Raw genomic sequence first — 72,089 nt, 5'->3', positions numbered from 1 at the left:
AACAGATTATCAATACAGATTTACAGCAGTAATAGAGTTGATATAGGATATTCATAAATTTGATATTAGTCTGTATTAACTGATAACTTGTCCAAATAGGATCTTGACCCGGCGAACATCTGTCGTAGATTCAATCCTAGTTGTTTTACAGTAGATAATAGATTAATATTAACAATTAAATAGAACAAAGGGGGGGGGGGGGGGTATGCCGAACAAACATGCAAAACTCTATAAAAAGTAAAATAACAAAAATAACAAACTCCAAGAAAAATTCAAAACGGAAAGTCATTATCAAATGAAAAGCTCCAACATATGAAACAAATGCAAACAATTGTCATATTTTCTGATTTGGTACAGACATTTTCTTATTTAGAATTTGGTGGATTGAACCTGGTTTTACAGCTATAGCGAAATAAAGGCAACAATAGTGTATCGATCGCTGTTCAATAGTCGTAAATCGAATTAGCGAAAATAAAACCGGGTGTGAAACTAAAAACGAGGGAAACACATCAACTATAAGAGGAAAATAAAGAAAGAGACATAATTGTGGCATAGAAAAAAAAACATACGCTAAGCCATCTGCGACATTGGCATTTAACAAAAGTCCACCGAAGGCATGATGGTTTTTCTTATTTTGTAAAGTCAAAATCAAGGAAAGAAGGACATGATTGTGGACAAGAAATAAAAACACACGCTAAGCTATTTGCGACATAGAAATTTCACTAAAGTCTACTAAAGACATGCTGGAGTTCGTATTCTGTGAAGTCAAGGACGGAAGGATATGGTTCAAGATAAGAAAACAAGAATATATCAAAAAGTCATCTGCGACATAGCCATTTCCCAAAGGTCCACCAAAGACATGATGGTGTCCGTATTCTGTGAAGTTGAACTCAAGGAAAGAAGGATATGAATCAAGCTCAGAAAAGAAGAATACATCATAAAGATATTTCAACATAGATATTTTACAAAGGTCCACCAAAGGCATGATGATTTCTCTAATACGTTTGAAAAGACGACTCCAACTTTACTGTTCAGAAACCTTCATGTACGGCAACTTAATTTTTACTATCGGCATTTAAAACAAATGTGCGGGTTACCACTACTTTGTTTGTGTTGTATCTTAATAATTATTATTGTTAATGTTCAATGAACATTTCTGGATAATAAATTTAACAAGAAATACTACACGTGCCATTTGTATATAGACTTAATGTATCCATCAAGTTACGTCAAAACTTAGTCGTTGTGTTTCTTTTCGTTTACATTACTAACAATTGTTTTAAAAAAATGTTTTCCCAGCATCTCCTCATTCATTCATAGATAAATATTTTGCGTAATAACTTTTAATAATATTCTGCGATTTTTTACTATGATTTTGTGTCCTAATTATAGATGTCGGTCCGTTCTCTCCTCATGTATGTAATATTTTGTGAGAAGACATCTATTATTAAGAGGGATTGTTTACGATTTCTGCCACCGCACGCTACATTGCATGATATGCACATTGGATAATATTCACTAATAGGTTTTCCTTTGACATGTCATTAAATTCATAAATGAAATATTGCTTCAATATATAAATGCACGGAGTCCCTATAAACTGAACAACAATATTACAGTGATTTGATACTAACTATTTGGACATTGATATTTAGATTAGATATGTGCAACTTTCCACTAATAAAGGGACTAAAATCTTCAGGCAACCTTATTCTTTTATTTGGCTTCTTTGAACAGCATCTTGGAATTTTATATAAGATTGTTCAGTATTATGTAGATAGGGGTTTTGTAGAAAGAGTCAAAGCTTCTGCATGGTCAGTTGAAAGACATTACATTGAAATGTTTACACAATATGATGAATAAAAACGGACGATGACCTTGTATGTATACGGAGTTTTAATTAGAGGACATAAATGAAATTTTTGACAACAGATACAAACCAGAATACTGTTCATCTTGATTTGTTGTCGTTTTAATCCTCTTGTTAAGTACATGCTGTGTAATACAATTACAATCTGTGACCAATTTTGGCTAAGTTCCAGATCGATGGCTCTGTGTTATTTATGAAGGCATTCATTTTATTGTGAAGGTTCAGATCAGATGTTCTTTATAGAGTTATTGAATCTCGTTTGTCTTCGTTTGTTGTCACACTGAAGAAAGACAAATTATACGAGACGTCAAACAGAAAACTGTCTGTATAGTAGAATGCAACAAGGTTGTTGTATTTATGAGAATTCATAACATAACATACATTGTACCCAGATAACCTTGTTTTGGTCTTTTCAATGGAAACACATAAACTGATTATTAACTGAATTGGAAAGTGTTGTTTGTTGACGATCAACAATATCTTAATCAGAAGTAGAATCATAAAGACATGTTCTTATTGTTAGTTGCTACAAACACTGAGGTATCAATTGCTACTAACATGTCTGTATCATACTATTTTAAATCTTTTAAAACAATCAACCAGCTGTAGAATATTTGCTCGAAAAAAAAAGCCACGAAAAAAAAAATCAAAATGTACCCAATTTCATTTCGTTGTTTACCTGTTTATTACAAGAAAAAAATGAAATCATATTAATACAATATCAAAAATTAATAATATCATATTTAAATACAGACAAACCCATTGTTTTCTTTTTCTATCAAAAGGATGGGTTTATTGTTATATTGAGCGTCGCTGTGCGTATTTTGAAGACGAAACGCACTTCTACAGTAGAAAATTATAATTGTGGTGTCTATGACGAGCTGTTTTTATGTGTAGTCTGGATAATATTGAAAAAAGTAAAATTACAAAAAATACCGAATTGCAAGTGAAATTCAAAACAGAAAGTTCTTTGTAAAATGGAAAAATCAAAAGCTCAAACACATCAAAAGAATGGAAAACAATTGTCATATTCCTAACTTGGTACAGACATTTTTATGTAGAAAATAGTGAATTTGTAGCTAGCTAAACCTAAATGCATTATCATCTACAATACTGTCCATCTAATTTTTCAGATATTAGTTTTCTTGTTTCATGAGCAGATAGGGAATATATCCTTTAAATCAATCTAAAAATAAAAGACAAGTGTTTTGCAGAAAATAAAACTTTACGGTCATATACTTTTTTATCTGTCTTTTGATAAAAAATAATCTATACAATTTCCTTCAACATCTAAATGTCCCACTGCACATTATAACGCGTCCAGTAATTTTATTTGACATGGTAATTTCAAAGCTGACTTATTTCTATGAATCTTAAATCGTTAGCCTGTAATCAGAAAATGATTTCTTAAATAAAGAAATATGTATGCAAATACAAACGGACATTTCCATTCTTTATTCCTGACAACAGAATTATACAGTGAATAAAGTGTATAGTAAATAACAAAACCAACTGAACTCGACTTTGTAATTATATTTTGATTAGAACCCTGATAATTGCATATCAATATTTCAGATTCCACTGTGCCTTGTCAGTTTCTTCTCATTACAGATTTGTCAGACCTCGGACATTTGCTGCCAGATCTACTGGACATGGTATTTAAATTGAACATGAATATTAAAGACACATTGATTAGACAACGGGTGAATATACAATTTATACAGTTAGGTCTATGGAATATACAGTGCAAGTATATCAAAGCAATAGACGAATGGAATGTATAATAAGTTTTTAAGGCCATTTCAAAGAACGAAAAGGGTAAATGTATCAATGAGAATTCAAATCATAAATCAAATAAAGACCACACCATTACCAACAGAAAAAAAAAGTTTAGACATATTACAATCTTCAAATCACTTCACAGAAGGCAAAGATTAAACAACAACAACCCCTTAACCTAGGAAGTCAAACTCATTTACTTCGGAAGGGTAAGTTGATGGAGCTACACTAGTGACTATCGTGTAACTAGATGAAAAACCTTGGCTTCGAGGCGAGACAGATATATGTTCTACTATTCTAATAAGAAGATCATAAGCTATGTCCTCAGACATATCTTACGCCAGGTCTTTGGATATATAAAAGTTACATCAATTTAATTCTGGTTTTAGTCAAATTGCTGTTAATATATATTTATATGAGATAAATTAATGAATGCATGCAATGTTACAATCGATCAAATTGATGACTCCCCATACTTTTTACTTTGATGTATTTATTAATTCATACTCGTGAGTTGTTTTACTCAATATGGTATAATCACTTATTAGCAGTTATGTGTGCAATTTTCATTTAAATGCAACCTTTGGGAATAGCATATACATTAATAAATGTCGCATAAAACAAATTAAACAAATGAACCAAAAATTGAATTCAGCACAAATGTTTATCAATCGAAATTATTTATTATTATATATAAGAAGATGTGGCATGAGTGCCAATGAGACAACTTTCCGACCAAGTAACACTTTGTAAAAGTTAACCAAGTACAGTATTGTTTGTTTGCCGTTAAAAATTCGTACACATTAATAAAACATGCTGCAACCACCAAAGATACTCATTAGACAATTATCGCTTTTTTTCTAGGCAATTACAATAGGAAAAAAATACAACTGAAATTATCAAAGTACAAAGGAAACATACTTGCAGTTTTGTATTGGTATTTTGTTGGTAACATCGGAAGCTTTAAAGATATAATTTAACTTTCTGTAAATCTCAATACCGTGTGACATATCACTCTCTATATAGATACAACAGTCAAAACATACACTGGAAAATATCTGAATGTATTTAGATGTTACGTCTTGAAAAGAAACTATATCATTTCTTTCATAGCATTTATTATCTTGAGGATAGAAATATATATAATAATTTTGGGAGGAGGGAAATGTACATTCATTCAATAACATCTCCATAAGGTTCTGTGTACTAAACTCAAAAATTGACATGTCTGAGGATCTTTCGGGGAGATTTCATCATAATTTTGAAATGCAATATCCATTCCACACATATATATGTCAAACTATGTGACACCTTTACAACCAGACAGTTTTTATCGTATAATATGTGATTATTCAAGGCGAACATCATAATTTTTAAGTTGTTTTGCAAATTTGCGCTTACAAATTTTAGTTTTTCCTCAGCGGGATCTGATACATCATGGCAGCACCACTTGCACTTTGTCCAGCACCCTGTACCACTCGAAGAACTATAGGTTTTGAAGATCGACTGTTTTTTTTTATGTCGTAAAGGTTGATAATAGGGCCACTTAAGGTTGTCAATATAATTGATTTTTACCCCACTGTCATACAAGTGAGAGTTTTCGCTAACTTTAAAACCAACTTACAAAGTATAATCACCAATTCTAATGTTCCCTGTAAATAAATGCTGAGTCTAGAATATGACAGTTGATTTCAATCCGTTTGGTGTGTTTGAGCTTTTTATTTTACCATTTTTTAAGGACTTCCGAGTTTAATTTTGCTTGGAGTTCGGTATTATTGTAATTTAACATTTTGTTACATATATTCTGTATCCGATTGAGGTATATTTTCTTTGAAGAGCAGATCGACTGACAATCTTGACAAACAGATTGAAAAATTCTTTTTTAGTTTCAATACGATGGAAAAACCATGGGAAAAGAATTTCATTTTAAGTACGATGTTATATATATATATAGATCGTGAATAATCTGGAAAAAAATATAAAAATGTGAAAATATAACAGATTATGAAAACAAATCGTACGTCTCAATTATTTGGTCATTTTGTTTTTAATTTCGAGTTACAAAACTTTCAATTTTTCGAAAAACTAAGGATTTTCTTATCCCAGGAATATATTACCTTAGCCGTATTTGGCACAACTTTTTGGAATTTTTGGTCCTCAATACTCTTCACCTTTGTACTTGTTTTCCTTTATAACTATTTTGATCTGAGCGTCACTGATGAGTCTTATGTAGACGAAACGCACGTCTGGCGTATCAAATTATAACGCTGGTACCTTTGACAACTACAATCGATCACATCTGAATTCTAATATATAAACGTGGGAGGATAGGAGACCTCTTTCGTTCTCTTTCAGATAAGCTTTCGATATATTTTGTCATTATACTATCTACAATGCCGTTTTGTCAAAGTCGTAAAAAAACATTTCTCGAAAAAATGGTATATTTTGCATATCAAATTACATTGAGTTATTTTTCTTTTGCCTTATGTTTGCAAAACACGTATTAGTTTAAATCAGTTGTAAATAGATATATATAAATAGAGCAGTATTTTCATTTACTTCCGTCAATAATAAAATCTTTCTACAAATTCTGTTCACAAGGTATTTAAATAACATCGCTCCTTATTTAATTTCGAGGAGTCTTATTGCCAAAGACGACATAGAAATTTATTCTCCATTTCCGGCGTTATTTAGTCTTAGATTAATAATTATTAGCTTTATTGACAGTCACGGATGTAAATAGCACCTTGTTATTTACGCTTGTTTCTCAATCATGTACGTTTGAATAAGTTTCCCGTAGAAAACAACACGTACCGTAAACAAAAAGCACATGTTGAAATTGACAAATAGCTATGAAAGATCGATTTATCGCCAGAAGAACCAATTAGAATGATCAGTATTACTTTACGCCATCTGCAAATCAATTGACTTTCATGAGCAAGTGATGAAACGGTGTTATAAAGCAGCTTTGAAATAAAAGCGCGTTGTTTCGACTCAAAATTAACAAAATGTTAGCTTATTGATATTCTAATGTCAAACATTCTTAACGAATTTCTCATTTTGTTGCAATCTAATGACTGATCGTGTTAAAGGGCTTAATCCATAAAAAGCAATAGAAAATTATAACATGCCAGACTGAAAAATAGCTTATTTAAATACATATCAATTTTTAAATAAATAATGATTTCTTATCGACAGTGCCGTTACATATCTCTGAAAATGTCAATTCTTGTATCACCCTATATAATCATGTATAAATTTGAGGAGAATAGTAATTTAAAGACACTTTTTATTGAATATTCAAAAACATTATGAATTTAATAATAAGCAATGAGTTATATATTTATATTGTCGCTATTTTTTTTTATAATTGTACGTGATATGTTACTTGATATGTTTTAATATTTATTTTCTATGTTAGTGGATACAATTTATATAAAAGTTCTATAAATTTTTCTTTCAAATTCTTTTTTCTTCACTTCTCATAGCAAATAACAATTATCATATCTTATGTATCAGATGAAATAAGGACTGCAAACAAAAAGTGGAAAGGGAGGCAATTCATATAACCACAACCTTTTGAACGTATTACGGGCCTGTCTTTTGATTCTCAACTTCTGAAACTTTGCACCGGATTAACAAATCTTATTCGTGAATAACGAATTAATATTGAATTATGGACCACTTTGGTACATCTAGTTATTATACTTGATATGACTTTTAAAACATAAATTTTACTTAAAAATAGAAACTACATATGTTTATGTAACATTGGTCTGAATTGTGTAATAATTATAAAGATTTATTGTTAATTGTTTTACATTTGCAGGAATAAATAATGTTGTTGTGAAATCGCTGAAGGTTTTATTTTTAGGATGAGTTACACTTATATATTTAAAGTTTGATAAATTGAACACCGCTTCTCGTCTATTTGTCTTGAGTCAAGACGCAATCAGTTTGACCATTCTTTGGATGAATTTTCACGTGATATATGAAATGTTAATTTGCTTTTTGTGACAACTATATTTTGCCCAGATCGCAGTATCGCAAATAAAATTCCACGCAATACTGTTCCTTCTCCTCGTCTATTTGGCCATAAGGTTTGATTGGTAAGTAGATATTAACTCAGGAATACTATACAGAACTTAAAAAAAACTTACTTTTTTGTTCTTACTTTAAAAAAATATTTTCAAACTTCCTATTTGAAAATTGAGGTAATGTTAATATTTCGGCGCTAAAATGTCCTATGATGTCGGCGCTCAAATGACCCTGCGTGCATTTTTTATTGTCGCCCAAATGTCCTTTGCCTAACATATTATTCAGTGGTTCTTGTTAGTTGATGTCGACAATAGTTGCTTTTTGTTTATTGTATGAAGCATAAATAAAGGCAACAGTAGTATACCGCTGTTCAAAACTCATAAATCCATGGACAAAAAACAAAATCGGGGTAACAAACTAAAACCGAGGGAAACGCATTAAATATAAGAGGAGAACAACGACACAACACCGAAAAGCAACACACAAAACACCACGAGAATAACAAATATAACATCAAAACCAAATACAAGAATTTGGGATAGATAAGTACCGTGCCACGTCTTATCTAAAAAATAAGAGAAAACACAAACGACTCAACGTTAAAATGCAACACACACAGAAACGAACAATATTATAACAATGGCCATCTTCCTGACTTGGTACAGGACACTTTTAAAGGGGAATAAAAGTGGTGGGTTGAACCTGGTTTTATGGCATGCCAAACCTCGCACTTTAATGGCAAAGTTAAATATAACATTGAAATGACAACATAATATTACAGGACTACAATACAAATAAAAAGGAGACCATATTAGACAAAGAAAACCATGATTAATAGATAACAAAAAGCAACAGGTTTAAAATTCAATACGCCAAAAACGCGTCTTGTCCACACAAGACTCAATAGTGACGCACAGATATAAAAGATCGAAAGTGAAAAAAGTACAAAGTTGTACAGCACTGAAGATCAAAAGTTGAAAAGGTTTTGCCAAATACGGCATTGTTTGTATGCCCGGGATAAGAACATTCTTATTATATAGAACAATTCATGCTATTGCAAACAGTAAATTTTATCAAATGAATATGAAATCATGATAACGAAACTGAAGTATTAACTAATTACAGAAAACTAAACCCGAATACATAACGCCCAGATATAAAAGATCGAAAGTGAAAAAAGTACAAAGTTGTACAGAACTGAAGATCAAAAGTTGAAAAGGTTTTGCCAAATACGGCATTGTTTTTATGCCCGGGATAAGAACACTTTTATATAGAACGATTCATGCTATTGCAAACAGTAAATTTTAACAAATGAATGTGAAAGATATATTCATAATGAAACTGAAGTATTAACTTATTACAGAAAACTCAACCCGAATACATGATGCCAAGTTCAATACAGCATAGACACACCCGAATCAATCCAGGCGTCAACGCAATTAAAAAATAAATGACGTCACATACGATGGTGAAAAGGCAAACGTTATGCCACATTTGAATTTATGAAATTTAGAAACAGCATGACGTCACACATGAAAAACTATAATTCAAAAGTGAGATAGAATTAGGATTGCTTTGAGATTCTATTAGAACTAAATACTGATAATTTATTAAAACAAAATGCATATTGCAATACTTATTAATAGCAATTAACTGTAATATATATATATATATCCAGTTTGTTATGAATCCAACTTCAAACGTAATTAATCGTACGAAATTAAATATAATAAATAAAGGCGGTGATTAATTTTTCCATCCGTAACACCTAAATATAATAAAAAGACGTCAACACATTTTGACAAAATGAGAATTACAAATATAACATTAAACATGTAAACTAAATACATGAATTTGGGATAAACAAGTACAGAAACACGTCTTATAGTAATACGAATTCACATTCAGCAAAACAGTCACAATCGGGAATAAGTCACGTTTGGTAATTAAAAGATTAGACGACATAATGACAAACCACAATCTACCATAAATTAGGCTGTGGTTATCTTCTGAGTTGTGTTCCATTTTGTCATACTTGGGCCTTTCATAGTTACCAAAACGGCATAGGTGTTGTTTTGTTGAAGTAAGTACGAAACTCTGTTGTTGACTGCAACGTCGTCCGTTGGTCTCTAAGTGAAAGCTGTATCGTTGTCTATATCTCCCTGTTTATAGGAATCTGGACAATAATTTAAAGTTATCCCAATTATAAAGATATGGCTCTCCGTTGAAGGACGTCATTTTGTTTCACTTTTACTTATTTTGTTTAACACCATCTTTATAACTAATATTCTTCTTCATTTATTTAAATATTCAAACTTAAATAAACTTGTCATATAGCATAAAGGTTCCTTCTAATTTCTTTGTTCAACATTGTATCCTTTTTTTTCATCTTGTTATGGTCACACTTTGTTTACCAATTAAACCACTTAACAATTACATGTACATGTGAACAGTTTTAATTTTATTAATGTCGTTATAAAAGCTTATAAAGGTTTATACTATAAACTCTGCTTATATCAATTAGTTTATTTATACCTTCAAACAAGATTAAATTTCTTTTTTATTTTGCTGTTTACGTATGTTGTACGAATTTACTATATATAGAAATTGCTCAAAATCAGGTTTCCGTGTAATATTTGCTATAGGAACTCATAAGTTCTGTCATCTATTTTTGAATGAAAAAAAAACCCGATTTATTCGTGTATTTGCAGGTTCAGAACTTTAAAACTGATTTGCACATGTACTTGTGTTGCTGTAGTCTGTATTAACTAAAACTAAAAAGATATTAGTGTTAGTTCTCAAATTGCTTTCATTGTGCGTTCTTTTGTGTGTTTAATATTAACTTTTCGATAACAAGAATATGAGGTGATATCTAAACAATAATCTCATCGCGCTACAAATTTCTGTCAACAAGTCAGGAAACTATTTCATGGTTATTTGTTTTATACTTTAGACGCATCTGTATTGATATCTGAATGTTTTATATCTATAGAAATATTCATAAATCTATACTTTTTCTCAGACTGTGAGATTTAAAGTATGCTAAATTGTGTAGAAAAAAACATAATGAAATGTACATTTTATCAAAGTTTAAGAAAATTCCATCTGAGGAAATATATAGCGATGATCCCCCTTAAACCAGTAATGAAAATAATTAGCTTAATAGTTTTAAATTAAAAAAAAACTGTGATTCGATTAAGCTGTCACTTCCTGGAGCAAAACAACCCTTTTTGATCTCTTTTGGTTTTAATATTCTCAAACTATTACTCAGTATGGCTTTCCACCCTAGCTTACCTGCTAGAAAAGCTATTCTAAAACAACGTGTTGTGATCACGAAGATCTTATCTTTAATTGCTTGTAATTTTATTTTTTTTCATTTGTTATTATATATTTAGTAATAATTGTTATTAATGTACTCTTGTAAGCCTTTTAATCGTTTTGTTTAAGGTGCTTGGAAATGTGATATCAGATTTCCCTTCATTTCATTGGATAATAATTGTACTTTTTATAAACATTATTTAACGGTCAGGCAGACTTAATTCACACCATATTTCTAATTTGCCATATATAATTGTGTTATTGTCTTGTCTTTCTGCCCTGATTAATTGAGTTTCAACATCTTCCTCCTCTTATCCGAAATTTTACATACTGATGTCGCATGAATCATCAGGGAGGCACAAAGTGAAGTTTGATAAATCATTGCCATCTTCCATATGAAGCATCGGTGGTTAATTGATTTATCTTGTTTAATTTGAAGACTTGACATATTCTGTAGTCCTATTTCTCTAATACTTTGACTTAACCATACTAAACAGATTTTTCATTGAAAAGTAAATTGTTTAACGTTTGATTATCTTTTCACTATGTCAGATGACTTTCAAATTGCAACACTTCAGTTATAAGCGAAGGATTACCATTTATCAATTTTGACAGTAAACGGAAAAGATAAAGGCAGGTTTTAAGAGGAAAGTCGATTTTTCTGTCACTCTTTTGGTTTACACAAAAGATCACACTTATGCTTAAAACTATAATATAGTCTGTACTTTTTATAAATCACATTTCTCAACAATATCAAACTGCTTTATTTTTAAAACACTGATCAAATATACAATGTATTCAAACAAAAAATTTTATCCAGTGTAGGATTGGCATTGTAGAGGCAAGTATCAGCGACCCTTTTGCCTGAATCGCTTAAACTTGATGCGACTGTAATACAAGTGAGAGGTTTAGCTAGCTATATAACCAGGTTTAATCCATCATTTTTGACATAAAAAATGCCTGTATCAAGCCAGGAGTATGACAGTTGTTAATAATTCGTTTGATGTGTTTGAGTTTTTGATTTTGTCATTTAATTGGTGATTTTCCGTTTTGATTTTACTAGGAGTTCAGTATTTTTGTGACTTTTCTTTTTTGTAAGTCATGAATAATTCATTATAATTTTCGACCAATTTCAATTCTCATTCGCTATAATAGTCGCTGCATTGTTTTTACGAGGCTGTGAAAAAATCCCTCTTTGTTTTTATATCAATATCCAATATTCCATGTTAGAAAACCTATACACGCCCCACTTTCAAATCGACAACCTCGGTAGATTTGATAGAAAAATGAAAAACAAGCAGTTTATCAACTGTCAATATACTTTGATAATACACATGGAAAAATGTATTGCAACACCTTGATTTTTTAACTTGAAAAATCAGCCTCTTATTTTTGAAGGAATATGATAAAATAATTGTAAAATCATATTGAAACATAGTTAATGATAACATTTGCATCAAAACTAACAATAAATGTATGAAAAAAAATGTTATATCTAACCACAATTTTGATAACAAAATGAAGTGTTTTTTGTACAAAAAAAAAAAGCATTTTACAACTTATACTGTAGTTGAACTTTCAATGTCAGATATTTCAAAATTAATCTTAAGATGATTGTTCACATCATGGTTGATCGTTATACGCCAAAAAAATAGTACTTTGTGCGCAGCCTCCATTCAAACGGATAACCGCCTCTTAACGTCTTCTGTTTCCTTCTTAAAGTCGACTAATTGTTGTTAAGGTAGCAGAAACCATTTTTTAGGTAGGGCATTGTTTATCTCATGACGTGCTTGAATTGGGGTGACATTTCGCGCATTGTACGCCCAATTGTGTCCCATATATGCACGATATGATTCAAATCAGGGCTACGATCGAGCCAAGGAAGATAAACAGAATTTCATTGGAACAATGAATCTTCCTCAACGATGATTATTTACAACTTTGGCGAGCTCTGCACTACACTGGATACGGGCAACTGTGTGTCTATTCGTAAGCAATTGTCACAGTGACATACCTGCTTCTCTCATGCTGATAATCTGCCATCTTGATGCAGTTATGAGTTGTGTATGACCAATTACAAGGTAACAATCACTTAACTTTATAAACTTGGTTATTTAAAGTGTTGAAAACAATGAGGATAAAAAACATCTGTTTTATTGTTTACGGGTACAGTTGCTGCATGTGCAGATAAGAACTTATCGAGTCGATGTTTATTGGTTAAACTCAGGTGAGATTTAAATAATGTTTAACTAGTTCTACTTCAATAAATTATCTCACAAAACAATAAAGAGTGTTTTTTTAACTTGAATTTCAATTTGGTGTTGCAATACTTTTTTCCATATGTATACATTATATTTTGTGTCAGTGATTACGGACGAAATAAAACAATGTTATTGATGCTTGATGAATTGTTACTAAGAATAACAATGTGAATTCTAAAATTATGCTCTCCATTGAACTGATGGTCCTTTATTTCTGATGTTATAAGTTTCGAGTTCGCCGTTGCAAAATTGTTAATTAGTTCAGTACCTCAACTTATCAAAGACATGTAAAGACAACAATAGACCGTGTATTTTCGCTTTTTTCCATTTGATAATATCATAGGTTGCTTTATGTTCATTCATTTGACACATGTCTATTGTGGTCAATACAAGAAATACTGACCATACAGAAGAACTCTTCTTTACTCTTTTCGAAGTACATATATATGAGTTCGATTATTATTACCGTTTACTTCAGTACTGGCACGATTTATAATACTAGTTATCAAAAGTACCAGGCATATAATTCAATACGCCAGACGCGCGTTTTGTCCACATAAGACTCATTAGTGACGCTCAGGTCAACATAGTTAAAAGTCAAACAATTACAAAGTTGAGGACCCTAAATTCCAAAAAAATGTGCCAAATACGGCTAAGGTAATTTATGTCTTGGAAAAGAAAATCCTACGTTTTTCGAAAAAAAATCATACATTGGTAAACAGGAAATTTATAAAATAAACTTTTCTAAAACTATATGATGTGGAATTATTTAGAAAGATTTACTTCCCCCAGGCAAAGTTAACCTTATATTGATTTTACAATTACCTTTTTAATGTATTTTTTTTTAAAGTTCTTCAACTGATTCGGTTTATATACATTAGTGTTTCAATCATTCGACTTTGAACGGCCATGAAAGGTGTGCTCCTTTTGATATGAAAGTAAATTCAGAAAAGCGTTTCGGACGCACAAAATTTAAAAAGTGTTGTTTTTAGTTATTAATTTCAAGTTTTTTGTTTGATATTTTAATTAATATATATCAAAGGACGTTGATATATACTACATAAAAAAAATGACAAAAAAAAATCATTTGTACATTTTAACGAACAACACTTACCGTCAACATATGAAACAAAACACACAGTACAAAAACACTTTGCAGCGAGAGAGAGAGGGAGAACATAATACTGGGAAATAAAAGAAAAAAGAATTAAATAAACTAACAAATTGTTTAAAAAAAATAAGTACATCAGCTAGTCGAGGTTTTGACAAATCATGCTTTCATTTGCTATGGATTAAAACTAATTCAATAATGTCTAACTTAGATTTTTCTTTGTAAAATGAACGAGCGATGTGTTGACATTCATTGTCAAAGAAAGCTCGTTACTGAAAGAAAATGTAATTACTACAATTAGGATAGACCAAAGTTTTAATTTTCACGTTATTGTCAACGTTTATTGTTTGTTTCCTTTCTCAATCAGATTGCAGATAAGATCCATATTTAATTTTCGTTACAGATTTGTAAAAAAGCAGATTGTAAGCGTCTTATATAAATCGCAGAATAATGCTTTAAATCCTCCGACATTGACATTAAATGTATTTTATTTATTCTTTTTTATAATCAACACATGGAGAAGCAAAACAAATCGGAAAATCATCAGTCGAGGAAAAAAAGACCCAAAAAAGATAAGAAATAATAGAATTATATCAAATCCAAAACTAGGACAACACAAACCGTATCAAAGACTATTTAGAACTTTGTGTCTACAGAAGGGTCAGTTCATGATATTATGTTAAAATGCACAAATGTTAATGTTATATCTGTACTAAAAGACGTGTCACGGTACTTTTCTATCCCAAATTCATGTATTTGGTTTTGATGTTATATTGGTTATTCTCATCGGATTTTGTCTAATGCTTAGTCCGTTGCTGTGTGTGTTATATTTTAATGTTGTGTCGTTGTTCCCCTCTAATATTCAATGCGTTTCCCTCAGTTTGAGTTTGTTACCCCGATTTTGTTTTTTGTCCATAGATTTATGAGTTTTGAACAGCGGTATACTACTGTTGCCTTTATTTATAGAGGATAGACAACTGCCCCGTGTCTTACTTTAGTACATTGACACGTTTAAAGAGGTATCAAACTGAAAATGGCGATTTGAACTCTTTTTTAGAGACAACTTGAATTTATAAAATTTGATTGAAGTTTCAACGCCACTTTCAGCACTATTTTTTATTCCATGGCGGTAAGTTTTTAGTGGTTCAGGAAACCACAGAGTACCATCGACCTTAACCAGGAAAACTGGCAATCGTTTTTCAATTATTGGAGTCGAACGCACCAGATACGTACGGGGTTCCAATTCACAACCGAAGTATTGTCTGGCTAGATGTACAGTAACTGAAATACTTAAGACTACTCCATCACATAGGTTCCCAATACAATTTTGCTGTTAATGGCTCGACTATTTATTTAAATTCACTTGAGGCCGGAGTTGTGATGATGTCTTCGAGAGCATGTAGTTATTATTAAAATGAGTTTTCAGTTTAATGGAATTTCAGGCGATTGTCATACAAGTAAAAGGTTTACTTAAAAATAAAACCAGGTTTAATCCATCATTTTCTATTTAAGAAAATGTGTTTAACAAGTCAGTAATATGACAGTTGATGTCCATTTGTTTTATGTATTTGAGCTTCTTTTTTTTGCTATTTGATAAGAGATTTTTGTTGTGAATTTTCTCGGAGTTCAGTATTTTTGGCATTTTACTTTTCATTCAGTTAATATCAAACTTCTTTTTTTAATAATAAATCTTGTTTCCATTTTTTTGTTAATTGTTTACCATATTTTGGAATATTCCTTTTACCTTATTTTTGAAATTCCTTGTAATATATTGGAAAAGTCAAACTTATAATCATATCTATGGAAGTTAATAGCTGGAATTATTTATGGATATTTTCTTCCTTGCTTACAGCAAAAAAAAAAAAAAAAAAAAAAAATCACTCACAATCTGTCCTAACTTAATTTTCCAAAATTTCTCCTTGTGATAATATGAACCAGGTTGATTTCACGATCAAAGGATAAGGTCACCTCAAGGCAATTGAACACTGTTTGTGTTGACATGAATTATCATTGATATTGTTACATTTATAAATTAACTGTTTACAAAATTTGATTTTTTTGAAATACTAAGGCTTTTCTACCCAAGGCATAGATTACCTTAGCTGTATTTGGCAAAATTTTTAGGAATTTTGGTCCTCAATGCTCTTTAACTTCGTATTTTATTTGGCCTTTTTTACTTTTTTGGATTCGAGCGTCACTGATGAGTCTTTTGTAGACGAAACGCGCGTCCAAAGTCAAACGTAGTATTACTGATTGTTTGCATCTCTCACTGAAAAGAATTTACCATCTAGCTTTCAGGTCCTCATGTTGCACTCTGACTGAGTAGGTCTGATTCAAATTGTATTGGGTACATAAACTAAGAATAAATGTTAGGGTGACAAAATATTACAGAATCATTTTTCGATAAAGATTTGAAAAATACGTATATTCTGAAGATTATTCCAATTATTTTTTAGGTTGTAAAACATCCCTAGCTCTTGTCTTTAACATGGTGGATGCTGTAATATATTTGACATTTGTTTTGTTTTTAGAAGTTTTCTTTTGGCAACTGTACACACAGAGTAAAAACGACGAATGACTAAAATCGACACTACAAAAGTTTTACAGTCACCATCACACATTGGTTTACCGAAAAGATGTGTCTGTATCTCAGCTCACAAGCGACATGTTGTTATTGTCAGTGTCATTGCTATAAGGTTGTTATCAATTCATTGATAAGTATCAGTTTTTAATTTTGTCATTTGATTAGGGACTTTCCGTCATGAATTTTCCTCGGAGTTCAGTATTTTTGTTATTTTACATTTTAGTTACCACTACTGTTATTGTCATTTGATCTGTAAATTTACTGATCATGCCTTTGTCCCGATTCTGACATGCCATTTTTACAGAGAGTGGATTTGCAAGCATGGTAGTAGACGCTTATTATGTGGATGCTCCTGGTATCGTTCCTTTAGTTTGTATACCTTGACATATATTTTTATATATGTGTTTATGAGCTTTGAACTTCGATAAACGACTTTTGTATCAAATTTACACCTTCTAACTCATAACTCAGCTGTTCGTGTCTTTTAACAATTTAACTTACAACTGAATTCTACACCAATTTGTCGTTATTATATGTATAAAAGTATCTTTCGTATCTATAAGAAGATCTCTTGCCTCATATGTGAAATATTATTATTTTTGGTAACCGGACGCGCCAAACAAAAGTCGTTATGTTTGCAACTTCTAAAAGCAAAATTCTTTTAAGGATGCGAGTTTAAACTAAATGACTCTGAGTTTTACTAATGTGCGTGTCTGTTTACGGTTACAGGTCTCCATGTGGAATGCTATCTATGGAGCTGACATGTTGAAAACTAATTCAGTGAGGAATTATCTAGTACAAAACAAGATATTTTTATCTATCATATATTTCTAACCATCAAATATTTGCAAAACCGGTTCTAAAGCAACTAATCAAACGAACACCAAATGATGCCCAATAAATAAGCGTAAACAATAGATCGTAAGAGTAACTTGACATACTTTATATGTTTTTGGCAAAACAAAATTCTCAAGTATCGTTTAAAGTGATAAGATAAGTGGGAATTTGTCTATACAAACTTATTGAATTCATCATATGTGTTAAAATTCACTAAACATATAGTTTTAGTGCTTTCATCAATTTATCTAGCATGTTTGTGATAAGACATCAGACAGAGAGAAAACAAATCCACAAATTCAATTGATAAGATTAGATTATAATAGGGGTAAGTAATGCTTTAGGTAATAACATGTTTAATAACAAGTTTGGGTTTATGCTGTCATTACGTATTTCATAAGATCAAAGGGTTAGTATTACCCCATCACTTACTGTTATAAGTAGTGATCAAAAGATCGGCATGATGATAGCAACCGTTAGTTTGGACCACCTCCACTTGTGCGTGGTATTTAACAACAGTCTATCATCTGTGAATGCTGACAGCAGTGATATTTATTTACTGATTTGATAAAATACAGACGGAAAAAAATTGATTAAAAAAGAACAACATAATGACTAATGTTTTAATTTTTGTATATTAATTCTTTCCTTGAATTGATGTAAAAATGGTAAGTTTAAGCAATTTGTATGACGCCTTCTCCGTGTAACCGCATCCATTTCTGTGTTGTTCAAATCGGTAACATTTTTTTATATCACTTGTTATGAAAAAAAAACATGTTTCTAATTAAACTTATCTATGATGATTCTAATTCTTCTTGGTCCAAGTTTCACGGTAAGAATATGGGCATGCTCCATGGCTCATTAATTTGGTGATATCTTAGGGTTTGTGTTGCTTAGTTTTTTCTATGTTTTGTTTTGATTACTGTTTGTGATTTTGTCATATTTCTATTTTACCTTGACATTGTCAGTTGTTATGGAATATGTTCAAATATCCCTTTGGTATATCTCTTCTTCTTTTTAGCTTCTATTAATTTATAGCTAGGTTCATGTGCGTCTGAAATCTATATAATGTATAGCTTTAGTTTCATTTTCTTTTAGTTTATTCTATTTGACGACTAGGTGTTAAGAAGGGGTGTTCCTAATTTTGAGAGCTTATTGGTTGCAAAATACATAGTGATTTTTTCCAAACGTTCTATCAGGTCAAAATTAACTTGAAAAGAACTACTCTTCAGTCATTCAAAGTAAATATGACACTTAATAATTGTCTGGTGAGTAATTGCTGAGAATGTTTACTTTTACGTCAGAGAATTTCTTTAAACCAATGTCAAAGAAGCACAAATGTTCTAGAGATGTAAATTAAAATGTGTCTACGTTATTTGATGTTAACAAACTGCAAAATATGTCCACCACTCTGTCTGTATATTACATTATTTAATAAAAAAAACAGAAGTAATGCGAAACTGCCTGGTCAATCGTTGCTTTTGAACTTAAATATACTGTATACATCTGCTGTAACATTTTTGATATACATATACAATGTATGTTTAATACCTGGTGGCGATCGTGAATTTATATCAGATTAATGAGTTATTTATGTGTCCCACATCTATTATTTCTCAAATTAATTCTTATTTTTATTTCGTCCGAGGAGAAAGTAGCGGAAATGGTATTTCATTGCAAATATATCCGTCCCCTTAAATTAATGTTCATTTTATATGTAAAGCAATACTGAGGTGAACTGTGTTTATGATTATTGTATGAACTCAGAAATAAGGCATTGCGGCAAAATTACGATTGAGACAACTTTCATACAGTGTACATGGCAGTACACAACTTATGTACATGGTGTTTATCTTAGTTGCTTGCACTCACAAAAATTTTATTGTATTTAACATACTGATATAAAACACACTAAATATAAGACATTGTAGCGATTCTCTACAGAAGAAAAAGATAAAGTGTTGATATCACTTCCTCATTTTATAAGTAAAACATACATGTATATTAGATAGAACAATTGTAAAAAAGTAAATATATTTGTATAATAAAAAAATGTGGAATGCATTCATTATCTATCAATGCATGTATTATGATAAATCTGTTATAGAAAGTTTCTCTTTTAACGAGAGCTGAGCATTTAATATAATTGTTATCACATATAAGGTTTTCAAATCGAAAACTTGCATATTTAAAAAAGGAAAAATTAAAAACATATACTGAAAGACATTCTGAAAGACATAATATCAGCTTTGGAATACAACTGAATTGTACTTAAGTAGGATAAGCACAGTAACTTCTGTTGTATAAAAATTCAGAAACTGGAATTCGAGTATCGTAAAGTGTTGGTGCCTGTGCTATAACACCAAAAAATCCAATCAAAGAAGCTACAGTGAAAATTATCAAAAACATTCGGTCAATCACCATGGCAACATATTTCCAGTCTTCTCTAATCTGAAAAAGAAATGTTTATGTAAGAATTTCAATTGATGACATGAGGGAAGACGTTCAATCGAACAACTACAAACCAAAGAGATAGATATAAACAACATAATGTCTTCGAAAGGACTTAAACAGTGCTCAATCTCATGCCGTACAGTCAGATATGAGATACCCCGTGAAAACAAAATGGGAAACTGCTCATTACAGAAAATCAAGGGCCTCATAATATGATATGTGCTACCTCAGGAAACGCAGACATTTGCACGTTCTCACAAGAGTTTATGCAAAAGAAAGTTTTATCTCCGAGATAAGGATTAATGTATATGATGGTCACATTAGTTCCAAGATCACAGTTATTTCGTAGTGCATTTCTTTAAGAAAATAAATAACAAATTTAAAAAATCCCACCTGCGCATTCTAAATAATATCTTTACAGTGTGTTGTATTAAGTTTGGGACAAATTGTAGCAAAACTATAATAAACTTCATCAATTTCTAACTCAAAATACTGTCTTCAACAACAGACATTTGTCTCCATAATATGTCAAGGTATAAAACATCCGTTCTCTATAACTGAACGTATATTAATAACACAGAAACAACACAATATTTGCAATTAAAACACTAATCTCCAAAACACAAATCTCCAAAAGACGAAAACAAAACATTATGGTATGACAAACAAAAGCTACTAAAGATGTTTTTACATGCCTTTCATTTATATCCAATCAGTCAGTTTCATCATGAACTTTGACCTAGTCTTGCTTTACTTTACGTTCTGCGTGACGTGCATGTGTTATTTATGCTTATTTTAGCAAAACATTTTTTTTGTCCATTTTATTGTCGGTTTGTTCTCCTTCTTTGATTGTTTCCTTAGTGTCTTTCCCCTCCTCTTTTTAAAAATAAATTAATCTGCTTTTTTAAAACCAAAGAACTATATACGATGTTTGGTTAGAAAAAGACTGATTCACATTAAAACAAAAGATGGCATGATTAGTCTTATGAACCTTTGTTCCTCTTGTAGCCTGATCCTTTTTGTTAATAATTGATAGAAAATATCGTAGTATGCACTATTCGTTTGTCGGAATGGGCATCTGTTGCAGCAAATAGTGGTACCCTTTGTGTTATAATTGATATATGCACTGAAGGATTTCGATTATAAAAAGATTTGAGTTACATGCAATTCTACTTCAGTTAAATCAATTTTATATGTCTATTTATGTAAGAAATAAATGAAAACATATTAGAATACTTACAGATAGTTCTTCATCTTGTCTTTTCATATGATCCACGATTCGATCCAGGTTACGAAGGCCAATTATTTTATAGTAGTCTAAATCCTGCGGTGGTAACGATGCATCTGTTTCTACTCCAGATTCAGCGCTGCCCTCACACGATTTCTCTTCTTCTAGAACAAGAAGTCTTGTTCTTATATTGTCTATTTCAGTGTTTTGATTTGCATAATTTGTATTATGTTCAGTTGTCATATTTGATTCTAGCTTTGGACGTTCCATAAACATTAACTTTGGTAAAAGATCTAGAAATATGTATTTCACCGATGTGGACATTTTGTGTGTTGAGGGTGAATGGAAATGTATTCTAATCGTTATAATGGTAGCTAAAATGGATAAAGTGACTGCAGTCATTGTAAACAAAAGATATTTTCCTAGTAGTGGAATCACCAAAGAAGTCGGTGGAATTATTTCTGCCAATAAAAGGAAGAAAACGGTCAGTGACAGCAGAATTGAGATAGAAAGGGTTATTTTTTCACCACTGTCTGATGGCAGATAAAACACAATTACTGTCAAAAAAGATATTGCAACACAAGGCATGATCAGATTAACTGTATGGAATAATGTTTTCCTCTTCATTGTTATCTCAAATGTCACGTCAATATATGGTTCTGGACAGCACGGATATGTTTTGAAATTTTTTATCGCTGTCCCAGACAAAACATCCCACTCTACATTAGAATAGAAGTCAGCAAAATTTATACCATTGGTTAATAATACGCCTGCTATATCCTGGTTTTCAGAACATATGTGAACAAGGTCTATTTCATTCCCATCGTACGTCCATGAACCGAACTTCATCTTACATGACTGTATATCAAACGGGAAATATTCTACGTCTATGATGCATGCACTTTTATATATTACTGGAGGTTCCCATATTATCAGTCCGGTATGATGTATTGTTGCCTTCGTCATCAGAGTAACAACGAAATTTCCATCTGCACTGAAATATCGATATCGAGGCATGATTTATATATCTTATTTTATTTTATTTTTAAATAACGACTTTTATTCTCATTTTATCAATTAATGCTACGACAGAACTAAATTTAAAAAAAGAATGTAATTATTAACATTTTATTTTAAAGTTTTTAAATATCAATTGTCAATATTTTTTGTATATATCTTTGGAAATATCAATATTAATCATTATAAAAAATAAGGCACTTAAAATAAAAGTGAGATTCAAGTTTGCAAGAACAAATACTGATCATCAGTCGTTAAATATTTAGTGAGGACATACACACTAATTAAATACATTTTCATCTTTGCTAGTTAATGTTGAATCTAAAGTGAAAAAGCAACACAAACTTAAACTAGCACAAAAGACAAACATAAATTTAAAGAAGTACAATGCCAACAAAAAGTAAACTTTCTACAAGGTAATAATAATAACTATTTTAATACTCATTATAATATTTGTGTTATCCGAGTAATTTCTTTTTTAATATTAAGAATAAAAAGCTTTGAGATGTAGAAATTTTACATTTAATGGTTAGCTGAAAGGAAATTCACTATCATAATTTAAGAGGCCACATTTTGTTTTGCCTAAGAATTAAATAAGTCATTCATCTTTTGTAGAAAAAAATTACTGATTGACTGGGGTATAGTAATATGTTCACACATCCAGCAACATAATTAATGCTAACTACGAAGTCCCCATGGCCGTTGGGAATAGATTAATACAAACATACGTTCGGTCAGAATTGGACGTTAAATCGTTGGAGATGGAGTTATGCCTTTCTATTTGACCGTTACAAAGCATTTTCTAAATGTATTCAAGCAATCGGTAATATGCATATTTCGAGGCAAAATACTTTGCCCTACCAAACATGCTTGAACATTCCAGTGGCAGGTTAAGCTGTCACCCTTCACCTTCATCTAAATAGACCCATTTATAGATTGATTGTCAATATCTTACAAATCAACAACTAATTATAAAGAAAAAGTGAAAAACAACAAGTAATGCACAAATATTTCCTGCATAACATTTTCTAATATTCAAATAGTATATTATAAGTGTTAAATCAGATTATACAACTAACATACATATACTAAAAACCTTGAATTAACTCATGACATTTCACGATCACCATCATATATTCAAATCATCACCTTCAGTTTCTTTTAAAATATGCATTTTTGTTTATTTAAAACCTACTTTTCAAATATGCCTGTTTTTAATAATGCTCTATTTTAGCATAGTCCTTACATCCTATGACGGTTAAACAATGCATAGGTTTGTAAATTTAACCTTTATTCAACTGTGTTTGTATCAAGTGCGTTGTGAAATTAAACTTTTAAAGAACAAAAAAAAGTGAACAAGAAATGTTTGGCATCATAAGAATGACAGTGTCAACAAATGCAGAATTATTGTTTAGATTAAATTGTATAACTAATGATAAAGACTTTTGTTGTAGTAACGTTTAAACTGCCATTCCACTATGCCTTTTGCAATTCAACCAGTGATAACAAAGTTTAAATCAAGCAAACCACTAGTTATACGCTTAGTTCATTCCTGCAGAAGAAAAACACGCTGTTATTCTAATGTAATGTAATATCATTAAACCAGATGATTAAATTAACATAAATATAAATAGGAACCTATACTTCACCATCTCTCTGGGAATTTTAAGACCGTGATTACTAATTTAATCAGTCAAACTTGGTTCTTTTAAACGACGTGTTTTTATGTAATTTGTAGGAAAATATGCATGTATTAGATGATGAAATATTTGTGGATATTCCGTTTTTCATTCAACTGATAGAATCAAGCATTTCGTTTTTGAGATCTAATATGTACATACAACTCTTCATGCGACTCCAGTTTAGTATCATTTGGGAAAAAAGAGACATAAAGCACACTATTATTTTTTATAACTACTTTCATTACGACTACTGGATTGACACCATTTATTCTGAACTTTTCGTCTGCTATAGTATTACAGGCCAACACATCAGTACGCACTGCAGTGTTGACTAAATTAAAATTGAAACGGTCTTTCCGTTTTGAACTTTCATTAGAGTGCGGTTTTTTTTTTTTTTTTTTTTTTTTGCTAATTTTTTTGTGAAGTAAATGATTTCAAAATGTTTAAATCATATTCCAATCACTTACGTTTTTTACACTCTGATTTAATCGATTTAAACAACTTTTTAAAGTTTGAGTTACAGAGTTCCTCAATTTTGCAATTGATGTTTTATTCATCTGTTTTGATTCGAGTGCCACTGTTGAATATTACGTAGAAGAAAAATGAGTCTGGAAAACTAAACTATTAGACTGGTGTATCAGATGAGGTTTTAACATTTTTCTGTACAAGTTTATTAGTGCCTCGGGAATAGATTACCTTAGTTGCTTTTGGCAAAAGTTTTAGGAACTTTTGGTCCTCAATGCTCTTCAACTTCTTACTTTATTTTTCATTTTTAACTTTTTCGAGTGTCACTGATGAGTCTAATATTGGCGAAACGCGCGTCTTGAAAAATTTTAATCCTGGTATCTATGATGAGTTTATTGCTTACCTTTACTAAAATGTCTAGTATATAGTGTTCTGAAATTAAATACAGCTAGAATATTTACAAAATATTTATATTATTTTATATGACATAACCAGACGTTTATTTTCAAGACACTTGCTGTGTCAATTAATTGTACCGAAAGTAAAGTTTAATAACTTTAATTACAAATGGAAACTTATCAGCAAAATGTTCCGTGAGCTAGAACTAATGCATTCGCGTTAATTTCAATTGTTGTGTAATATTTGACACAGTTTAATAAATATTTAAAGTCATTCCATTTAAAGACATTAATTGTATAGTATTAGACAAAATATCCATTAACTGAATATCATATGTCTTGTAAATTTAAGAGGACTCTTGCAGATAGGAAAATTGGTTTATTTGACGAGCATGTAGATCTGCTGAAACCGCTAATTAGAATTCCAAATCAAAACTTGTTTAGAGTGCTCGTAGGTGAATATCCTGCACAGAGAAGAAGCCAAATAGAAAAGGTTAATTGGTGATAAAAAAAAAATGGAACAATACAGCAAATAAAAACATAAAGGAAAAGGAAACGATTAACTGCTTGACTTATAAAGCTTACACTACACAACAAATCTACCGTTTCAAAATATCAGAAAATTCATCGAAAGTGTGCACATATCTAATACCAAATAACTTTGTTAAACAGACGTTTGACCGCTTACACTACGCAATCAGGAACTATTTACTTTAAATATACAGGGGATGCCATCGATATTTTTTCAACGGATTCATAATGTTAAATGTTGTATTTTCCGTGTGACATAATGCAGAATGTCGTTTGTCTTTTTACTTTTGTCAATAGTGTTTTCTGTCTGTTTTCCGACTTCTGATTTTTGTTGATACTTTAAAATCATTTTACTTTTATAGCAGTTGTAAGACAAGATCCTGTTGTTCACAATATAGTTAATTTCACATTTTGTTTTCTACTTTCAATGGTTTTGTGCCGGAAAGAATTATTATTCTCACATGATACTTTTTTATTTGTTCATTTTCTACCGGTAAATTCATTGTGGATTTAACTTTACTTAGAATAGACAGTTATATGTTAAGTTTTAACTTTATTTTAACTTTTCCATTATTTGTTCTGTTGATAGGTTGTTGCGGATTTTGTTAATTCTTGTTTTTCTTTTTTACATGATTTTATTTGTTTGGCTGAGGTTTGTTTGGTTTATTTTGAATGTGCCTATGAAAAAAACCGGATAACATACCGCTCCAACTATTTGAACGTATGGGAAAAACTATGCTTTATTTGTTTTGTCATATTTGATGTCGGATCTTTAATAACATTTGGTTATCAACTACATTGTGTACTGGTATCTGGACAAAACTAGTTGAAATATGTCAAATGGTTTGTTATTATAATGCCTTGTCTCAGCTTTGTGTTCATCAAATGAGTAAAATTTCGGCTGAGATGCTGGATTTATATCATTATCTTATGAACAAAATTTTAACAAACCGCTGGACTTCTCGTTTGAATTGTTTTACATTGTCTTATCGGGGCCGTTTATAGCTGAATATGCGGTATGGGCTTTGCTCATTGTTGAAGGCCGTACGGTGACCTATAGTTGTTAATGTCTGTGTCATTTTGGTCTTTTGTGGATATTTGTCTCATTGGCAATCATACCACATCTTCTTTTTTTATATTAACCAAATTTCTTCTGAATTGGTGTTATCACAACACAAAGTAAACTGATGGTGTATATAGCTACTGCATCGCTGTCTCGTGTTTGAGCACGGGAGACGCGTAAGCACACACACACAATTGAAGTAGTTAAAAGCCATGTATCTTTGATGAGATTTTACACCCACTAGATCAATGACATTGCAGGTGGCTGTTTCGTGCCAAGGTTATCAACAGTCCAGTTGTCAGCACTATGTGTTGACATACAACTGTTCCTTAATTTCTGAATTCTTCGAAACACTTAGGTTGTTCTCCCCCAGGTAAAGGCAGCCTTAACTGTACTTGGCAAAACTTACGGATTTTTTTTAAATTTCAAATCTCTTCAAATTTGTGTTTGATTTAGCGTCACAACTGTTTTTCTCGAGCGTAGCTGATGTCTCCTTGATGTTTTTTTTTTAATCCAAAATTATACGTTATGTTCCAAAAGATACGAACAAGTAGTCCATTTTTTATCATTTTCGTTTTTTCTTTGTTTACAAGTTTTCGTGTTAGGTAATATACTTACGTGATGATGCTTGATTTTGTAGATAGGGCCACACAACTATTTTGATATCTTACCTTATGGTAAAAATCTTTGCCCATTGATTAAGACTATATGGGGAGTTGTAGATGAGTATATGATAACTTTCTCGTCGTTTCGATGTTTCATTGGTGTTTACCTCAATTAACTAACTCTTACTTCCCGCATGATTTCCTTCTGGATAAACAACTGCAGCAGAAAAAATGTTCATTTTTTAAACCGTACGTAATTGGTTGGTATGGTCGGATATTACTTTTTTTCAAATTAAACTTTTGGTAGTAATCACTTTGATCATATTTATTTAGAAATCTTCAGTTAAATATTAGTAGCAATTGGGAAGACTGACAAACTCTTTACAAAAGTTTATATGGTTTACTTGACTTAAGGATGTACTTAGGTGAGGTTAAGTAAAAATTAAGAAATTAAGAATTTCTAATTGATACTTTAAGCTGGTAGAGCATCAATTGAGGATAAAGATAAGCTAAAAATATCAATGGATTATGGACCTCCTTTTCGAGATATTTAAGATTTAAAATATGGCGGGAAAAGGCTGACTCGGACTTTTACCTTATATTTGCATTGGTATTATTTGGGTCTAAAAACAAGAGAAAGTAAATCAAGAATATTCTAAAATTTTGGTAAATGACTTTTCATGACCTATTAAGTCTTATATGAAAAAATAAATGGGTGTTTTGGGGCAAAATAGTTTACATTGTATTGTATGGATAAACACCAAGGAGTCCGAACATTTGACACAAATTCCAAAACCTCACCTAGGTACATCCTTATTTTAGAAGATTATTTTTCTAAACAAATGGTAAATCTTATGTTTACACTAATTCTAATACAAACTTGTACGTAAATAAATACAAATTGTAAAATTAATATTTAAATAAACTGTGTTTTACTTTTGCGCTTGTTATTTACATAGAGTATGAACAATTAACGGTTGACTACGTAAAGTGGTATTATACAAAAATACCGAAAGATGTCCTCCTCCAAATATGGTAAGCTTATGATAATAAACCAAAGTATAAAAGTATTTAAATACCTAATTACCTCATAGATTGGTTTCATGCTATTCACACTTATGTCTTTACAACACAAAACGCCTTTGTCTTCTATGTTTAATGTGCCTCATCAAAAAGACATTTCAAGAATTGTTTAATTAATGACAGGCACAAAATATAAAAAAAATAAACAATTTTATATTACTGATGATACAATTTGATACATGTTAAATTTGAAAGTTTATAAATTATCATATTTATCTGACATATAACTATGAGCAGAAAGACAAAAATGTTGAAAATGGTTTTAGGAAATAAATTTGCAGTTTCCAAGAAAACGGTCGACGAAAAGTGTCAGTAAATAAACTTGTAAAATGAATCCTTCAAATTAAAGAACTTTTAAAATATTTTTGTTTTACATATTATTAACATTTAGGCATGCATATGTACACATTGTGTTTCTTTACATGTGACATATTTTTCGAGTTTCCTCTAGACATCAAAATAAGAATCAAGAGTTTTACAAAATTTAAAATGTATCCTTTTAGTTCTTTATTGGACAGTAGAATGCTTCTGCTAAATAAAAATGGGCTGTGTTTGACAATACTATGCACATATATCGGGTACTAGCATCATTAAGTCATGCTGAAGTACTGAAATCTTCACAATTTTAGCATTTTAGTTATATTTTAGACGGTTTCCGTCTTAAATGAAAGTGGCCGCATTCGTGTTCATTCTTAATATTGTAATGTAAGTTGTATTTGATGATAATACATAACATATATAAAGGTTGAGGATAAACACGGATGCGGCCACTTTCATTTTTGACAAAAAACATCTGAAAAGTGACAATTTTTGGCATATTTGATATATTTTTCATATTTAAGCTAGAACCGGGGCGTTTTTAATGAGTAAATCAGTTAAAATCTTTTACATATTCTTATTAAATCAGCTAAAACAGACACTTAAGTGTTTAAAAAGTGTCTAAAATCTTTCGTCAGATGAACTTAAAATGTGAGGCCAAAATCGGCCCTTACCGGACCTACTCCGTACCAGTAATTCATTTTGTTATTCATATTGAATATGTGACCATTTACAAAATCAAGTATCATCACTTATGTGAAAGATGTATTACTCTCGTAGTTATACTTACATAATTCCACAAACTTTGTTCCTGCATTTTTTTACACCGGTGTCGATAACAGATAGAAAGTTTGTGCTACCACATAATTCTACATAATCCGCTGATCTTGTTATCTTTCAATGTCCATCATGGAATTTGGCGTGTACTTGTCAATCTTTGACAATAAACGTTAACCCAACAATTTGCAATTCAAATAGAATAATATAAGTGATGTAAAATGGTTTCTAAGTTCTAAGTGTCTTCACCAAAATATAGTCTATTACTCTATTACTCTAACTCGTGAAGAAAAAGGGTCTAGGTGGATGAGTGGTCTGAATAGTTCCACTTCTGTTTTATTAGCTTGTCAACACCAAGAATGTGAGTTTAAATTCTGCACTTTGCAGGGAAAATGGATTGAATAAGATTGGCAGTTTTCATACCTAAGGTTTGTGCTTCTCTATGGGTTATCCGGATTCCTCCACCAATAAAAACAATGATCTCTAGAAAGGAGTCAAAAATACTGGAAACTGGAGTTATACAATTCAATCAAACAATCAATCAATAAACCAACCAATATTCATCAAAATATATTCAATAGCTATAACTCATATGATATATGGCTAAGTAATAGTAAGTTCTAACTTGAAGTGTAACTGTGAACTTTAAGTAATCAATTTAGATTTGATTATTAATGAACATACACAATTGGGTTCGATTATAAATGAACTATACAATTGGGATGTCAGAAATTGCAGAACTATTGTGTGCAGTAGTATTACAAAACACCTTCCATTGAGTTTTAGTGTACCGGACACGACACTGCAGACAACACAATGAATGCATTAGGAAATGATAAGATTGTAACTTTGTTTTTTGTTTTATTTTAATCACATCATTCCTCTATTTTCAAGTTTTTATACAGCCTGGACTTTCACACTTTTGAGAATGAAGAAGACACAGAAAAGCTCTTAGAACACTTCAAATTTATAAAATGTTAATACCATACATTTTTTGGCATTTATTCTATACACTACATTTAATCCAAAAGACCATACCTTATATGTTGGAAGGGTGGATTACTGTTTAAAGCCAAGTCGCAATTTTGAAATGCATGTCATGACGAGCATTGCTTCATATGATATAAATATAAAAAACGATGAACGGAATTTTAACAAGTAAATTCCGTCCGCATGAACACATGTCATCCAACCCTGTCACATTATATCTAAATTGTTAATTTTTGGTTTGACCTGGCCGTTCAACGTACCCCAATCGAGACAACCCCACTACCACGAGATTTCCAAGACGGCTATCTTATTTGATCTTTGCCTGGAACATATATGTAATATAGATATATGATTGGGCGTCTGAGATTTAAACATTGGTAAACTACGATTGCTTCTGATACATACATTGTGTTTAATTGATACACCAAACTTGTCATTATTTCACTTATAAATGGATTAATATGTTATATAAAATGCATATTTGAAATCGAGTGAGGATATATCAATATCGATTATTCAAAAGAACGTTTGAGCAAACAATCAACATTCTTGACTGAGATTGCTACGCTGAACAATAATCAACTGAATTTGGTGTACTCCTAACACATTCAAAAATTAAAGAAATGTTCTTAGGTTTTACGTTTATTATTTAACTTAAAAGGTGATAAATTTTCACTACTGAATAAAGTTTTAAAATGTACCATGATATTCACCCTGAATAAAGTAATAAACTACTTCCGTCTTAAATATGCAGTGCTATGTGAAAATAAATGACTCCAGGTTGAATAGCTTCATATTTGAGAAAATTTCAAAATAAATTAGGTTTGTGCAATACACATCAGAAGGTTTCAAACGGGAGAATTGAAAACAAAAGTATACATGTAATGCAAAATTAACAAGATGGGGTATAATTTCTAAGAAGACAACTATCCATAAAGACCAGAGTAAGAAGATGCGAACAATAACAGGACAAAATAACGACGTATAAGAACAAAAAGTATCAATCCAATGGAGATATAGGAACGGATCTTAATTCCACCCAAATATTCGTAAAATGTTTACATTATTGGCTTCCATGAACGGATGCAATTAACCGTAGTCAACTAAATAACACAACCTTTTGGAATTTTCGTTGCATTTCAAATTTATTTTGAAAAGTTACTTTCACTTTGACATAATTTTGAAATAAAACCATGAATTTGTTACTTTAACATCTGCAATATTTACTTGTGATAAATCAGTACTATTCATACTTTTTTTCAGTTACTAGTATTCAAATATAGTTATATTTGCTATTCTGACAATTCAGTATTTGTCTTGGATATCAAAAGGAAAATATCATTTTATAAATTTGATGTGTCCGAATTACTTTTCTGCGTTAACATTAAACATTAAACAGGACTAAATTAATAGTTGTCAATTAATATGTCATTTTAGAGTTGAGAAAACAGAAATAAAAACATTTCAGTTCAAAAAACTCATCTAGTGTTATTCCTCCAATTTTATTTTTATATAGTTGCAATACAATTGAAAAAAATAAAGAATATTGCAAGATGGTAAAAATTGAATTACACAACGTGTTGTTGAGATAAACATGTAGATAGCTACATTTTACTAATTGTAAAGGTTCATTGACATTAACTACGAAGCTTTAATTAGTGGAAATAATGTATGACTATCATATGCAAATCGAATGATATTGCGTGTTTCAAGTATGGAATAAGTTTTATCAAAAAATGAAATGAATACATGGAACTTTTTAAGTTTTAATTAAATCAAAATTTGAATAAAATTGTGATAGTAATTGATGAAATACAAACTTTCACGCAACGTGTCCATTCAGAAAATTAATTTAAATCTTATTTATTAGTTATTATACGACTTCCTGTCAATAATAACTAAAAGTTTTAATTGATTGCAGTTACCACTAATCTACAAGTACGCTAAAATTGCTTATTTCAACCTCAAAAACATACTTTTTCTAGGTAAGATGACATTTGTCTTAGAATATTATGAAGAAAAAACATTATTTTCACATTCTTAATTATGAGCGTTCCTTGACAAGTTCTAAAATACATTAATACCATAGATCACGGTGTCAATCAAGCATAGAATGTTGCTTAAATCAATTAAAAAGTGGGACAACAAAGGCCTTTATTCGACTTTCAAAATCTTACTTTGTTAGAATATATATACAAAGAAAGGTATATTAGATGATTGATTTCTATGAATATTGTTTATTTTAACAGTGTAAAGAGTTTTAAAAGTATAATATTTTAAAAGTGTATAGCAAGATTCTATGACAATGTGTTCCTGTTATATTCAACAACGAGTCGAGCATCTGAATCAACCAGCATTTCATCGAGACCAATCCTAGAAGGAAAATTCTTATATATGATTTTGTACAGTATGATGGATCAAAATGGAAAAGACAAAAAAAATTAGGAGGCATATTCAACTGAGAGTATTAAGAATCACAAATTTAGTTTTGTTAATGTCGCCAAGACCAAAGAAAATTTCATCCGATATTTATTTTAACAATGATGCAGTTACTCCAGCAACAACAAAAAATATTAAGAAAATTGCAAATCAAATTATTCCACGGATAAGTAGAAAATAACACAAAAAAAGATCAGCTACTTCTAGGTTGCTTATATTAAAGTAGCCGATAATCCTAACTGAATATGGAAGTAATAACTAACTGACAATAATTCCATCACATTAATACACTCTTTAGGGAATTCAAATATAAAAGATAAGGAACAACATATAGAAATAAAGACCAGAGATGACAAGGCATGGCAAGATTATGAGCAAATATGATACCAATTAAAAGATCCAATAAAACTTAACCTATATGAATAGAAAGGTACACAAATGTTCCTGAATCGAACTTTTGGACAAGTGGTTCCACACCGCATAATGTAGAGGCAAAATTCCTCATTAAGAAAGTACCAAATCATACTTTAATTTCAGTAATTCAGATTCTAACAAAAAGAATGTTATTCATAGTTCACAATATATTTACAAATGACAATGGAAATTGGGAATGTGTCATAACCCGACCAAATAGCAGCTGAGGCCACCAATTGGGTCTTCAATAAAGCGAGAGAGAAAAACGCATTCAAAGGCGTCCTTCAGCTGTCCCCTTAACTGAAAAATGAACATGCTTAATGATGATGAACGTCATACTCCGAAATATAAAATGGACTAAAGCAGGGAATGTGTCAAAGGAAAAACATCCCGACCACAGATCAGAAAACAGATTTTAGTTATCCGTTTAGTGTGTTGTGGCTTCATTTTCTTTATTTAGCATTGTCCATTGCGGTGCTTTTTCAATACATGTTTTTCAAATTTAATGTTCAAACTGGAATTTGATTTCGCTCTCGAAATTTCATTAAACGTGGTATAATTGTTTATTATTAAGCTTATCATGGCATTGTTTTCCTAAATAATGTTTTCTTTAAACCTTAATTTCCAAAAAAAAATATGATTTAATTTTAAAATCATCGTGTTCAATTAAAGCATACCTCCTTATTATTTGAATTACGACTAGATTGATTTAACTATTCTAGGCTTCAGGGTATTTGTTTTACGCTTAATTAGGGCATTGGTCGTGTTCTTTATTTATAGTAATGAAGATGTAATCTTCCTGAGAGTACATCATCTCACATGAAACAGTGACGAAGGCACGATCCAATACTTTTGTATAAATAAAAGGTATGTGGTAAATGTCAAAGAGACGACTAGCCTTCGACATAAACACCCAGATTCCTCAGGGTATATATACGGTTTTCTACAAAAGACAGGTGTCCATATACTATTTTAAATTATAAATGAAACCGAGTCTGTTAAATCTATAAGAAAAAAATCTGTGAACATCACGCAATTCTCTAAAGGAAAAACAAAGTCACGAAACAAATGAGAGGTTGTCTTTTTATATGTTGTTAGTATTTGCATTACAGTATTGAGGCGAATCGCGGGTTTTCTGTGGTCTATATTATTTAAAACGTTGTTCTGTGCTTGCTTTTTGTCGTAGCTATGATATAACTGCTGCATATTATAATTGTTTATAGAAATTGTCTAACTGATGTGTACCCCAAATTATCTTAAACTTATACCTAGTTATACCTAGTTATAGATTTGTTTGTTTTCTTGTTTCTGAAAGTTTAAATTAAAAAAAAACCAGTGGTTGTCATTTCATTTAGTTGTTAGGAGCGACACATATTCTGAGGGTTTAGATGGGGTTAAATGATTAAAGAATAATGCCCTTAAAAATGATGATTAGAGAATAAAGGGCAAAAAAAATGAAGATTAGAGAAAAAAGGGGTTAATTTTTTGAAGATTAGAGAAAAAAGGGGTGAAAATTAAATGTTTACAGAATAACAGACCCCCCCCCCCCCCATTTAGACCCTCATATTCTTACATTTCCTATCTTGGGTCAAGTTCTTACAATAAACCGTCGGCTTCATGGTGGGAAATTAATCATCAGCATATGATTTGTTAAGGTGTATGTTGGAGTACATTTTTTGATTTTTAAATAATTTACAATTGTTTCTGGACATTTACAAAATTTATGATATTCCTTTGTATGCCATACAAACATTTCACAACATATTCTGGAATTTAATATCAGATGAAAATGAGTGAAAAATCATTACACATGTTTGCTATTTTAACGACGAAAAAGCATGCACAGTTAATGGTATTTTTTTTTAGTTTCATATAGATGCCATTATCTTTGTGTTGATAGTTGTTTTATGATATGTATTTAATTTATTTTTCAAATGTTCATTAAGAAACACGATTGTTTGTAGAATTGTTTTATATCATATCTCTGTTTTATCATTTTAGTTTTTTATCTGTATAAACAATAATGGTAACAAAATAATATGTTGGTCTGTAGACATAAAGTACTATATCACTGATACTTTCAGATAGACCATTATATGAGGTCTTTCTTGTGTATCACTGGGATATCTCTAAAGTTATCAACGACTCGGAACTCTATGAAATGTTAAAGTGCTTCTGGAACCGCCAAAGTATCCGATACCTGGTGATGACGCATATCAAGCAGACAGCCAGCTTTCACTAGCTTTAATATTGTCTAAGTTTGCATGTTAACTAGACAGCTGGCATCGGCAAGATCTAATGGTGTTATTGCCTGTACGTCACTGTATATTGTTGGTGCTTGAAGTATAATACCAAAAGTTCCGACAACACAAGCAGTAGTAAATATCCACAAAAATAGTCTATCGATCACCATGGCAACATATTTCCAATCTTCCTTTATCTGAAATGGAAAATGTGTATTACATAATTTTGGAACAGTATTGTTGTGACAAGTCATTTAAATTTATATGACCTATCTTTGTTACCGTTTTTTTCAATTGATAATTTGTTTTAAAACTTAGAAAAGATACCAAACTTGTATTTTGATAACACTTAACGCGCGTTTCGACTACGATAGAATTTTCAGTGGAGTGCGAATAAAAAGAGATGGATTACCGAACTAATGACGTCGTCAAAGACCATTGAATACAAAAACAAAATCCAATATGTTTGACAATTTAAATAGGCGAGAATCAAATAGGGAAATGTCTAGTAGAATATTAGTTCATAACCTACTTAATTAATTACAGCAGTCCTAGTACGTTTATACACTTTTTAAAGTAAGATCAAACAAAAGTATATCACACAGTTTTGTTGTATTTCTTCACGTCAACGTCTATAACATTATGTAGCTAACTTGTTGCGTTATTAACTGAATAATTCATATTTGTTTGTGAATGTTCTTTTACAGCTCTCATAAAAATCCAGTACTACACATTTGTCAAATTGAAAAGATTTGACTTGACGATACCATTCAAGTCTAACATGGAGTAATAAAATCTCAATAACTTGTTTGACCCAGCCATATTAACTTTTTCAAACCGGTGTCACGACCATATTTCAAACGCCAAACCAATGTTTTTGGAACAGTTATCTGTAAAATATGATATTTAATTTTCCAGATCTTTTATCATCCAAGGAGTTTATAAAGGCAACAATTGTTTACCAATGTTCAAAGCTTGTTAATCGATTAAGAAGACAAAATCATGGTACAAAAAAATAAATGAGAAAATCGTTTATGAAGTACAAATGGAGTACGACCGGATACACAGTCGGTAAAATTACTGATTAGACGTATATTTTGGTATCGAAAGATCAAAGATTGCGATTACATGTCGCTAATAAGTTGAGACACAGATATATCGTATCGATCAACCAATTTGTGTAATGTCTATTTCAGTTGTGGTCCCTCACTCATCTCTTAGAGCAGTTTTTATGCAAAGAGGACACCCCTACAAATACATTCCGTGTAGCGTGAATATGTACGAGCGCCTCGTATTAAAAAGAAGATGTGGTATGATTGCCAATGACACAACTATCCAAAAAAGACCAAAATAACACTAACATTAACAACTATAGGACACCGTACGGCCTTCAACAATGAGCAAAGCCTATACCGCATAGTCAGCTATACAAGGCCCCGATAAGACAATGTAAAACAATTCAAACGAGAAAACTAACGGCCTTATTTATGTAAAAAAAAATGGACGAAAAACAAATATGTAACACATAAACAAACAACAACCACTGAATTACAGGCTCCTGGCTTGGGACAGGCACATACATAAATAATGTGTCGGGGTTAAACATGTTAGCGGGATCCCAACCCTCCCCTAACCTGGGACAGTGGTATAACAGTACAACATAAGAACGAACTATAAAAATCAGTTGAAAAAGGCTTAACTCATCAGAAGGACAAAAAATACAAGTGGACGTGGCCGGGTACTTATACATCCCGACACAAAAAGACATAATGGACAGATCTAAGAGTACTTGCAGTTATCTGACAGCTAGTTCAAAGCCACTAACAACTAATAAAAAAATCATGCATATTAGACTAAACTATCGTGTCAATTGATACAAGTAAGCGCCATACAATGGGTTAGAGCGTTTGATAATTTTAAGAAGTGTTGATGAGTGAAAAGTTCACATATGTCATAAATTCTAGTTTTTGAAGTCTACAATCTGTGTCAATATCGAATAATATGTTAACAAATGACACAGACCCTCTTGTTTCGGGAATATTCTTCAGCTAAATTTTCATTGGAACATATAAGAAGCAAGCAAAGTAAACCATTCAAAGGTTATAAGCGTTTTTGCACTCGTACAAACCGACCCTTTAATGTGATCAGTAGCTGATAATTAAGGACACCTAGGAATCTAACTGATTATTTTGATGATTTTGGTTCGCACATAATACGAATAAGAAACTCGCATGGAACAAGCCCGACCTAATTTGTTTTTAAATATTCAATCGGGTGCTGATTTGTCTATATTTTTACAGCCATGATTAACCTGAACGTCGAACTATGAAAACTACGCACTCATAACATCAGATTGCCGATTGCTGTATCTGATTTTGGCATTCTACTTGTTTCGAGCGTAGAAAATTAAAACCCTGGTATCTTTGGTTAGATATTTAGAGGTAGGGGTAGAATTATGATTGGTTATTTGAATCTTATATAAATAAATACACTTTATCGACCGATTTTTTTGTCAGAAAATGACAACAGTAGTTGTTGTTTTATTGACATCGGACAATTTCATATTTGCTATGATTTGTTGTACAGTATCAAATAAATAAAACTAATGGATAAAGGTCTGTAGATGTGTTATTAAGTCAAAATAATCACGACATTAATTTCCTTTCTCATAAAAAGGTTATTATTGGACATCTTATAATATTAAATGTTTTATTATTTCCAAAGTCATCTTTATTTTCCTGTACAGAAATATTTGTCATATACATGCAAATTATGTAGAATTACTGCTAGTGCAATTATTATATTTGGTCCCTCTCGTAAGTACACCATTTATTTGAAGCAAGCTCATCGGCGTCAATATTTTATTAAAACTATTACTGATTGTTCTTTGCAAACGAAATTGCATGTGATTAACTTGATCGACAGTGTTTTCTTAAGCAGTATACCATCGCTGCAAATATCATTCGATTATGGTTATGTATTCTCAAATACATTTTGTTTCAGTAAACTAAGTATTAGGAAAAGACTTAACAGTACGAGTCAACAATACTTTTACTGCGGGTTTGAACCTTTTTTTTTCGTTTCTCGCCAACAATGTCTTGTCAAAATCATTGATATAAGAAAATTCAAAGAATTAATTTCGATTGTTTGGTCCTTTTGGTTCTATGTTCTTCGATTAATTAAGTAGAACTGGGTTTAAAGACACCAGACGCGCGTTTCGTCAACACAAGACTCATCAGTGACGCTTAGATCAAAATTGTTTAAAAGTCAAACAAGTACAAAGTTGAAGAGCAATGATGACCCAAAATCCCCAAAAAATGGTGCTGAATACGGCTATGGTTATCTATGTCTGGGATAAGAAAATCCTTATTATTTCGAATAATTCATACGTTTGCAAACAGCAAATTTATAAATATAACCATGCAATTGCAAATATGGCGAATATTCACTGACAAAATAAAGTAAAAAAAATAGCGAAAGTCTATTTATTTTTATAATGACACTTTTTGTTTTCGTTTTCTTTAGATTTGCTTAAAGTAAAATTTTGTATATACGCCCGACGTGCGTTTTGTCTAAAAAAGACTCATCAGTTACGCTTGAATCAAAAAAAGTTAAAAAGGCATCGACCCAGTGGTTGTAAATAAACTCATCATAGATAAAGCTTTATTTTTCGAATAAACTATAAAGTGATATCCAATCATAATCCCTTTCTGTTCCATTATATCTCTTAATTTCATTTAAAAAAATTGTTTACTGTGAACATGTTAAAGCTGAAAACTAAAATGCGCAGGTAGGATAAACACATATTTGACCCTTATGTAAATAAAGGCAACAGTAGTATATCGCTGTTCAAAAGTCATAAATCTATTAAGAGAAAACAAACCCGGGCTACAACTCAAACCGCTGGAAACATATTAACTATTAGAAGAAAACAACGGTACAACAGAAACACTGAAGTGCAACAAAAACAAAACAAAACATTATAACATACATAGAAACGAACTATTTGAAACAACTGTCATATTCCTGACTTGGTACAGAACATTTTAAGAAAAATGGTGGTTTGAACCTGGATGTATGGCTAGCAAAAACTCACCCTAGTTACAATGTTAAAGATACCGTTAAAATGGCAACATTACATGACATGAATACAGTACAAATATATGTAAGAACACCCAGGACAAATAAATGCCTAAACTAATAATAAAATAGTACATTCGGACATATTAACCACAAAATAACAACGAATACCTTACGTAAAAGTTGTCAAATATGTGATCAAATTTTACCAATACATACGTGTACTAAGGTGACGGATGCTTTAAAAATGAAACCAAAGAAAAAAGGGACAATTTTTTACCAAAATGAATACATGTGTATTTGAAAAACAATACAATCTAATGGCTCGATTTTTGGTAATATTAAGGATCAAAACAACCAAAAACCTAGTAAAGGAACACTGCAAACTACAAACACAACGGAAATGCAGGACCTTGGCTTCTGACAGGCACATAAAGAAGGATGTAAAGATAAATAAGTTGAGATCCATCAACATTCCTTCTACCGTGGGAAAGTGGTGCAACAACACGGCCTCAGAACCAACTTATAAAAAAACAGGTAACACAGCCTTCGGTTTAACTTAGCATATCGACACTATTAAAGTTTACCATAAAACAAAAATGAGTATTAACAGGATCAAGACAAAAGTGCGCATAACTGTATATAACTGTATATTAGTACATCTTTAATTTTGTTTTAAATTCTTAAAAACTAAAATTGATTTTTAAACTGATGATTACAATATTCAACGAAATTACTTTATCTACCGTGTCGATGCACCAGATCTCGCTTTTTTGGAGTACATGCGATTCCCCAAGGTTTGTTTATTGTAACATTGAATTATCTCATCTAAATTGATTGACGAGATTTGAACATCGGTAACCTACAGTCGATTAATTCAACTGTTTTTATTTGATCCTTTTTCAGAATAAGTAAGTACAAAAGGATAACACGTTAAGCATGTCAAGAGTAGTTTTATAAATTTTACTCAGTGGTTATGGTTAAAAGAGTCATCATCAAATATAGCTTTTAATTTAACAGGTTATGACTAATTTTAGTATTTGTCAATAATGGTACGGCTTTGATATTGGTATAACTTTGATCAAGACTAGTATAAAAATATTTTTTCTTTTAATTTCACCTAATTTTCCCCATGTGTTTGGTTTCTTTATTTTCTATGGCTAACTTCCCTTCTTTAAGTAGTAACATGTTTGCTCTAGTCATGCCGTTGACATATAGCGTTACATATTTAAAAAGTTGAACCAATGCTGCATATAACAAGAACGTGTGTAACGTTAGGTCAGGACACCACACCAAAACGTTATTGATTAAATGAAATACAATCATCAGTATACATGTTAACAGCTTTTTACTCAAATTACGGGGAAAACATGCAATAAAAGAATTACATAATACAGAAATGTTATTCCAAATGTATTGCTTTCTTGTAATTTCATTTTTATTTGCAATTACGGTAAATGCATTCTCTGTTGTAATTTTATATCCGATATCATATAGTTATTCTAATAAATAAAGCCTGTCCAATCGAACCACAAATTTAAAATTACAAATCTGAATTTGTTCTTTGGTTATTGTTTTGTCTTTTATGTTGTCGTTTGTATCAATTCAATAACAGTTCCACAACGTTTTAGTGCTTGTTTGTCATTGTAGACCTGACGGAACTGTTATATTTTTTATAAACTTGATTTTGCTATTTTGTAAAGACCTAATTATACCTTTGTGGGGTCTTTCACGACACAAAAACAGTTATTTATGATTGTTTCTGATTGGCAATCTCAGTATACCTATAATTTTAAGCTGATCTTAAAAAGTAAAAAAAAAAACGTTTCATTCTGATTTACATCTTGTTAATTGGAACCTTTTTATTCCTTTAAAAACAACTACTGGTCTTAATGTTACAAACCAATGAATAGTCTTTATAAAACATGTTGATATAGGGGTTATATTTTCACACAATCACTCGGTACTATAAAGGGTAATAATTATGCATCCTTTACGACCGATTGGTTTTTACTTTCATATCAAAGAATCCAAACAAAACATTAAAAGAAATAAACGAACACCTCTTACAGTTCCTCGGTTTTGGTTAACTAGAATTTATTTCCTGAATAGATTTTTGAGACATGAACATTGTTTAAGTATCTTTGATTGTGGTATGAATATTAACGGTTAAGCATGTACCTAACAAATGACTTCAACACTTACTGAGTTTTCTCTGTCTGATTTCTTCAGATGGTCAGCGATGAAACAGACACTCTCTACAGCATCCCTAACAGCTTGTGGAACTGGTCGACGAAAGTGTATTCCAGATTCGTCGCTCGAAACAGCTTCTCTGCTAGCTTGTAGGAATCCTCTTTGTAAGTTAAAGTTATGCTGTAATATTTCTCTGCAGGTTTTACTTGGAGGTAGACCATTACAGTGCTTTGGTTTATCATTTTTTAATTCTTTGTCTGGTCTTGGACGCCTCATATACAATAGTCTTGGTAATATACCAAGAAATAAACGCCTCACCCAAGGCGCCATTGTATGTGTATATGGTGACCGGAAGTGAACATTCAAAACAATAACAGTCACAAGAATAGATAAAGTTACTAAAATCATGGTAAATAATAAATATTTCCCTATCAATGGTACTACTATGGACGGTGGAATAATCTCGGCCAAAAGAAGAAAAAACACAGTTAATGAGAGGAGAATAGAAATGCACAAGGTAATTTTCTCGCCACTATCCGATGGTAAATAAAAAACTAAAACGGTAAGGAAAGAGATGGCAACACAAGGAATAATGAGGGTTACTGTGTGGAATAATGTCTTTCTACGCATGGTTATATTAAACGTAATATCCGGTTCTGCACAACACACATCATCTCTATAGTTTTTCTTTGCAGTAGTTTCTAAAATATCCCATTCTACGCTTTGGTAAAATTGTCTCATATCAACACCTTTCTCTATTTCAGCAGTAGATGATTCGTCTTTTGAACAGATATGAACTAAGTCCACTTGATTCCCATCGTATGTCCATGAACCAAATCTCATGTCACATGTCTGAACATCAAAGGGGAAGAACTCTACGTCAATTATACATGAGCTTTTATAAATTGCTGGTGGTTCCCAAACAACTTTTCCGTCCGGATGAAGCGTTGCTTTGGTCATGAGTGTGACCTCATAGTTACCATCTGCACTGAAATTCCAATCATTCATTTAATATTTTTTAGTCCATGAAAACATTATGCAGATGACGCCAACAATTCACATATTCTATATTGATTTCGAATTTCATGAGTTCTTAGACTTTTTTCATAAGGGAGTCAACATAAATACAAATAACAGAATCTTCCCAATCCAATGTATGAGCGAAAGAGATATATATAAGGGTCATAACAAAACAGTGGTTTAACAAAAGAAAAATTGGTTTTCAATGAAATTCCTTTTAGGTGATTCAAATAAAAATCTAAGGAATTTCAGAGAAAGAGGACTGACGAGAATTGCCTTGTGCTTTCTATTCTTTATAAAATATTCTAACCTGAAAAATAGGTAATACATTAATACAATAAACGCTCATAATTATGAAACCTAGTGAGTAAAGCAGGATATAAGTATTTAAGAATTAAAATTTAACTTAAGAGTGTTCATGCATTTTCCGAGTAAGAATAAACACTTTAAAGACTATTGAAGATGGAAAATCGCACAGTAAAACCCTCATTTGCAACAACACACTATTATAACTATCACATTAATCAGATCATTTTTTGCATTTTTATCAGTGTAAATTATAGGTCATAAGTTTATGTCTTGAAGCATATTTCACTGGTATCGCAAGGTTGTTTTTTCAAGAAAGACCTATTATGATTCTGAAAGGAAATAACTCCACATTATCAGAAATAATAAATACATTACTCATATTTCTTAAAGTGCAGTAAAATACTACTCAATAAAAAAAAATACAATGCTTTGTACATTTAAAATACTAAAACTGAGATGAGCCATTCAGAAGTAAATAAATACATGAATCTTTGAACATGGTCATCTATCTTGATAAATAGTTACAAATACTTACTTATTATATAAGACAATATCAGGGTTCCATATGTCTTGAATTGGAACCTCTAAAACCGATAAATTATCATATTCTGATGGGTTCCATGTGAGACTTCGGTCATACCATTCCTTAATGGAGAAAAGTGGCACAACATATAACACAGTGCTTAGCTAAAAACCAAAGATAATTGGCACATTCGATGATAAAAATAATATCGAGATGACCCCGGCATTTCCATTTAATAAAGGTGAACCGGGACTTATCTTTTCTTTTGTTTTTTATATGTTATATGAAAGTAAATCTAAACAATTGTGCTCCCTTTTTTTTCTTTAAATCAAACCAATGAATATAATAATCGAATGCACCAATTTGAAAGATGTGAGTGCAGTCACAAAATCACAACGTCAACTGAGTGGTCTATAAAACAACATAGTTTACTCACTTATTATATAACACTATATCCGGAAGCCATATTTCCTGTGATGGCACGTACAGACGTTTGACGCCGCCATATTCTTTAGGTTCCCATTTAAGTTTAATATCGGACCACTCCTTTTTAGTAAGCATCAGAGACAAGCATAAATATGAATAACTGAATAAAGCATTTTTTACCCTTTCGAACAGAAAAAAAAACACAATGCCGACGAAAATCCACAAATTAAGAACATACACCAGATGTCAAGGCACAATAACACTTATATCTCCCTCAAGTCGGTACATAATTATTAAGATAACAAAAGATTTATTTTTTTCATTTTATCGATTTTTCATTTAAACATTTATTTCCTTAATACAATTTTGTCTGTACTAGTCAGGACTATGACAGTTGTTATCCATTCGTTTGAAGTGTTTGAGCAGTTGATTTTGACATTTGATTAGGGACTTTCCTCGGAGTTCAGTATTTTTTAATTTTATTTTTTGCAACAACACTTTTTTCTGGTTCTTATTACAAACTGGCGACCTTCACTTCAGTTGGTTATATCATGTCAAATATATTTCAATGATGTTTGATAAATAGTGTAAGGTTACTGCTACATCAAAGAAATCTTGTTTCATTATAATTTTTTTAAAGAAAATACGTCAACAACAGACTATGCTTTCAGCAGATGTTGTAGCAGAACAATAGTTAAAACACTTTCTAGCCAACTCACGCCGCTATACGATGAATACTATTGAGGGCATTGTGTATCAGTAAAATATCTTATTGACATACCTGTCGAAGCCATACATTTGTTGTCATTATCTGATTCTTTTCATCCTGAAAAAGAAAATATGTTTTCGTGTCTGTATTATTCATTAAAACATGTGTTAGAAAGGTCAGATAATATAAATGATGGGATACTTTCAATTTGGTTTTGGATGAAGGTCGAAAAAGGTTTCAAAGACAAACACTTGACGGAAAAGGAGTTAAACTTTTTGCTGCCAAACTGTGCATTGAAAAATTGGATTTATTCAAAATCAACAAGAAAGTAATTCATTCATCACGACCTCTTTACTCGTGTTACTCTTTCTTTAGTTGATTATGATTAGGACCCCAGAGACAGAATAAGAATAGAAAATCAGTGATAACACATGTTTTGATTGTTGTTGATTGTGAACCACAGGGTGTACCGGGTTTACTTCAGATGGTCAACTCAGTCTTACTTCAGATGGTCAACTCAGTTTTACAAAAAAATCGAGGACAATTTAAAAGAAAATAACGTTTCATATAAAAAAAATTATGTCGCTTTTCTAAGAAATGAGACGAAAGATAACAAACATGACAAAGGGACATTCGAATTCATAAGCTGAAAATAAACTGACAACGTCATGTCAAAATAATAAAAAATCAAAAGGCAAACAACAGTATTTAAAACACAAATACTAAAGCTAAAGACTGAGAAAAACGAATCCCACCAAAAGCTGGGGATACATGCCGGTGCTCCGGGAGAGTAAGCAGATCCTGCTCCACACAAGACAAGTTTAATTTTGTTAAATTTATGTAATATTTTAATAAATAAGCGCCTGGAATATATTGAAAATATTTATAATCCAAATTTAGATAACGTGTGCGGGTAAAGTAAGATTTTTTCTATCCTTTGGCCTGCTTTATGACTCTTAATAAGCTATTATTGCTAAGTTTTATGGAACCAATTTGATTACTTAAAATGAAATGCCCCCTGGAGTTGAGTTTTTTTCTTTTATGGTTTATCAGGATTTTTGGCTGTTCAAATGGAGCTATTTTACTTCATTTCAGAGACATAATTTTCAAACCTTAAAATGAAAATGCATACTTAACAAAACTTTAATTATCAAAATCAAATTATTATAGCGTTTTGTTTTGTTTTGTTTTGTTTTTTACACTGAAAGTTTTATTCGGTTAGGCTTTGTCAAATGCTAAAGGGGATTTTTTTTCTGTGCCTGATCGAATCCCATCTCTTTAGCACTTATATGCATTCAATATTGCAACAGTGTGACTTCTATGTAGATGTATGTGTAGCATAGAGACTACACAATCTGCTTTTCGTCATTTTTCACCTGTCTATGTTTTAACGCGCCGTAAGGCAGAAAAAGATCTCTCACAACTGCAAGTCCGAACTGGCAAGGCTAACAGAAGCAATAGTATTTGTGCTGTATTTGGGTAGAATTGCATGACATTGCGTTTGAATGCTTGGTCTATCGAAAATTTTTACCCAACCTCCTTAATAGGCGTAAGAGTAACAACCAGTAATTAATAAAATAAAGAATAATTTCAACCTTTTGTTGGTTTTTTGTAAGTGTTTTTTTTTCTTCATTTTTTCTCTTTTTTTTTCTCGGTTTACAATAGGAGGCAACTGCCTACATGCCTCTATATAATTTACGGCCCTGGATTCTAACTTATTGTAGAAAAAAAGAAGAAAAAACTAATAAAACTCGGTTGGGTAAAATTAATAAATTACATACAGTACAGTTATTGACGAAATTAATCCACACAGCCCAAAAAAACGTGCAAAAACTCATACAAGTGGATAATAAAATAACAACAGACGTCAGAATTACTATGAACGATGTGCATTCCTCACGCCAGCTGTTTTATTAATAATCACCAAGGAAAACTATTATTAATTACATTGCAGCGAATCAAAGGATCTATTAAGACTTTGTATATTGTAAGAGAAACATATCTGCGTTGATATTCATTACTAAGTAAACGTAATTTATTGACTAATTGCTTACGAATGTCTGGCTGGTAATTAGTTGATTAATTGATAAACATTAGGTGTAAGAATTAATTATTTCACCGCCTTCAAAAATAAAAAGTATATGATTTTGACTGAAGTGTTAATACTTTGTAAAAGAAATGGATAAATATATCATTTTTGTTGTTAGATATAATAATAACAATTGGTGTAAACGTAGCAGACACGTGTTAATATGTTTTGTGTATGAAACCGATTCTGTAAGAATGATACATGTTTCTAGATTCAACTAATTAGGAATACGTTCCTAGGTATGCAGGCGAAAACAAGTTTTGGAAGACAATCATAGCATGGTGTACCTAGGTTTACTCGTGAACAAAAGTTTGGGAAGACAATTATAGCGTTTGTGATCAGAAGTTTTAGAAGACAATCCTGGCATTGGTGTATCTAGGTACGCTGTCGACCAAAAGTTTGGGAAGGCAATCGTGAAATGGTGTACTAAGGAACGATAGCGACCAAATGTTTGGGTAAACAATCTTAACATGTAGGAACGCTGTCGACCAAATGTTTGGGTAAACAATCTTAACATGTAGGAACGCTGTCGACCAAATGTTTGGGTAAACAATTTTAACATGTAGGAACGCTGTCGACCAAACGTTTTGAAAGACAATTATGGCATGGTGTATCTACATGATAGTATATCCACAATACGACTTGGTGTATCTACATGATAGTATATCCACAATACGACTTGGTGTATCTACATGATAGTATATCCACAATACGACTTGGATGACAATCATGACATCAACATAAGAAAATGCCTGTACCAAGTCAGAAATATGACAGTTGTTATTTATTCGTTTGATGTGTTTGAGCATTTGATTTTGCCATTTGATTAGGGACTTCCCTTAAAGAATTTTCCTCGGAGTTCAGTATTTTTGTGATTTTACTTTTTCTAGTAGGTACGATCGTGACAAAAAGTTTGAGAAGATCATAGTGGCATTATGTTATTACATGTTGGTAACATCGAGACCAAAAAACTGTGAAAACAAGCATGGCGTGGTGTATCTACATGTAGGTAAGCTCACGACCAAAAGTCTTAGAAAACAATCATAGCATGTGTATCTAAGTACGCTTGCAACAAAATATTTAGGAAGAGACATTTAAATAACATTTAAGAAGATAAACTTGGAATAGAACTGAGTCCATATGAGGTTTATACAGAAATATAACAATGCAAGCAAAAAATATCAATTTTGCCAAACTTTCCCAAAGGTTTTTAAAACAGTAGCACAACATATATCTCAATGCAACGTACCATTTTATATAAAACATATTTAAATTTGAATAAAGACAACACAACAACAGATTTAACAATACGAGATACATGTTATATTATTTTACGAAGAAAATGAAAAAGAAAAATTAAGAAAAAGGACAAACAACTTTTAACTTTACAGTAACCTGCTGACAATTAAATCCCTTCAAACCCTTTAATGTTGACAGCATTACTTCTTATTCGATTCAAATTTACAATAAATAGATGGCTGTTAAAACTGCCCTATCATTCTCTCATAAAAATATCAATTAGTAATTCCAACATTGTATGTTTAAGTCTTATTTCATGTGTGATCGTCAGGGCAACCTAATACTACATACTCCTACATAAATGCAATGATTGAGTGAATTCATAAATAAGTGGGGATGAAATTTTATATCTTGTCATGAACTTAAGTGCATTTCATTTGTATTATAAATATTAACTGTAATTTTACGGAGTTTATTAATGTATATGTAAACTTTTGCGTTTGAACTTTAAGCTTCGTTTGTGAATAACAGTTATCTCCACCCAATAAAATTGAAATGCTTATTGTTACCGTTTTGTGAATAAATTCTTGCGTTTAGAAAAGTCTTTACAGCCGGTGTAAAATAATAAATAGCTATACCAGTATAGAAATAAACAGTAACTGTAGATGATGATGGGGATCGTAATATTTCCAAAGAAATAAAATTGAGAATGGAAATGGGGAATGTGTCAAAGAGACAACAACCCGACCATGGAACAAACAACAGCAGAAGGTCACCAATATGTCTTCAATGCAGCGAGATATTCCCACACCCGGAGGCGTCCTTCAGCTGGCTTCTAAACAAATATATATACTAGTTCAGTGATAATGAACGCCATACTAAACTCCAAAATATACACAAGAAACAAAAATTAGAAATAATACAAGACTAACAAAGGCCAGAGGCACCCGACTTGGGACAGGCGCAGATATGTGCGTCAACAGGCGGCAAGGGTTTTCTGCTTTGCACACATCACCCGTCATACAACTGCAAAACTATATTCAGTAGTCATGAAACAAATATTGAAAGTGGTCGTAGAATTGAGATATTTTTAACCATTCTCTTATAACCTTACTGTTATAGTAGGTATGATCATTGGACAAATTCAAATTATAATAATATGCTCTGGATACATCTATAAGCTTGCTATAAACGCTGATTGATTGTTGATTGAATATTTCATGTATTTCAAAGACAAGAACATTTGAAATTGCAACAATTTTTAAATTAACATATTGAATAGATACTTGTCCGTTTATTAAAAACTGTATATTTCCCTTTAAATGTCGGTTCGTTTATTTAATTAAACGGTAGGTTTTCTTTTATTTTACTTATATACATTTGTAAATATAGAAGATGTGATATATGTATGAAAAAGAAGATGTGGTATGATTGCCAATGAGACAACTCTCCACAAGAGACCAAAATGACACCACAGAAATTAACAGCTATAGATCACCAAACAGCCTTTAACAATAAGCAAAGCCCATACCGCATAGTCAGCTATACAAGGCCCCAAAATGACAATGTAAAACAATTCAAACGAGAAAATTAAAGGCCAGGGGTCGAAATTGACGCTGGTCCGGTTGTCCGAGACCAGTATAACTTGTGTCGGACCAGTAGATTTTGTCAGCTGATGGTCCGGCGGACCAGTATTTTCTTTTCGTTAAAATCACTGATTGCATCTCTATCTCGGTTTGTTTACAAAAAAATAAACCCGAGAAATTAATTTTAGGGTACTGGGGGTACAATTTTTAAAGTATTTAATTATCATCTCAGGAGAGCGCACTACACAACAACACACAATGTGGAAATTTTGGGATGGAGTTAAAACGACGGGCAAAACAAATTAATTAATTAAGCGACATTCAAAAGGAAGATTTTTCAAACCGACAAAAGAAAACGTAAATATAAAATATCCTGGAAAAAAGATCTCGAACAGTAGGACAACCGGAAGCGCCTGAGTAAGGATTTCGCCGCTCAGTGATACGGTTCACTAGACGACGTTGTCAACACGTAATGGCCGCCATTATTTGACGTTGGATTTGGCATTCCATGTTGAAAAGTTGCATTAATGACATTCTTGGATGCTTAATCTTTATGCTGAATAACACAAAAGGTAATGGTTTATACCATATATTTTAGTTAATTACTATCAAATAAGTCGGATCCAAAGAAATGATTTAAACGGCAAAAATAAAATCAAACATAAAAATTGAAATCCAATATATCATCATTTCCTTATAATATACTAGTATTGAATCAACTATATACTGGTGAATTACATTCGGATTTCGGTCTAAGGTATCCGCACTTGTCTCCGGAAATATTATACCCACACAAGTTGTCAACATCCGTTTTTAAACTTGTCAAGGTGTTCTTCACGATCTCCATGGAAAATATTCACGCTTTCACTTTTTGCTCAGATAATAGAACATTGTAAATCTCTAACTGAAAATACGGACCAAAATGAATCAAATTCGAAAGCACGTATGATCACGTTTCATGCCGATTGCAAGTTCTCGAAAAAGGGGGGTACACATGTAATTTCAATGCCCCATAAATTGCAAAATATAGGCTACTGAGGCACCACGAATTTTGATGAACGTCTCGGGTTCAACTCAAAAGTGGACCCCATAGGCGGATTAAGAGGGGGGGCAGGCTCCCCCTTTTTGGGAAAAAATTTGGTTGCTTATATAGGGAATCACTGAAGCGTGACTGGAGCCCTCTTAGGTCGGTCAGTGGGCCCCCACCTATGAAAATTTCTGGATCCGCCACTAGACCCACTTATACTGTTGGATGTTTTATACCAGGTATAATATTTAATTTGGAAAAAAAATATTTGTGTCCCTGATTTCATATATATATATATGTTAGCGGCAATAAGTAAAATTAGGCATTGAGCTTAAATCCTAGGCAATAAGCTAACGCCTAGGCATTAAGTTATTGCCTGAAATTTTCAGTCATTAAGCTTATTTCCTGAAATATGATGATGATTATTCATCCTATTGCCGAGCATAATTTTAGGCAATAAGTAAACTCTGGAATTTATGCATATTGGGTGATTTATTCTTGATATAGAGTCGTTTTTTTTATTATATTTCTAATTCTACATTTATAGATATACATTCATTTGTCAGATCTTCAAATTTAGTAAGTTTATTTAGTAATTTTAGCAGTTGAAAAACAGAATTAACTCATACTTTTTTCATGTTTGTGTGGTATTACTAAGTATCAAAAAGTAATTGTATCCAATTGATAAAGGGGAGTTTGAACTGGTCAAAAGTAGACCAAATTAAGATATGATTTTTTTTATCACATCATTTTCCATTTTTTTATTGGATAAGTAAATTGTCTTATTCAACTGTCCGCAATTTGTGATAAAAAAATGATTTTTTAACACAAATTTCTATCAAGTTTTTATATTTCTAAATTATTATTTGATGCATTTTAATATAAATAACATATTTTATTAGGTAATTTATTTCTGGTCTCTAATGCCACATCTTCTTTTTTTATATTTATGATGACACTGGGCCCTGTACTTTTACATCGTTAAAATCGGTGATATTCGATTTTCTTCTTCTGCTCATTTTCAAACGTATGCTAAATTTGCAGTAATAAATAAAATAGTTGAAGTACTCATTATTTATATGAGAGATGCATGAGATTTTCCTTTAAACTTTTAAGTATGAAACCGTGACGCTTCGAAATCAGGTCCCTCAAAGCATAAAACGATTTTACTGATTATTTAATTTTAACTATTTACAAATATTTTGTTCAATTCTATTTTTTTTTACTTATTTTTGTTTCAAAGTTTAGATCTACAATTATAATATAAAAATTATTTATAACCTTTCATATAAAACTTATAATTATTTTCTAATGATTAATCGGTTTATGAATTAAAGTTGTTGGTTGAATTAACAGAATACTGTGCGATAAATGTGGTAAATATTTTCTAATAATTAATCGGTTGATGAATTAAAGTTTTTGGTTGAATTTGATACAATATTTCTTTTTTTTTTTATTTGCTATTTTTTTTTACGCCAATACTAAGGACACCCCAGCTAATATAATCCTCAGATAGCTTCGATGTGCAGCATGCTAAGAAATGTCGTAAGTCGATCCTAACTATATCATATTTTCTGTCTTAAGAATATCTTATAGGACTAACCTTAGGACAGTGTCGATAAACAGGCCACAGTTATCATAATGTTAGTATGTAACAAATGTATTTTAATTTAAATGAATAAATGTCTTTTATTTACTCGCATTTACATTTTAGGCATTAAGCTTAATGCCTGCACACATTTTTCAGGATTTAAGCTTAAATCCTAGGATTTAAGACTAATGCCTAACAACATTTAGGCAATAGACTTACTGCCTAGGCGTTAGCTTATTGCCTAGGATTTAAGCTTAATGCCTAATTTTACTTATTGCCACTAACATATATATATGTCATGTACATATGTACACCAAAATGTAAAATTCATAAAAATTAAATCTTTCATAAACATAAAATACAAAAGGAAAGCGATTACAGGCACAGGCTCCTCTTTCCCATACACAAAAAAAAAATAGATAGCCATGCATCCTCTAAATTCATATCTCATATTTTAAAAGAAATTTACACATTGAAATTAACCACTGAATCACCCACCCATTTCAGAGCTTATACATGTACATGTATCTCATGACCAGGAAATATTACAAATTTGATATGCCTGTACAAATTCTTTATATCCCTTATGTTATATTATTCCTATAGGCTAAAGTCATATATATTTATACAACTAATCATGCTAATTATCATGCTACTTAGAAATGATAATCCATTGACAATATTAATTTCTTTCAAAAAATGTACTTCAACTTGATTGATATCATAATATTATCAAAATAATGGTGTTATGACAGTGGTGGTTCATGGATTCAAATTAAAACAAGGTTGTGAGTGCCCTGAAAATGTAAAAAAAAATCAGCTTGCATATATATATTTATGTACACTGTACACTATTATAATACATGTTTTCTTTGCCTGTAACTTTTATGTATTGAGCAGAAATTTATAATAATGATATATATAAATATGCGAATGGAAATGGGTTATGTGTCAAAGAAACAGCAACCAAACAAAGAGCAGACAGCAGTCTACAGCCACCAATGGGTCTTCATTGGATCAAGAAAATATGTTTTTTCTTGGTAATTTATTTGGCTAATTTGTATTCATGTGTTGATAACAACAATGCAAAATTAATTAAATTTTGCTTTGAATAATTTAGTATAATAGATTTAGTAATTGTATGTACCTTTGCTTTATATTTACAGGATGGAGAAAGATGTTCACTATGAATCAAAAATTCAAAACAGAGGACTTTTATATATCAACAAAAACAATTGCAGTACATGCACATATACATGTATTTAAGGTATGATATACATACAGCAAGAAAACAGTAATCAAATGGAATGTCAAATTATTTTGTTTAAAATAAAAAACAAGATGACTAGAATATATTAACATGATTAGGGTAAGAAATCCAAATGTGTCGTTTCAGGGTAACACCAGTGGGTTATTTTACAATGCGCTATGATTTCAATCTCACAAATATGGAACAAAACATGATAGACGAATATGAATTAACACTATTTTGATAATGAAATAGACTGAAAATATTTTACATTTAACAGTCAGACAAGAAAATTGCCAATGGAATAAATTTGGAATGGAAGTTAAAATTTATAGTTTATAGGTCAAAGAATCATACACAGACTTTAAGACCAAATGGTATACTTTTAATAGTTTAAAGATTTTATGCTACATGTATTATCTATACTGTATAATTTCAAGATAGTTTCATTTGGATTTAAAACCTAATTTCAAGAATGAAGGGTTCAGTACTTTAAAATTCATTAATAAAGATTTAAAACAATATAAGGGAATTAACTCTTACATGATGTGCATCATATCCATGAGAATATCAGAAGTGTTTAAATAAACTTGAACATTTTTCAGATACATGTAAGAGAATGACTTAAGCAGACCATACATGTGTATTTGGGTCAATGATGCCCATAACAATGAAATATAATATATTAAAATTATCATTTATCATTTATCATTACTTTTCAATTGAATCAACACACTTAATTTAATAACAAATTTATTTTTTTCATTTTCAGTACACTGTCAGCATGGTCAGAAGAAGAATTTTACTGGAGGATTAAAATTTTGATACCTGGAATCAGCAATGAATATGAAAATGAAAATGAGATATATTCATGTACAGAATGGTAACCGAAGTGGCTCAATTGTTTATTAGCAGACATTTTTTTTGAACTTATGCAGGATTGAATAAATGAAACTTAAGCTGACTATGGGCTCAATGTGTAGTAAAAAGAGGATTTTGAAATATATGCAAGATTCATCAACATTAAAATGTGCACAAGTGAAATATCACCTTATTTAGTAAAAAAAAAAAGCAGATTATTGACTCAGTTGTTTTCATGAAAAAAAATTTCAAAGCAATATATCACTGTTGTATAATTAATAAGATTCCTCATTTTTGTTGAACCTGCAACTTTTGTTGCAGAAAGCTCTACAGAGAGATAGTGATCTGGCCACTATGGAAGTGGGGTTAGGTAACTACTCAAAAGACTTATATTTTAAAGGGTTGAAGACCTGGATGCTTCATCCTTGGTATATAGATGCCTCATGTTAAGAAGTTTCTCTCAGGCACATGTCCAATGTCCTTGACCTCATATTCATGGTTCAGTGACTTCTTGTAAAGAAAGTTAAGATTTTTTGTAATGTTAAATTCTCTCTCATTATAAGTAATAGGATAACTATATTTGGAATGTCATACATTTGTACCTGGCAAGGTCCTCATGCCCGTCAGACAGTTTTCACTTGTCCTCTTTTCATGGATCAGTGAACAAGGTTAAGTTTTGGTGGTCAAGTCCATATCTCAGATACAACATGTATAAGCAATAGGTCTAGGATAGTTGGTGTATTGAAGGACTGCAAGGTGTAAATGTCCAACTCGCAGGTGTCATCTGACCTTGACCTTATTTTCATGGTTCAGTGGTTATACATGTACATGTAGTTAAGTTTTTGTGTTTTGGTCTGTTTTTCTTATACTGTATACAATAGGTCTACTGTATTTGGTGTATGGAACGATTGTAAGGTGTTCATGTCTAGCTGGCAGGTGTCATCTAACCTTGACCTCATTTTGATGGTTCAGTGGTAAAAGTTAAGTTTTTGATTTTTGGCCTTTTTTTCTAATACTATATGCAATTGGTCAACTATATTTGGTGTATGGAAATATTTTATGATCTATATGTCATTCACACAGGTTTTATTTGAACTTGACCTCATTTTGACAGTTCATTGTATGATTGTCCAATGTTAAGTTTTTTTTTTGTTTTGGTCTGTTTTCTTAAACTATGAGCAATAGGTCAACTATATTTGTTGTATGGAAGATTTGTTTTCTGTACACGACTGCCTGTAACAGTTCATCTGACCTTTATCTCATTTTCATGGTTCATTGGTCAATGTTTAGTTTACTTGTTTAATGTTAAGTTTGTGTGACAGTTGTAATAAAGCTTTATATTTAGGACCATCAACATAATATCAATGATAAGTTAGTAAAGAAAAAGCGAGACATTTCAGCGTGTGCACTCTTGTATTGTATACTTCTGAAAAACGAATATATCATCCCTCTGGACTGAAGTGTTTCCCTTTTATTTTGCATGCGTGTAATTTAAAGAAATCTCACTTTTGGCTAATTCAAGTTTTACCATTCCAGAATTATTTGACTATTTTCATGGTAAATAAGACTTTTACCTTTTACCCATATGTTGTAAAACTCTATTTTCAAGAATTGAATCACAAGGATGAATTTGATCAAATAAGCTCACTTTTGGATACTTATCACATATCACATACTTAAATTGTCTATTAAATTGAAAATGGAAATTTGCAAGGTATTAAAGAGACAACCCTATCAAAGAGCAGAAAACATGTCTGACAGAGCAGAAACAATAGTGTGCTTAGATTGATTTTTTCACTTTTGCCCTATTATTGAGATTTAGTGAAAGAATTTTAATTGTTTTATCCCTATCAATTTAGGGAGAGGGGAATCAGTATTCAACACTGCATTACTACATGTATATATCCTACCACCAGTTACAAATGTATGATATAAACAACCATGCTTTGAACATAGCCCCTGTGACTGAAAGGGGAAAAGAGATGCACAACATATAAAACATATTCCATATGGCTAGCTACATTATATCATTTAAAATACTTCATTGATTTTTTTTAAAGTGGAACAGTTTTTTGTAATAAGTTATTTTACTATAGGTACTACAGTTCCCTTTCAGTTTGCCTGCTTAAGGCTTGATTACAGTTCTAATATGAAAATCAGAAGTTTGAGTATGATTGCCAATGAGACAACTCCTCACCAGATACTAAATGACTTAATATATATTATAGATCTCTGACAGCCTTCAACATTTATTATAGCAGAACCAATAACGTATAGTAAGCTACATGTATATAAAAGACCCCTAAATAACATAACACAAAACTACCTGAAAAGGAATATTCTGTGACTGTGTGCAAAAGTGAAATATGTTTAATTAAAAATAAAAGCATATGATGCAATGGATGCAGATTAATAAATAGTCCAATCTCCAATGTTATAGTTTATGTGGTTTATCAAAAAAAGTTGGCAACAAACTTTTACATACTTCATTCAAATAATTTACATTAAACAAAATAACAAAAAAAAAGATGAACATATAGGCCTACTGTTGAATGGATATAAAGGTAAAGCACCTAGGACAGACAAATACTAGTACAAACACACCAGGATTCTCTTCGAATTCCCACCACCTAGAATAGCAAATGGTCGCCCCCTTTTCCCCCTATGCATAGATACATGTATATTACTATATATATATGTAATACTAATATAGTAATCATAAATAATCATTTTCCTAAGGAACTGCAGATTTGAAATATGTAAAGTCATGAAGAGGTTGAACCTTCACTGCAAATCAGAAATTGAGAACCATAAGTCCTAAAAATTACGCATGCCTTTGATAAAATTAAAAGAGCAAGCCCCCTCCCCCCTTTTGACAAAAAAAGAAACAAAACACATAACGATAACTGTATTAATGAATGAAAGGAAAATTATGAAAGAAATCGATATGACCAAACAGATAAGTTGTTCATTTCAAAAACTCAGCGGCCGGTAACAATATGCACGAAATGAATCTTTTCTCAACTTTATTAAAGTACGATGATCTACGATGTCAACAAGTCAATCTCATGATGTTGATGCAGGCCTTAAACTGTTAGTTTACCAAGTAAAGCCTGGTTTGGTATAACGTTGATATGGTTTCAACATACTGCCTGACTTTCCTGACATTAAGATAAACAAAATTTATACAAAGTCTACAAAGAAGAAAAGATTCCAACTTTTACTGACATTTTACGTTGACATTTTCGGCGCCGGAAATTGACAACGTTTATCTATGTATTGACACAACATCGGATGGGGTCGATTCCGGCATATTCTGTTAAAAAAAATCAGTAGCACTTAAAATTTAATGATGTTTTAAAATATATTCATTTTGTTTCAATGATATTTAGTTGATAATTAATTTAGAGAGATGAATAGCTATCGTGTACTTCAGAAACAAGGGGAAAGGAGGACCACGCCCCCATAGTGGGGACATACAAAATAAAGATGACCGTTCTCCGTTTCTACTCGATAGAAGTGCCTAATTTTTTTATAACATCTGTATTATGTACCAAAGATTATAAAATGCAAGTATAAAAAAAATCGAGGCGGAGATTTTTTAGAATCAGCTAATAATTATAGCAGACCAATAAACGTAATAGACAAATAGGCGAAAATGGCGCCTTCTTCAATTTCGTAAAAAAGGCTATAATTTTACAATTTATTGACACATATTGATATTTTTATAGGGGTTACATATATAAGGATTCAGCTATTCTTGATAGTTGAATGAATATTTACTTTAAAAACAGAATCTTTCCCAATTTCTAATTCTACCGGCCATGCTAGGAAAAACTTATAAAAAATTGAGACCCCTACTTTAAAATGGGTACAATTTTTTGCCCTACTTTGGACACCCCTTTTCTTTACGGATTTCGATGTGAAAAACTAGCAAAATTACGATGTAAAAAATTCGAGGTAATTGAAGGATAGGCTTTTTTTTTTACCCCTTTTTAATATCGCTATTTAATTCTATAGTGCAGAAAATCGAAATCCGAAATTCTATGTTCAGATGTGAAAAAATAAGATTTTCTTTAATTTTTTTGTTCAAACATGAAAATAATAAGTAAACTCATATATTTTTCTTTTATAAATGTGCTTACAATCAACAGCATTTACCGCCGGTACTTTGCTGTAAACGAATGAATATTTTGTACAAAAGCGCGCCATTTTTCAGCTGACGTCGACCGACGCAAAAAAGTCCAATTTTCGGCGTAGGACTACTGAGCGCCACCGAATCACATTTTGGCCAAAAAGGCACATCCGGTTGTCCTACTGGAATAGGTAAAAATTGTAAAGTCGATCGTAATGTAATGCATTGTAAAACATGTGAACAATTTGCAGTGACATACATTGATGAGAAATGTATTTTTGTAACGGGATCTTCAAATTTTAAGTAAGATTTTGTACTTGCTCATGAACAAACAGAACAGAACAAACATCTACTGGAATAAAGAAGAGGAAAGCAGCTGAGGAAAATAGAACTAAACATTTGTCATATCTTCTAGTGGTTATCAAAAATGAATGTCATTTTTGCAGGACCAGTAGATTTTAAGTCCACTGGTCCGGTTGGCCAGTACACTAAAAAGTTTAAATTCGACCCCTGCTAACGGCTTTATTTAAGTACAAGAAATGAACGAAAAACACATATGTAACACATAAACAAACGACAACCACTGAATTACAGGCTCCTGACTTGGGACAGGCACATACGTACATTATGCGGCGGGGTTAAACATGTCAGCGGGATCTCAACCCTCCCCTAACATGGGACAGTGGTATAACAGTACAACATTCATGTAAGAACGAACCATAAAAAAAAAGGCTTAACTCATCAGATGGACAAATATACAAGTGGACGTGGCCGAGTACTTGTACATCCCAACAATAAAAAGACACTAGGTTCAGATCTGAGAGTACTCACAGTTAACTGACAGCTGGATCAAAGCCACTAAAAACTAATAAAAAAATATAACAACTCTCCATCCAAATCACAATTAGTAAAAGAAAGTTACCAGTAAGTATTAAAGCAAGGCTTTAAGCAAATTGTTTACGGACAGCAAAACGTATACTCTAATTAGATATCAACCCTACAACACAAACCAAAAGGCATCTATAACCAAGGTAAACGATCTGTATTTTATGAAATTTAATCTAAACTGATGGTTTTTCGTTTTTCTTCCTTATAATTTGTTTGTTTCGAAATTGTTCACCGCTTTAAATTCATTCCTAATACATGTATTCGGTTAATATCCAAAGTTCAAGGGTTAAAAGTGTGATTTTGAAAATTGAAAAATAATCCTAGTAAGCTAACTCTCAAATTTTCACAATACTATCTTTAACTAATTATTCAATTGACTCTATTTCACGAATTCAATAGATTGATTCGAATCCCTATAGATTGGTATGACTTGTTAATTGATATTTTCATAGCTATTAGTCAGAATTATTATACAATAAAGTTTTACAACAATATATCGCTGTCATTTTACGAAAATTGTTTCATTACAATAAACACTCTAATAAATGTTTCGTTAGTTTGTATTATATATCAATACTCCTCCGTGTATTATGATTAGTGTAGGTTGAAAACTAATGTTTATCATTTAAGATTATATACATAGTATTTTCATATATTTAAAGAATTCTGCAGATTGACAGTGCATAAAATTGCTTATTTTGAATTATTTCATTTTTGATTTCCATATTGTTGCCAAATTTGTATGAACAGACGAATTAAAATTTGGAACTAGTTGGTTTTTTTCTACTATAAGTATTTAAGCACTGTTCACGGCTGTTATTGCATATCACTGTCACCAAGAAAAAATGGAAAGAATTTAAATTAATAAGCAACATCAAATGTTTGAATACTCCAGATCCCGATATGTTACGAATAGTACGAAAGCCCACCTTAGATGGTTCTCGATACTGATCTACATGTACACACCAATAACCACTAAGAAATTCCCAAACAAATACCAACTATTTTATTTAGAAATAGTAACACACCAAGAATGGAAATGTTTAGATAGTTAGATAGCCCTATTGCATTCGTATATTGACCACTGTATTTGCAATTACATTTTATACTGTAACGGTCTTTTGTAATGGCCAAAATGAGCTTTGAACGCAGAATTTCTAAAACAGAAAATAAATTAATAATATTTTTTTTTTAAATCTATATGTTATAAGCTGTAACAAAGCAAATCGATATACAACTAGAAGAACTTCAAGCAAAGGTCGTACGATGATAATCTTCTTTTTTTATTCTTTGACCTTATAGACAGTCATTCCAACCTATTGTCATCACTTATTCTGGTTGTGGGCGATACTATTATCAAGCGCCAATAATATCCTGCAAATCATTCTGAACTTCTGAGTAGAACACTATCATGACTATTTTATGTTTAAGCAAATGGTTCTGAGTTTTTTTTTACGGACGCTACATCCTATATTTAATCTTGGAATTTAAAGTTGAACTACATATGTAAGTCTGTGACCTTAGTTCAACTCCTTACATATAAAACAGCCGATGTGCAATACATGTTTTAAAAGGTTTGAACAAGTGTGTGACCTTGTGTTTTATAGACAGAAATTAAAATTTTATTCGAGATACATAATGCATTGTACTACCAAGTAAACTGTATATCTTCAAAGCTTTCGAAAGTTCTCACCTGGATATTTGCATAGACATATCAAGATGGACATACCATTGGACAAACAAACCCCTGGTCATGTGAAGTTGTCAACTAGAGGCTCTAAAGAGCCTGTGTCGCTCACCTTGGTCAACAAAGGACACAGATGGATTCATGACAAAATTGTATTTTGGTAATGGTGATGTGTTTTTAGATTTTACTTTACTTAACATTCTTGCTGCTTACAATTATCTCTATCTATAATGAACTTGGCTCAGTAGTTTCAGTGGAAAATGTTTGTGAAAATCTACAAATTTTATGAAAATTGTTAAAAATTGACTATGAAGGGCAATAACTCCTTAGGGGGTCAATTGACCATTTTGATCGTGTTGACTTATTTTTAGGTCTTACTTTGCTGAACATTATTGCTGTTTACAGTTTATCTCAATCTATTATAGTATTCAAGGTAATAACCAAAAACAGCAAAATTTCCTTAAAATTACCAATTCAGGGGCAGCAACCTCACAACAGGTTGTCCGATTCATCTGAAAATTTCAGGGCTGACAGATCTTGACATGATAAACAATTTTACCCAATCAGGTTTGCTCTAAATGCTTTGGTTTTTGAGTTATAAACCAAAAACTGCATTTTACCCCTATGTTCTATTTTTAGCCATGGTGGCCATCTTTGTTGGTTGGCCGAGTTATCGGACACATTTTTAAAACAAGATACCCCAATGATTATTATGGTCAAGTTTGGTTTAATTTGGCTCTGGCTCAGTAGTTTCAGAGGAGAAGATTTTTCTAAAAGATTATCAAGATTTACGAAAAATGGTTAAAAATTGACTTTAAAAGGGCAATAACTCCTAATGGGGTCAACTGACCATTTCAGTCATTTGACTTATTTGTAAATCTTACTTTGCTGAACATTATTGCTGTTTACAGTTTATCTCTATCTATAATAATATTCAAGATAATAACCAAAAACAGCAAAATTTCCTTAAAATTACCAATTCAAGGGCAGCAACCCAACAACGGGCTGCCCAATTCATCTGAAAATTTCAGGACAGATAGATCTTGACCTGATAAACAATTTTACTCTATGTCAGGTTTGCTCTAAATGCTTTGGTTTGAGTTATAAGCCAACAACTGCATTTTACCCCTTGTGGCCAAGTTTGGTTCAATTTGGCCCAGTAGTTTCAGAGGAGAAGATTTTTGTAAAAGTTAACAACGACGACGGACGCAAAGTGATGGGAAAAGCTCACTTGGCCCTTCGGGCCAGGTGAGCTAAAAATACAGTGGCCACATAGCGTACAACATGGGCTACTAGAGTAATTGTTAATTAGGAATTATTTGAAATAATGTTTTTGTTTTCAAAGTTTTAAAAAGTCTATTTGCCAAAATTTACTTGAGATCTTCTTCAAAAACATTATAAAAAGTATGGAACACAGAGCTTTTTTAACTTACAAAATTGTCAGATTTCGTAAAATTAAACGATGGAATTTAAAGATTTAATATTTGAGATTATAATGAGCTTTCATAAAATAGATAGAAGAATTATGTTATGGTCACTGGACCAGTTTTCCGCTAAAAAAACATTATTAAGATTAAAAAAAAAAAAAAAAAAACACACAAAAAAAAACACAAAAATACTCATTATTTCATAAAAATTAAGCTCTGAGACTCTCCACTTTTCAGCCATAGTTGAAAAAATAATCGTTACATAAAAAGTCTGCACTTTATAACAGTCGTATTAATAAGATAAAACACATAATTGCCATTAATGTCTCCAATGTAATAAAAGTCTACAAGTGAAATACATTCCTTTCTCAAAATTTGCACGTTTTATACAAGCTAATTCCCATTCAACTCTGCTATTTTACAATATAAGATGATAGTAGACGCCCGATCTACCTTACCACAGGACATTTTATAAACCAAACATATAATGTGTGAAATAACTCATATTAGGTTGACTAAAAACTTAAAATTCATGTACAACTAGTTGAAACTCAGAAAATCTAAAGCTTGACAAATGATATTGTGTCTTTTCAAACTTTGAGAAACTTGAATTGGCTTGTCGATCGCAATCGTTCCCACTTAAATTGTATTGTAAAGGTCTAAACAATGTCCCCTATATCTTATCTATAGGTATTAGAAGATATGGTATGAGAGCCAATGAGAAAACTCTCCATCCAAGTCACAATTTATCAAAGTAAACTATTATAGGTCAAAGTACGGTCTTCAACACCGAGCCTTGGCTCACACCGAACAGTAATCTATAAAGGTCCCCAAAATGACTAGTGCTAAACCATTCAAACAGAAAAACCAACAGTGTAATCTATTTTTAAAAAAACGAGAAAATTGAAACACTTATATATGAACCACATCAGCAAACGACATTCACAGCTACTGAACATCAGGCTCCTCAATTAGGACAGGTGAAAACAATTGCAGTGGGTTTAAACGTTTTAATAGGTTCCAACCTATTTCTATTTAAGGCATCTCTTTGTGTATACTATTAAATCATTTATGAAAGTCTACATTTTAATGTTATATTTTACAGATAAAGTGAAATAAAATGATTAATGGAAATGGGTGATGTGTCAAAGAGATAACAACCCGACCAAAGAGCAAAAACAATTGAATATCACCAACTAGAAGTCTACATTCTAATGTAATATGTACAGATAAAATGAATGTCTACAATTCAATGTTATAGACTATTTTACAGATAAAGTGAAAAGTCTACATTTTAATGTTACATTTCAAAGATAAAGTACAAACTATTATTGACTACAGATTGATGAAAGATATTCTCAGAAAATCCAAAGGACACAATCTAATTAAAACAATTTTAAAAAGAAGTTTTCAGATCTTAAATAAATATTTGAACAAGAAGGTAACCAAAAATCGAAGCTTATGACATAAAATCAATTGAAAATATAATGTTAAAGGTACTAATAACTTGGTTTGTGCATACAAGTACATGTAATCTTTTTATTCTAGAAAAAATACAATAAGACGTAATGCCGGTAACGAGTACAGTGCATTTCACTAGGGATTTGGTCTTGCTCAAACGCCAAAAAAAACCAACTTTTTAATATTTATTTTTAAATTTTAAAAAAGTAAGTAGCATAACAAAAGAAATGAAATATATACCTTAAGTATATAGTTTAAAATCAACAAGCAAACAAAAATGATGGTAAACAAACAGACAAAAAAGAAATTGATGATATTTTCCTTTTTTTTTCAAAACAACTTTTATTGTCTTTAAATTAATAAATGACTTTAACAATTTATCCTGTTTGATCTCTTTGAGATAACACACAGTCTTTATTTCCACACCTGACAGCAGTTCAATTGTGTAGAGGTTTACAAAACTTTAATAGACACATACATGGTAGTTCCCTGAAGGTTGTAATTCTTACTTAGTTTCAAAAGCTACCCGTCTCCAACCTTTTCCATTTCAAAATTTTGATACTTTTCTTTTCTCGATAACAATTGCACTTGGGTCTAGCGTATTTTATGTTCACATCATAATGTCATAAGATTTATTTGAATATACCGCGTTTATCATGCTTTACCATGAGATCAGATCAAATTGCTGAAATACCTCCTTCCTAAATTATTGAAAGCCATCATTTTGAATTTACCACAATACTCATGGTGTAAATTGGATACACTCAATCGGTGTCTTGGATGTATCTATCTAATACAACGATTGAATAAAGCTTCTAGTTTGCTAGATAAAGAATTCAGGTGAGAGACCTGGGATAGTATACTCGTCATGAACATTCATGAAATATTTGCCATTGGACATAAAGCAATCAACAATCATTCAATTGGATCGTATAACTCATAAACGTTTGATACACACTTAAGGGCGCACATGTCCTTGAATTATCTTCATTTAATGTTAGAGTCCATAAGTTTGGGGACCAATTTCATAAAACGACCCAAAATGGTTTACATATAGAACAGTTAGACCAACTGAGAGTCAACCATTTTGAGAATCAAATGTATTCTGATTTTATTTTTTGGGAGGAATCCACACCAAAAAAGTGCAATTGTCTCTTCCAGTCCTAAACAAATTGTTCCTAAAAGACGGATAGGTCCATATACATTCTGTTAGATAATTCGTGTTTCAGATAAACATGCGATAAAACGAGATATAGAGGACAAGCAATTAGCGTATTGCGCGAGAAGGGCCAATTATTGGTAAATTAAATTAATGTCTAAGGTCTATACAAATGGTCATAGGTCCAAGATACAGAAGTAACTTTTGTAATGTAATTACTGGAACCTGTCACCAGCTCCAAGCTCTCATACAAAAATAGCAGTAGCACCTACTTACTAGTTTCTTTAGTTAGGATGGTATACATTAAAATATCATCTGGCAAGGCTTGACTTTGGCTTTATAAAACCCTCTGCTTTTTTGGACCATATTTGCGTTTTTCCTTATCCAACTGCAAGGCAGAGGAAGAGAAATTCCTATTTAAGTCAGGCGCATTTCAATTATACATATTATAAGATGATATGCCTTATGTGTCTGTAAATAATTATGGGTCCTTTCATAAAGACCCAAATTAAAACCTCAGTAGAAGGATTTCTGCAATTCTTTTTTTATAATTGAGCATCCTTATTAACAATTAATAAGAAAATAAGAATTTTTAGAATGATAGTTTAAGATTGTTCATGCAAAAATTATACGGGTTTTCTTTTTAAGCCAAATTTAAAAACACATAGCGTTGCATGAAAATAACTTATACAAAAATCTATAAATTGTAAAATGTCATAAAAATGGAAAACTACAACAAATTGCAAATATTAAGAAATTCTGTTGAATTACAATAGTTATGAGTACTTACTATATCTATCAACTGTGACAATCGTATTCCCATTCTGACTGTGAGTTTATCTGAACTGTTTCCTACGGGACGTATCAACTTGTTGTACTTTCGTCCCTTTAGAAGGTCGTAATACAGTCTTCTAGCATCATCACTTCCATAGCTTACACGGACAATAAAAATGCAAAGAAGATTTAAATAAAATAAAAACGAAACATCCCTCATATTCTATAAAATGTACACAATGTTGAGAAATTGATCTGTTTTGAAATGTTACACGGCTGTTACATTATTGTATACAGCGTGATGAATACTATGCCAAGTTAGTTGATTAGTGAAGTCGTCGTGCGCCATCTGGTGGAATAATCTGGTAGATAGTAGTAATATTTAGAGAGTCGATAAAAAATAAGTGTGTTACGTTCAATATTATAATGAAGTTATATTCATAATTTTCTTTCGATTTCGATTTAATAAATACTCTTAAGTAAATATTTAAAGACGTTTAAAAAATATTTTGGCAATGAAGTGAAAGGAAATAACGACAAAGATTAATACTTTAAGTGTTAGTTTCAATATTTAATTAACAGATTTTTATTATGTCAAATATCTAATATTCGGATATTTTTTTCTTCAGTAATTTAAAATCACGCATACAAATAAATCTAAACAGAAAAAAATCTTAATAAGTAGATATGTTGTATCTTTTTATTTGCCATTCAGAAAGAAAATCGGCAAATGTCTTTTCATCTTAGACTAAAAGAAAAGCATGATACAAAAACAGAGACATAAAAGACCCCTTAAAATTTCACGAGGATGTCCACTAGGCGTGAAAAGGGTAGTAATATTTCTTTTAATAATGTTTTTACGTTTTTTTCATTTAGTTGGGCAAAGTTCAGGCGATGTTGCCTTTATGTCTCGTCAACGATATCAATTTGACGTGTGCAAATGTGGTTCTCAAATGGTTCAGCTGACTTAAGGGCGTATAAAAGCATGCAGTGACGGCTCTGTATAACCGCTACCTCGACTATACAATGAAAAAAAAACATATTTCATAGAGTCATTACACGTTAAAAGTGAAAAAAAAAACCACACACCTTTTTCTAATTTTCAAAACTGGTAAGAGTATCATTATCAAGGTTGGCTTTGCCCATCTATGACGCAAAAGTGTACAATCTGGCAATTTGTTTTTAAACCAGGAACTTTTCATTTAAAATCTTTAACTTGAGAGAATGACGATAACAAATTCATACTGTGAAGGAAAAAAAAGATAAATATATAATAATAAAACGCCATAAAGACAACCATTCATCGTTTATATTTAATAAAAACAAATGTTTATAAATGGGACAGAGATGATGTCCCCTTAACGTGCCATACCTACAGAGACATTTCTAAAACCCGTCGAAATACGAAACCGAGATTTGTTTCATCAGTCCAAGCAACGCAAACTTTTAATAACTTACCGTACGAAATTGTAGCTCCGGAACCCATCTTTGCCTATCAAGGAAATTATTTCTGATACGGCATTCGATATAGGAACTTCTGACGTACGTGCAGACGGACGAGGTATAATCAAGTGATCCGATCGCAAAACGACAAGGACATACAAATATAGTGGAATTAATCAACTATACGATAGTTTTTTTTTATTCTTCAATCAATGACGTAATCAACTTTTGATTAAAAAAAACGGATGGACGTTTGGTCTCTGATGGAAAGTTGGAAAGTTGTCGCATTGGCAATGATAACATATCTTCTTATTTTCATGAACTTCCATACAATGATAAATGAAACTTCAGACGAAGTGTTCATATCGTTTGACTAACATGATATATACCTGCGGTATCACCCTTTGGGGGCTATCAATAAACTGAAATTGAGACAACTATCATTCAAGTGGAAGGTTTGGCTAGCTATGCAAACAGATTTATTCCACCAGTTTCTTTAGAAAGTATACCTGTACCAAGTCAGGAATATGACAGTTGTTTTCCATTCGTTTCGTCGGTTGATAAAGTCAAGTTATATTTCGTCAGGTTTCTTGGATTCCCCCTTTTAAGGGCATACGATGCCGATTGTGATCCAATATTAAAAATTTGATGAAAATTTGCATAAAGGCTATTTTTTTACCTGATTTAATCAAATATGAAATAAACAAGAATGTTTTCTATGTTCAGTGGACCATGAAAATGGGATAAAATCTCTAATTTGGCATTAAACTTAGAAAGATCATATCATACGGAACATGTTTACTAAGTTTCAAGTTGTTCAGACTTCAACTATCTCGACCAAAAACTTTAACCAAAACTTTAACCTGAAAAGAGACAGACGGACGAACGGACGCACAGACTAGAAAACACGATGCCCATAAATGGAGCATAAAAATACAGCTTCATGTGCTACTTTTTGAGTAAAATGAGGTCGCAATTTCAGATATTTGCTCAAAAATCGGATTTGTGGACGTATGTATCCTTCCGACAGAAATGCAGAACTTTTTTTGTTTTAAAATATGAACACAAGCTGTTAAATTATTTATAATTTCTCTTTTATATGAGTATCCTATAAATTTTTGATTTTTGTTTTGTTTAGAAATAACTAAAAGTGTTCTAGAATATAGCAAAAAAAAAAACGCTTCACAGAAGAACAAGTGGTCAGTATGCTGGGGTTTCTTATCGACAACATATTTGTTGAGTTTGGAGGTAGACTTTTCCAACAAATTGTCGGCATTCCTATAGGAACAAACTGTGCGCCTCTTCTTGTCGACCTCTTCTTATTTTCATATGAATCGGAGTTTCTCCAAATACTTGTCAAAAACAAGAAGATCAAAGAAGCCAGATTATTTAATTTCACTTTCAGATATATTGATGATGTTCTTTCTATAAACAATCCGAACTTTTCTGATTGGGTTCCATTAATATATCCCCCAGAACTAGAGATTAAAGAAACAACAGACACGGCTTCCTCCGCCTCATTTTTAGACTTACATCTCGAATTTGACTTACACAGTCATCTCAGTACCAGAATCTATGACAAACGAGACGATTTTTATTTTGAAATTATAAATTTCCCCCTCCTTAGTAGCAATATACCAACTTCACCTGCATATGGGATATATATTTCCCAACTTATTCGATATTCAAGAGCTCCTACTTAGACTTTGTAAAACGTCATCAGTGTCTGAGTAGAAAGTTGATGAACCAGGAGTATGTCAAAGAACGTCTCGTCCTTTTTCTAAAAAAAGTTCATCGGAAGGTACCAAGATCTTGTTGATAAATATTCTGTATCAACATCACAAATAATACACGATGGTCTTGATGTATAGATTCTTCGTACTGATGTTGTTTATCATCTTAACTACGTGTTTTATAGTTCTTTCATTTGTCCTTGTTCTATTCTTTTATTTGTCTTTATTAATATTACTTTACTGTTAAATCTGTTTTTTGTTATATCCTTTTGACGTAACTCTGTGCTTATGTATCCCATCATACTTTGACCGACAAAATTATTTTATGAATTGAATCTGTACCTATGTATCTTGTCATACTTTGAATGACAAAATTATTTTATTATTAATATTACTTTTACTGTTATGTCTGTTTTCTGTGATACACATTTGACGTGACTCTGTACTTATGTATCTCATCATACTTTGAACCACACTATTATTTTATTTATTATCATTACTTTTACTGTAAGTCTGTTTTGGTTATATATATTTTACGTGACTGTAATCCCGTCATACTTTGAACGACAAAATTATTTCATGTCTACCTGTGCGAATTTCAAACTCGCAATTTTACACCAGTACTTAAAACCCTCCATCCTTAATGTGTGCGTTTTACATAGATAAATTAAATCGTATAATATAAACAAAATGAGATGTTAAATTTGATGTATGCCTTTTTGTGCTTCTTCGTTACATTTGTTGTTTTTATAGTGATTTAGATGATAACACAATGTTGACTGCTGTACCCCTATTTTTTTTACCTTTTTACCTATTGTGTCTGTTTGTTTTGTTCACGCATCGGTGACAATATAATGGAATTTAATGCGACTGTCATACAAGTGAGAGGTTTAGCTAGCTATAAACCAGGTTCAATCCACCATTTTCGACATTTGAAAATGCCTGTACCAAGTCAGGAATATGACAGTTCTTGTCCATTCGTTTTTGATGCGTTTTGTTATTTGATTTTGCCATGTGATTATAGACTTTCCGAATTGATTTTCCTCTGAGTTCAGTATTTTTGTGATTTTACTTTTTAGACTAGTTTGATTTTTTATTGATTTTTTTTTCTTTTTGTTTTAAAATGCTTTATTTTTATAATGTACAAATTTTGCCAGGTTAATGCGAGGGAGACATTCTACTCTTCGCTATGGCTATAATTCTATATACTGGTACCCGTCCGTTATTTTACAGTTTTCGTATAAGATCACGAGGTTCATTGTAATCAGTATTCTATCATCATTGTTACATTAATCAGATGATATTTGATGAAATATTAATTTAACATCGAAAATAAAATCTTTTATTGGAACAATGTAAATCAGAAAATAGCAATTAATCTGCAAAACAAATAATTTTACATCATAATTGAAGAGAAATGAGTCACAATATGACCCAACTACCGTTTACTTGAAATGAAAAGTGCATATGAACACAAATTAATACTAGAATTTAAAAGATTGTTTAAATCTATGCATGAAAAAAAATGTAACTTACAAATTTGTGAAAGTTACATCCACAATGAAACATTAGTGAAGTTATTTTAAATAGTTAGCTGTATATATTTCATCTGTTAAAGAGAGACGAAAGATACCAAAGGGGCATTCAAAGTCTTTACTAAAACAAAACGAGACTCTTCCAAACATTTATCTTGTGGAACATGGGTCTTATGGAACATGTGTCTTGTGGAACATGTGTCTTGTGGAACATGAGTCGTATGGAACATACAGATGTTCCCTCTCAAAAAAGACTGAATGAGCGAAAATAACTTTTAAAATTTTTACTACCTATATTTTTCTGAAATTGTATTTGAATTTTGAGGTTTATACAGATCAGCACATAAATTCATGATCTTAAATACAGACACTATTTGTTCATTGCGCTAGAACCTCCATAATTTTGGGGATAACAGATTTATCAAGTTCGCAAGCAAAAATAAATGAGGGTACATCAGGTGCTCATTATCTGAATCTCTTCAAATTGAGTTAGTGTCTGATGTTAATTTATCAAGTAAGGACCCCATGTCGACTAATAAATAAGACAAGTCCAGACGATTCGTAAACTACATATACAATCAAATTAGCTTACAACATTGACCACAAATCTAAGCAAAAGTAACCATCTTTTACTTTTTCATTTGTGATTGATTGATTGATCAAATGATGTTAAACACTCGTTAGCACAAAAGTGTTTTTTGGCTGCGAACATAATTTTTGTCAATTGTAAAATTTTAAGAAGGTAAAAAATTCCATCAATAGAATCTTAGTTAAAACAATTTTATTATTATATATTCGAATATAAAAGAATACAAATATGAAGCAACTTTAAAAACATAAAACAAATATCAAATCAGGAAAAAATATTCGATTTTAAGAAAAAATACAAAATTTATTTCTTTTAAAAATTGAACAATAGTATCATTTGATGCTGAGGAAACTAAATCCAACATATAATTACTTTTGAAATTTTCTTTGCCGATATATCTGTAAAGTATAAACCTACAATTAAAATATGTTTTATTGTATGTAATTACAGAAGGAAATGTTACAATCAGGCTGCTGTATATAGTTTTTACAATCATGTCTGTACACTAGTAAAAGGAATAGGAAAGTAATGATGCAAGATAATTTGTGTGTCATATTCTAAATACTGATCCGGGCGCTTGCGCTTTTTTGACTGGACGTTTGCGCTTTTAAATAGATACAAAAAAATGTAAAAATGTTCGCTACCAAAACACATTTTATGTAAATTATTTTATAGAAAGTCATGTAAGTATTCCTTTACAATGATGGAATCTGTATTTTTGTCATCGTTCAATCGTAGTTACAGTTTTAACATCACTGTCCCAAGTTAGGGATGGTAAAGCGTCCATAAGCATGTCTTTAATCAGGAAACTGTTGTTCTGTGATTGTCATTTATAGTGGTGTGGTTCATAG

General features: G+C 31.3%; 1 protein-coding gene and 1 long non-coding RNA gene across 4 annotated transcripts; one reads left to right on the top strand and one right to left on the bottom strand.

The window, feature by feature from the left end:
* Nucleotides 1-19,359: 19,359 nt before the first annotated feature.
* On the bottom strand, nt 19,360-66,336 carry LOC143073137 (acetylcholine receptor subunit alpha-like 1). Of its 3 annotated transcripts, none has more exons than XM_076248470.1 (5): nt 65,955-66,336; nt 44,838-44,882; nt 44,067-44,176; nt 21,493-22,474; nt 19,360-20,249 (listed from the first exon to the last, which is right to left on the bottom strand). In XM_076248470.1, exons 1-5 carry the CDS (start codon nt 66,156-66,158, stop codon nt 20,070-20,072), a joined length of 1,521 nt encoding a protein of 506 aa, XP_076104585.1. In that variant the 5' UTR covers nt 66,159-66,336; the 3' UTR covers nt 19,360-20,069. The 3 variants fall into 3 exon arrangements, with proteins under 3 accessions (XP_076104585.1, XP_076104584.1, XP_076104583.1); XM_076248469.1 differs by lacking the exons at nt 19,360-20,249; nt 21,493-22,474 and adding exons at nt 30,267-35,702; nt 41,791-42,766 and having other exon boundaries at nt 65,955-66,315; XM_076248468.1 differs by lacking the exons at nt 19,360-20,249; nt 21,493-22,474; nt 44,067-44,176 and adding exons at nt 30,267-35,702; nt 41,791-42,766; nt 43,643-43,752 and having other exon boundaries at nt 65,955-66,313.
* LOC143073136 (uncharacterized) lies at nt 50,457-54,625 on the top strand. The gene is made up of 3 exons (XR_012977404.1): nt 50,457-50,945; nt 53,464-53,564; nt 54,319-54,625. It is a non-coding gene; the product is annotated as an uncharacterized LOC143073136 (long non-coding RNA).
* Nucleotides 66,337-72,089: the final 5,753 nt, after the last annotated feature.

This window comes from Mytilus galloprovincialis, chromosome 4 (assembly GCF_965363235.1).
Source record: "Mytilus galloprovincialis chromosome 4, xbMytGall1.hap1.1, whole genome shotgun sequence".
Classification (NCBI taxonomy): domain Eukaryota; kingdom Metazoa; phylum Mollusca; class Bivalvia; order Mytilida; family Mytilidae; genus Mytilus; species Mytilus galloprovincialis.
This window is presented reverse-complemented; position numbering and strand designations above follow the sequence as displayed.

Excerpts from the sequence above, each read along its gene's own strand:
- LOC143073137 (XM_076248470.1), bottom strand. The coding sequence starts at position 66,158 with ATGAGGGATGTTTCGTTTTTATTTTATTTAAATCTTCTTTGCATTTTT. Across the intron at positions 44,177-44,837 it reads CAAATGTATGGCTTCGACAG|GAGTGGTCCGATATTAAACT; the intron begins GTATGTCAATAA and ends CTTACTAAAAAG. Across the intron at positions 20,250-21,492 it reads GACAAGATGAAGAACTATCT|ATTAGAGAAGACTGGAAATA; the intron begins GTAAGTATTCTA and ends TTTCTTTTTCAG.